The 72,089-nt window shown below is 35.6% G+C and overlaps 2 protein-coding genes and 1 long non-coding RNA gene across 6 annotated transcripts in view; 1 reads left to right on the forward strand and 2 right to left on the reverse strand.

Moving 5' to 3' along the window:
* Positions 1–476, reverse strand: part of LOC147406283 (putative calcium-binding protein CML18) — a 743-nt gene extending 267 nt beyond the window's left edge. Inside the window, exon 1 of the mRNA XM_086434240.1 lies at positions 1–476. This exon is cut by the window's left edge and continues 267 nt beyond it. Coding sequence (XP_086290366.1) covers positions 1–401 — 401 coding nt within the window. The 5' untranslated portion in view covers positions 402–476.
* A 9,191-nt stretch (positions 477–9,667) lies between these two features.
* LOC147406284 (uncharacterized) lies at positions 9,668–11,798 on the forward strand. Its single transcript, XR_015175783.1, has 2 exons — positions 9,668–10,042; positions 11,549–11,798. It is a non-coding gene; the product is annotated as an uncharacterized LOC147406284 (long non-coding RNA).
* Positions 11,799–28,886: 17,088 nt separating this feature from the next.
* Positions 28,887–43,530, reverse strand: LOC147406285 (uncharacterized). 4 transcript variants are annotated; one of them, XR_015176383.1, is made up of 8 exons: positions 42,681–43,530; positions 37,554–37,612; positions 37,266–37,394; positions 36,479–36,614; positions 34,508–34,689; positions 33,670–33,872; positions 32,902–33,588; positions 29,140–29,279 (listed from the first exon to the last, which is right to left on the reverse strand). XR_015176383.1 is itself a non-coding variant. In XM_086434242.1 (6 exons), exons 1-6 carry the CDS (start codon positions 43,377–43,379, stop codon positions 29,276–29,278), a joined length of 1,209 nt encoding a protein of 402 aa, XP_086290368.1. In that variant the 5' UTR covers positions 43,380–43,529; the 3' UTR covers positions 29,147–29,275. The 4 variants fall into 4 exon arrangements, 2 of the variants coding, with proteins under 2 accessions (XP_086290367.1, XP_086290368.1); XR_015176382.1 differs by having other exon boundaries at positions 32,902–33,872; XM_086434242.1 differs by lacking the exons at positions 32,902–33,588; positions 33,670–33,872 and having other exon boundaries at positions 29,147–29,279; positions 42,681–43,529.
* Between the last annotated feature and the right edge of the window lie 28,559 nt (positions 43,531–72,089).

The raw sequence follows: 72,089 nt of genomic DNA on the forward strand, positions 1-72,089 counted from the left end.
ATCCTCGAACAATCTTTAACCGAACACTTCTCTCCCAAGCTCGCTAACACCATATGTAACTCCGTTACAGAGATCAAACCATTCTTATCTTTATCGTACATCTCAAATGCATCTCTCAACTCTTTGTATCCGTCACCAACGCTTCCATCACCGTTAGATCCTCCTCGATGGAAATCTGCAAACTCTTTCAGATCTATGAATCCATCACCATCGGTGTCGATCTCTGTCATCATACGTTTCACCTCCTCTGGCGATGTATCAGACCCGAGTGCACGAAGGACCTCGCTGAGCTCTGTAGTTGAGATCTTTCCGTCCCCGTTAGAATCGAAACGTTTGAAAACTCTCTCGACTTCTTCCATGTTCTCCAAACAAACTGAAGATTTGGGGTTTTTTGAACTCATGATTTCTTCTTTCTTTCTTTCTTTCTTTCTTTCGATTTCTCAGTTCTTTTCACTCGCAGTTGTCGTTTTTAGGGCTCTGTTTGGTTGGTATAATAAGTAATAATCTTTACGCGGTTTTGGACGCGTTTGTAGCTTTCGTGTTTAATGAGAAGACGCGTTTTTATGGGAAGATGTGAAGGAGATTGTTTTTGTGAGTGGGCTTTTGTCTTAATAAAGCCAAACACCTCCCTAGTGTGTTTGGGAAAAATGATCGACTGCTTGCGATGGACACGAGTCCGACTTTGAAGCGGGCAGTCCGCTTCAAAATTTGAAGAAACCCTCTTCGATACAAAACACGTGGCGTTTTGAATTTATTTCACGGCCTACAAGTCCTCTAAAATTTGAAATGCCTCCTTATAAATGCCAAAGTTTTTTTCCCTTGGACATTGCGTTATTATTGAATCTCATGAAAAATCTATCACCTTTAAGCTTTCAAACATCATGATCAAGATAAGATATTTTATGAAGGGGATGGATTTTTTGTTAGAAAAATCAAGGGTTTTCTACTTGAGAATGAACAGGAGCTGAAGTACTCTATGGAGGAGTTGGAAAAGTAATTCTGTACAGAAAGGGCGTTTGGCAATCAACTCTGTGAGGTACTGGCAGAAGTACTTTTGTGCTGGAAGTCTGTTTGGGAACCATACTGACTTCTCATGACTTCTAGGAAAAAGACCAGAATACCCTTATATTATACCAGTTACTGTTTTTTATCTTTTAGTGTCATAATATGCCTTCAAACTATATTGTTTTTGACATTTTAACTATAAATATTAATATAATATAATATAATATTTTAAATATTAAATATTAATATAATATGTTCAAATCCATTATACTCAAAATTTAAAAAAAAATTTGACAGACTGTCTTTTAGTGTCATAATATGCCTTCAAACTATATTGTTTTTGACATTTTAACTATAAATATTAATATAATATAATATAAAATAAAATAATATTTTAAATATTAAATATTAATATAATGTGTTTAAATCCATTATACTCAAAATTTAAAAAAAAATTTGACAAACTGTCTTTTAGTGTCATAATATGCCTTCAAACTATATTGTTTTTGACATTTTAACTATAAATATTAATATAATATAATATAATACAATATTTTAAATATTAAATATTAATATAATGTGTTTAACTATAAATATTAATATAATATAATATAATAAATATTAATATAATATAATATAATATTTTAAATATTAAATATTGATATAATGTGTTTAAATCCATTATACTCAAAATTAAAAAAAAAATTGACAAACTGTCTTTTAGTGTCATAATATGCCTTCAAACTATATTGTTTTTGACATTTTAACTATAAATATTAATATAATATAATATAATACAATATTTTAAATATTAATATTAATATAATGTGTTTAACTATAAATATTAATATAATATAATATAATAAATATTAATATAATATAATATAATATTTTAAATATTAAATATTGATATAATGTGTTTAAATCCATTATACTCAAAATTAAAAAAAAAATTAATATTAATAAATGTTTCTTTTGTTTAATTTAAGGGAAAATGAATTAGGAATATTTTCATAGAAAATTAATAAAGTTAAGGGTATTTTGGTAAAACGAACCGTTAGATTTTGACTCCCCGCAAGATGAGTTTTGAGAAATAGGTTTTCTCGACTTCTTCACAAAGAGTAATTTTTTGCTCTTGCGCGGAGTAACTCTTCGAAGGAGTTGTTCATCCAAACGTATCCAAACGACTTCTAACTCCCCGCAAGAGTCAGAAGTAGCCAAGGAGTCCTATCCAAACGCCTACTTAAGAGCTCGAAGATGATAAATTTGAGAGAGAAAATCCATAAATGTTTTTTGGCAAGAGGTTGAAGATGAGGATATTTAAATCATTTTGTATTAATCATCAAGTATAGACCAAGGTAAGGGGCGTATGACATCAATTTGAAAACATAGTGATATCTCAAAATTCATAAATAATTGATGGGGGTGTCTCTAAATTAGCTTACTGTTAAGGAACTATGAAATTACAAAAATACTCCAATTAGTATTGTCATTTTGCATGGAGATTTAGAATTTTCATATATTATTCTATTTAGAACAACATCAATGGTAGGACTGTCTTGTTGGAATATTATTAGTATTTTCTTGTTTAAACTATTTTTTGTGGCCTTTTCATATATACAATTTTATATAAATATTGGATTGTAATTTGTTAAAAAATATAAGGGTAAAATTGAAAATCATGCTTGTGGTCTGGCAATGGTTATCAACATCAAATATGATGGGTTAGTGAATATCTTGTCGAAATTTAAGTAGTATTCACATAATATTAGAATTCTACGATAGATAGAAAATCTAGTATCCTTTTTATAAATAGGTGGTCGTCCCCCCCCCCCCTTTCTTTCTCTTTCTCTCTCTCTCTCTCTCTCTATATATAATATAATATATATATATTTGATATAGAAGTTCCCATCACCAAAAGGGTAGGCAAAGTTGGGGTAGTACGCCTATTTTTCACGGATTGAAATCAAAGTATTCTTTATGGATTATTTATTGAAAAAAACGAATCCAGGTATTTTATGTTTATTATTTTTTTCAATTCGATTATTATGTTTTGTTCAAGATCAAATCATAGATCCATGTTTATGATGATTGAAGTTTTTCCCAACAATTGGTATTAGAGCCATTGATGGATTTGTTCTTTTTCTAAACCTTCATTAAATCTGAGTTGAATAAATTTAATTTGAAAAAAAATTTCTTTAATTTTAAAACCGTTTTATTCCAAAACAAATCTGCGTTTTTCTTATTAGAAGAACAATAAAATCCCTTGTTCAATAGATCGAAGAACGAATCAATGAACTTGAATCGAAAGAGAAACAATAGAAATCAACTTTTGTAAAGTCATCTCTATAGAAAATAAAATAAAATAAAAAATTAAAACAGAGATAGAAAAAGACATGAACTTAGAATTCATTTATTTTAAAACCATTAAAACCCTTATATGTTTCTTCTATTTGATTAAATATATGTGGCGTCCCGCCAAATGCTAATACAAATTCCCATGTCAGATCTCGAGGTACTAGCTAGCATCCCGAAATTTCAGCATGGTCTCCTCTATTTATGTTAGCATTCCAAGGCCTTCAACTTGCACCTGATAAACGACATACAATCCTGTGTATATACATATAAAATAGAATGCTAGCGGAAGCCTATATATATATATCTAATAACGTACGATAGATCAGAGTGCGAAAAAAGAAATTTATACACGGGATTATACAAAAATTTCTCATTCTAACAAAAGTCCTAACGCTCAGAACAACATCTATAATACTCTTGGACAAATCGACACCACTAGGGGGTGTAGTCCCAATATTCACCATGTGACAAACTCTGGTTGTCTATCTGACCCACCAGATGATCATCACTCGTGCTCTATACCTGCATTGCCAAGCTCTGAATCTGAAACTAAAAATATAGAAGGAAAGGGTGAGTAACAATGGTTACCTAGTAGGGAATCAAACAATTTATACCAATAACCTCTCCTAACATGAACGAATAAACATACTGAATCATTTTTAAATATGCAAAGTTTTAAAGAAGAAACTACGATTAATTGGTAATATAACCAGGGTGAGCAACTAAACATTTTAAAACTCACATTACATCGATCATCATTACTCACTATAACATTCTCTTTTTATACAAATTTAATTGATCAAATGGAAACATTAAACATGCATTTCATTTTATATATCAAAATAAGACAACAGATACATAATACACAATGGTGGAGTATTGAAATTAGAGAGTTGGGATTCACGACTAGATCGCTCCTAGTCGGGACATGATATTACAATTCTTCTCTAGCTTTTAGTTCCTGATTTTGTGGCTAGTCGCTGCACTTACCACACTTAGTTGACCATTTATCCAGCTCAGGCTGACGTGACCGTAAGCAATGGGTATCTTTTCAATGTGTCAGAATGTTCGACTACTATAGATTGTTAGTGATCACTGATTAACCATCTTCGTCTATGCCTATCAGGCGTGCATATGATTTTCAAATATACAAACCATTCGTATACGACCACCTTTACATTACAAGTTCACTAATAAAGATAGAGATGAATAACCTGAATTCCAGTTGTGACTCCACTCTCATACTCGTCCCATACCATGTATGAGCTTGGTGGTCCCTACCGTACATCCAGGACAGTACACCATTTCGGATGATATGACGTACTATTCCTTCAGGCATTTACAAACTCTTTAACAGCCCACAAAATAGTTATATATATTATTTTCATTTGAAAACAAAAGAGAAATTAACAATACAAGGTCGAGAATGGATATCCAATTTTCTACCATGCAACTGTGGTCAGTCGGCCTAAAATAAATAACGGAACGGAAACGTAAACAACGCATCGCGCTAATAAAAAGTAAATAAACATACAACCAGTAACATTATCCCTGGTTATCTATTTACCAACCTACACACAACACAACAATGTAAAATGCAGACATCACCCCTCGGGTGTGACTCTGACATTTTACTATTTTATACAATTTTTCCCTTTTTTTAATTTTTACAATTTTCAATCTCTCAAATAAAATATTCATTTTCTGATATTCATCAACTCAATATGAGTTCATTGAATATTAAATCATATTTTCCAACTATAGAATTTATTTTTATCAATAATATTGCAAAAGAACAAAATTTATATCAAAACATGGTCCGAACAGTGCACAGGACCCAACTGATGGAAATAACCCATAGAAATATCCTACCCACGTATACTTTGTTATAAAATATAATTAAACATATCAAATATGTAAGTTCTAACATAAATTTGAAATAACCAATTGAATTATATATTTTTGGAAACTCACCACAAATTTTTAATAGAATCTTAAATGCAATTTTCACAATCTACGATTACTAATAGAAATTGAGAGTTTCTTACAATCTCTAGGGGACGAAATTGAAGCACGTGCGTAGAAATCGAGATGAACAATACGAAAATCGAGACGGTTCAAATTTTGATACGGTTGATTTTTGGATTTGGTCCGATGATTTCAAAGATTTCGACGCTGTCGTCCTTTATCCCTTCTACGACGGAAGATGGTTTGACTCCGAAATAGGCGAAATTTGAGATCGAAGTTGTGAAACCCTCGTATATGTATACGACTGATTTTGACAATATGGGGTGAAAGAGAAAATGAAACGAAGGGATCTTGGGTAGGTTTTGTAGATGTCGAGGCTGCGGACCTTTTTCCCTTCTACGTCGGTCGTCGACGGTGAACCGTTTGTCGTGAATCTGAGGTTAAAGTTTAAAAAAAAAAATTGAAAAAATTTCGTTGGTTATTGGACTGGTTGGAGAAGATGAAGTATATAAAAAAATTAAAAATTTATTTATATAAAATTTGGGACGAAATCGGTATTTTGCCTATTATTTTGATCGACGATAACTTGACCATCTGGACTCCAAAACTGATAAATGAATACTCTATTTTATCTAATTTTTTTGTTTCGGATCTAATGGTGTGGTCAATTTCTACAAATTCTTTACATTTTTAGCCTGAGGTGACCCCTAAAATTGATGTCGTTTTCATTTTTTACGATAATTCGACTTCTTGATCTCTAAAAATGACAAATAAATAGTCTATGTTCAATAATTTTTTGTTACTAACCCAATGATATAATCAAATCTTAATAATTCTTATTCTAGCAAAAAGTCACTATTTTAGCCTAGTTCGACTCGGTAATCGAGGATTTTGCAATTTTTCTATTCGGACTCGCACTTAAATGTGTTTACAGGCTAAAATATGTTTTTCGATTATTTTGAATCCAATGGTGAGGTCAGATTTCAATAAAAATAATCAGAAACATCCTAAAATTTTACCCTTAAGTCCCACTTTCAAGATTTTCTCAAATTTTCATTATTTATTTTTTCTCGTGATACAAATTGAAAACTTGGGGTTTTACAATATGTTTCTTCGGCCGTACCTCCATTACCCAGTTCCCTCTCTACTGTTATGATCAAACTTTTGCATCAGATCTCAATGATTTTATTAGTTATTTGTTTAAGAAAATTGTAAAAAGGAAGAGAGAATTTCTGATCTCAACGATTCTCAAATCAGTCGTCGTTTTTTGTAGAATCGGACATTATCGAATATTTTTTGGTGATCCTAGTTATCGTTTGATGCCATTGATCAGACCTATCGGTCGGTATAGAAGGTGGCTACAATTTGGGTGACGGCGACTAAGGTTTCATTGTCGTTTGTTTTCTTAAGGAAGAAGACGATCGATTGATATTTCTTTTGGGCCAACTTGATTGATTCTTTGATTGGGCCAAACCCAATTCAAAGTTTTACTGGGCCATTCCTATTAATTGTTTTATCGAGCCAAGTCCTATTCATTATTTGATTTGGGCTAAGCCCGATTCAATTTTCGTTTGGGCCACGCCCAATTTAAGTTATTATTGGGCCAAATTCAATTTATCTAATAAAAGTCCTTTCATATTCTATTTGGACTAAGCCTGGTTCAAATACTAATCGACCCATTTGGGTCAACCTTTGACCTGATTTGAGTCAAACCAATTCAGTCGAACCAGTTTAGTTGGTTCAAGTATGAATTAGCCTATTGAAAAATCAATTTTCCTTTAAAAACTTTAAAAAATCATAACTTATTTGTTTTAACTTTGATTTAGACAAAACAAGAGTCCATTTTGAATATTTTTTCGAGATTTATTCAATGAAATTATTAACATAATTTGTTGACAGTAACTTATCACAATAAAATCATATAAAGTTGTATCCTTCTTAGAGAATATATCTAGAATTATTTTCTTTTATGTTAATTTTGTTGTTGTTGATATTATCATAAATATTTGTACCCTCATTCAAAATAAGAATAATCAAAAAGAAAATTTTAGATATATTAGGGTATAGGTCTTGCATATAGGGGTTTAGAAAAATATATTTAGTGATCGTTCAAGGAATGTAATAAAAATAAGATAGTAATCTGCTTAAAGGTGATCCGTTCTAAGGGAGTTATGAATTTTTTTAATTTTGGGACTTAGTATCTCACTAAGATCATTTTGTGATACTCTTTTGCATGAAATCAATAACTTCTGCCTAAAGGTAATTTAGGGATGTTTGTGTAAATTGAGTTAGTAGAATGGTTACAAGTGTGAAGAGGAGAGAAGGATAACCCTCTTACTTAAAAATGTGGATAGTGTCTGGATCAAACTGGAATATGAGTGGTTAGGTTTATGTGCGTACTATAATGCAATTTTTAGGGAACATACAATATATTGAGATATCGACCTAAAGGTGAGTCTTGATTATGCGACTTGTTCATACCTATAGAGTGGAAAGTTTTACCCTTAATAAAATACTCTAAAATAATTCGACCAAAACCCCTGGTACGAATTGAATGGATTGAATCTGATAATATCTATAATAATGTTTAACCATATTTTATTATAGCTATGGATGGGTCATTGATTAAAAGAGTTTGACAGGGATTGAGTCTCTTAATAGATCTAATTACTTATCCTAGATGATGAATATTGACATCATGTTGGGATGTATGGACTTTGATTTTATTCTTTTTGAAGACATGCTACTAGATCTTCTTCTAGACTAAATGGAAAAAAACTAATAGATTGTCTAAGATGATTATTCGGGCGTCTATAAGTAAAGCTCTTTGAGGTGGTATTCAAAACAGGAATATAGCTAAAGAACTGTTGTAGATCATCAAGAAATATTTTGTGGGAACAGAGAGATCTGTTCAGTATGAATATTTGGATCAATTAATGAATTTGAAATGTAATAGTAACGAAAAATGTGTAGGAACACGTTATTAAAATATCCAAGCTCGTTATTAGTTTCTATGAGCAGGGGATTACTTTTGAAGGTGATCTTCTGGTTTATATGACAGTTTTATCTCTACCTAAGTTTTATGATACTTTTAAAGTCAATTACCATGCACAATAAACTAAATGGGATTTGAATTAGTTTATTTTCCTTTGTGTCACTGAGAAGGTAAACTTGAGATGTTCGAAGGTTGAGTCAACACACTTAACAGTTTATGCAAGTAGCAAAAAATATTTCAAGAAAGATGACAACAATAACTTCATGCAAGGAAAGAGATCCAAAGATTTCAAGAATCAGAAAATAATTAAAGAAAAGACAAATGATGAAAAATAAATAATGAAGAATGTTGATTTTGCAAAAAGAAGGGACACATGAAGATAGATTGTTTCGATTATAAGAACTGGTTGCAAAAGAATCCAAGAAATACTAATGTAGTTATAATTTGTCATGAGTCCAATTTAGTTTATGCTTCTTTAAACTCATGGTGGATTGATGTAACACCCCGAATTTTTAATTCGTATCTCGAGGAAAAAAAATAAATAGTGGAATTGTAAGAAAATCTTGAAAGTGGGATTTAGGGGTAAAACTTTAGGATGTTTCTAATCATTTTTAATGGAATCTGACCTCACCATTAGATTCAAAATGATCGAAAAACATAGTTTAGCTCGTAAGCACGCTCAAATGCGAGTCCGAATATAAAAGTTGTAAAATCCTCGATTATCGGGTCGGACCAGGCTTAAATAGTAACTTTTTGTTAGAGGAATAATTTTTAAAATTCGATTATACCATTGGGTTCATAACGAAAAATTATTCAACATGGACTATTTATTTGTCATTTTTGGAGATTAGGAAGTTGAATTATCGCCAAAAACGAAAACGACATCAAGTTTAGGGGTCACGTCAGGCCAAAAATATAAATTTTTGATGGAGACATAATTTATAAAAATTGACTATACCATTAGATCCGGAATGAAAAATTAGGCGAAATAGAGTATTCGTTTGTCAGTTTTGGAGACCGAATGATCAAGTTATCGACAATCCAAACAATTGACAAAATACCAATTTCGTCCCAACTTTTATATAAATAAAAAAAATTTAATTTTTTTTAAACCCATCTTCCCCAACGCGTCATATGGCCGAGACATATAAAACGAAAAATTTGATTTTCCTCCGATTCTTCCACCTCAGATCTCTCACAAACGGCTCGTCGTCGACGATCGCCGCAGAAGGAAAAAGATCCGCAGCCTCGACATCTACAAAACCCACCCAACCTTTCTTCGTTTCACTTTCTATTTCACCCGATATCGTTAAAAATCAGCCGTATTTGGATACGGAAATTTCGAAACTTTGACCTCGAATTTCGTCTGTTTCGGGGTCAAATCGCTTTCCGACGCAGAAGGGAGAAACGTCCGCAGCCTCATTCTCTATGTAACCCAACCAAATTTCTTCCGTTTTCTCGTCTTTTTCACCCCGTATAGTCAAAAATCAGCCGTATTTTTATACGGAGATTTTCGTCACTTCGACCTCGGTTTTCATCAATTTCGGGGTCAAACCACCTTTCGCCGTAGAAGGGAGAAGAGACGAGCACGTCGAGTTCTTCAAAACCACCAGGTCGATTTCAAAAATCAGCCGCTTCGAAGTTCGGTCCGCCTCGATTTTCGCGCCGATCGCCTCGATTTCCGTGCATACGCTTTGATCCTTTCGCCTAGACATTGTAAGGAACTCTCAATTTCTATTAGTAATCTAGATTGTGAAAATTGCATTTAGGATTTTATCGAAAAATTTGGATGTATTTTTAAAATATAGAATTATTTTGTTATTTCAAAAATTCACGCCAGAAATTGCATGTTTGATATGTTTAATTGTATTTTTAATAAATTATACGTGGGTAGGGTATTTTAACGGGTTATTATCATAAATTGGGTCTTGTGCACTACTCGGACCCCGTTTTGATATGAAATTGTATTTTTTTCAATATTATTGATAGAAATAAATTCTATAGTTGAAAAATGTGATTTAATATTCAATGAACTCATATTGAGTTGATGAATATCAGAAAATTGATATTTTATGAAGAGATTGAAAACTGTAAAAGTCGAAAAAAGGGGAAAAGGGTATGAAACGGTAAAATGTCAGAGTCACACCCGAGGGGTGATGTCTGCATTTTACGTTGTTGTGTTGTATGCAGGTTGGTGAACGGATATCCAGGGATAATGTTACTGGTTGCATGTTTATTTACTTTCTGTTAGCGCGAGACGCTCTGTTATGTTATTTATTTTAGGCCGGGTGGCCACACTTGCATGGTAGGAAACTGGATATCTATTCTCAACCTTGTATTGTTAATTTCTCTTTTGTTTTCAAATGAAAATAATATATATATAAGTAGCTATTTTGTGAGCTGTTAAAGAGTTTGTGAATGCCTGAAGGGATAGTGCATCATATCATCCGGAGTGGTGTACTATCCTGGGATGTACGGTAGGGACCACCAAACTCATACGTGGTATGGGACGCGTATGAGAGTGGAGTCACAACTGGAATCCGGGTTTATTCCTCTCTATCTTTACCAGTGAACTTGTAATGTAAAGGTGGTCGTATACGAATGGTTTGTATATTTGGGAATCACATGTACGCCTGATAGGCATAGACGAAGATGATTGGTCAGTGATCACTAACAATCTATAGTAGTCGAACGTTCTGACACATCGAAAAGAGACCCATTGCTTACGGTCACGTCAAACGGCCAGCCTGAGCCGGATAAATGGTCAACCAAACGTGGTAAGGGCAGCGACCGGCCACAAAATCAGGAACTAAAAGCCAGAAAGGAATTGTAACATCATGTCCCGACTGGGAGCGATCCAGTCGTGAATCCCAACTCTCTAATTCCAATACTCCACCATCGTGTATTATGTATCTGTTGCTTATTTTGATATATAAAATGAAATGCATGTTTATTGTTTCCATTTGATCAATTAGATTTGTATAAAAAGAGAATGTTATAGTGAGTACTGCTGATCGATGTAATGTGAGTTTTAAAATATTTAGTTGCTCATCCATGGCTATATGTACCAGTTAATCGTAGTTTTCTTCTGTAAAACTTTGTTTATTTTAAAATGATTCAGTATGTTTATTCGTTCATGTTAGGAGAGGTTATTGGCAGAAATTGTTGCTTCCTTACTGGGTAACCATTGTTACTCACCCTTTCCTTCTCCATTTTTTTTAGTTTCAGATCTGAAGCTTGGCGAAACAAGTGTAGAAAACGAATGAGGATCATCTGGTTGGTCAGATAGACAACTAGAGTCCGTCACCTGGTAAGTACTAGGACTATACCCCCTAGTAGTGTCAGTTTCTCCAAGTAGTCTTATGGATTTGTCTTGAGTGTTAGGAATTCTGTTAGAGTGAGGAATTTTGTATAATCCTGTATATAATTTTTCTTCTTCCGCACTCTGATCTATCGAACATTATTAAACGTATATGGGCTTCCGCTAGTATTATATTTTGTTTGTTATATGCAGGATTGTATGTCGTTTATCAGGTGCAGGTTGAATCGCCTTGGAATGCTAACATAAACAGAGGAGACCATGTCGAAATTTCGAGGTGCCACCTCGTACCGTGAAATCTGACATGGGGATTTGTGTTAGTGTTCGGCGGGGCGTCACAGATGGTATCAGAGCATAGCATTAGATCCGTATGGGATACAGATCTGTTATGTTTTAGAGAATTGGCTGATACCACATATATTAGAGCGATAATCATAGAGTGTCACTAGGAATTCGGTATCCGAGCTCATTAATAATTCCGTATTGGAATTATGAGTTTTTCTATGTCTAGAAGTCTATAGAGCCTTCTAAGCCTAAGATAGGATTCTAAGTTTATTCTGTTAGTAATGGAAATGAAGTCTATTACTAAGTTCCAAGCTACGATAGTAACTCATAGTTAGGTAAGAGCGATTTTGGCCGTATTCTGATAATTGCCTTGTTACGGATAAAAACAAGTGAGAGGAATGGACGAGGCAGAGGCTGAAACGCATTGTAGACGAGACAGAATCTAGACCCGACCACTAACCTAATAGTACAGTTAATGTCGTTCATAGGACAGATGGTTGTGTCTCATATCAAGTCTAAGGGGAAAGTATGAATAATACAACCATCACCTCGACGCCAAATGGAAGGAAGGCAATTAGTATTTAATAAGAGACAAATAATTACGAAACTAACAAATTCATAGGAAAAATAACAATAAGTGGGGAATGATATTATAGACATACCAACTCAATGGATGGAAGAATTTCATAAGAAATAACAACATATACTACTAAATCCATCGAAAGAAAAATGTTGTGGTATGTTATGAGTGTAGCAAATCGGGACATAAATGAGACCAATATTCGGGTCAACGTCAATTGATTAAGGATGTGTGGCTCCGAAAGATGCTAGGCAAACCAATTCAGTGAACAATAAGGCCACCATATTTTACTAAAGTTGATAACGTATTCGTGCCATCCCGAACATACAAGACTAGAAATGGTACAAGACTTATCATGATTGCAAGGCGCACCATTAAATCCAAGAAATGAGGGAGTTTTGGAATTCTTCGCAATAGACAAACACTACTCCACCTCAAGGACTACTACCATAGGTCATGCCTTTGAAGAATGAGAGAATTCCCCAGTCCAAATGATAGGTAAATCCAATAATGTGGTTGTAGAATTTTCAACGATTACGTCCACCAAGATTTGAGGGTTTTTCCAATCCGATTGAGGTCAATGAGGGGATTTTGAAGACCTGAAAGATTTTGAGTACCATGTAATACCCAAGAGATCAATGGCTGACGGTAATTACATTCCAGTTGAACGAGGATGCCAATCATTAGTAACGTTTTGAGATGAATGTATTGGGAAATGGATCGTTTGAGTGGGTAGAATTCGAGAGCATAGATGTATATCCGAGACTGCTCAAGAAATCAAGCATCAGGAGTTTTTGAGATTAGTGCAAGGTCATCTATCGATTATAGACTATAAGATGATGTTCACTAAGTTGTCACGAGATGCACCCGAGCTTCTCTTGACAGATCTGCAGAAGGTCGTAGATTCTTTAGTAGACTATAATCCTACCTAAGGGCCAGGAAGTTGATGATTGAGACTACCAATTATAGAGATACGATAAATCGAGCTTAAAGGATAAAATGAGAGGAGATAGAGTTACAGACCTCCAGTGGACAAATGAGTTGACCTTAGATTTCTTTTCTTCCCAGATCAGATTCGGCTAAGAGGCCTATGTATTCGAGGCTAATCTTCCTCGGATCAGTGTATCCACAATATAGAACTCCTCCACTATCAAGTTGTAGAGTTTCCCAATCTTCGAATTATAGAGTAGTTGGAGCTCAATGATGCCAACAAGGCCAAAGGAATCAATAAGGTAGGCTCAGAGCCTACAAACCCCAGTCTACCAACTGCCTACTCCACAGAGAACTACGAAGACAAAATCATTGACATTGTTCTGTAAAACTTTGTTTATTTTAAAATGATTCAGTATGTTTATTCGTTCATGTTAGGAGAGGTTATTGGCAGAAATTGTTGCTTCCTTACTGGGTAACCATTGTTACTCACCCTTTCCTTCTCCATTTTTTTTAGTTTCAGATCTGAAGCTTGGCGAAACAAGTGTAGAAAACGAATGAGGATCATCTGGTTGGTCAGATAGACAACTAGAGTCCGTCACCTGGTAAGTACTAGGACTATACCCCCTAGTAGTGTCAGTTTCTCCAAGTAGTCTTATGGATTTGTCTTGAGTGTTAGGAATTCTGTTAGAGTGAGGAATTTTGTATAATCCTGTATATAATTTTTCTTCTTCCGCACTCTGATCTATCGAACATTATTAAACGTATATGGGCTTCCGCTAGTATTATATTTTGTTTGTTATATGCAGGATTGTATGTCGTTTATCAGGTGCAGGTTGAATCGCCTTGGAATGCTAACATAAACAGAGGAGACCATGTCGAAATTTCGAGGTGCCACCTCGTACCGTGAAATCTGACATGGGGATTTGTGTTAGTGTTCGGCGGGGCGTCACAATTGATTTAGGCACATCTGTGCATATTTCTCATTCTCTATAGAGATTTGTCAATAGGAGAAATCCCATATCAGAGGATAAACTTTTTCTTAGAAATGCAGAGGCATTACAGGTTGATGTTGTTGGAGCTTATTGTTTCATTCTCAATACAAGACATTTTTAGATATTATAAAACACTTTTTGCATCCCATCTTTTAGACAGAACATTATTTCCATTTCTAAATTAGACATTACTTGTTATGATTTTACTTTTTGTGACAATAAGATGCACATTCATTATCATGATGACATTGTTGAATATGGTTTTTTATTAGACAGACTTAATCAATTATCTTTGGATAGTTTGTTTGCTTCTTCTCTAATATGCTTATCTATTGATTCGTATGTTCTAAGATCTAAACGTCATAATTCATCAGAAAACTCTTCTATGTTATGACATTTGAGATTAGGCCACATTGCCAAGAAAAGACTAGAATTCTTAATGAAAGAATTCTAGGCCCTCTAGATTTTTCAGATTTTGATCTTTGTGTAAATTATATTAAGGGTAAGATGACTAAACAACGAAAGCTTGAAGTTACTAGAATTACTGATTTGCTAGGATTAGTTCATATAGATATTTGTGATTTTTTTTTTGTTCTTTTTCGAGGTGGTCACGTTATTTCATTATTTTTATCGACGATTATTCTAGATTTGCCTATATATATTTGATCCACCATAAGGATAAGGTATTAGAAGTTTTCAAAATCTATCAAACAGAAGTTGAGAAGCAGTTGGATAAGAAGATCAAAATTGTCAAATCTAATAGAGGTGGAGAGTATTATGGGAGGATCGATGAGAAGTTTGTGGAATATTTGATGAAGTAAGTAATAGTTCTTCAATATACCACACCTAGAAAACCTAAGCAAAATAAAGTTTGCTGAAAGAAGAAATCAGACTTATCAAGAATTGATTCGTAGTATGATGATTCACTCAGACCTACCATAAATCTTTTGGAGTGAAGCTTTGAAAACGGTAGTTTGCATTCTCAATAGAGTTTCTTGTAAAGCAGCTATAAAAATTCCTTTCAAGTTATGAACTGACAGGAAACCAAACCTTGACCATCTTTATGTTTGGGGGTGTCTTGTTGAGACAAAGTTGTATAATTCAAATAAAAAAAGCTTGATCCTTGAATGACGACTTGTCACTTCTTTGGTTATCCTGAGAGATCGAAGGGTTATAAATTTTTTTATTCATCGAAACATATGGAGATTGTTGAAACCAATCATGTTAGATTTTTTGAATATAATCAAAATAATGAGAGTAAAAAGTGAAGAAAGATTATATTTGAAGATAAACTTAGTGATCAACCAATATGTTTTATTCTATTATCTTTATCTCATTTGGTGGTTTCACCTATCCGTACAATTGTTGTAGAAGAAGAAGATGCAGTAATCCAATCAAAATCTAATTCTCAAGCTGTGGTGATCCTAGTTCCACAACCAATCATTCTTATTAGAAGATTTACCCAAGAATGTAAATAGTTATTACAGATGATTATGAGGTGTACTTTAAAAAATGAGATGTTATCAAAGGTCATGTAAATGATCCATCAACAATCAAAGAAGTCATGGATTCAAATGAATCTCAATTTCGGTAGGAAGCAATAAAAGAATAATTGAGATTTATGAAAAATAATGAAGTATGAAAATTAACAACTCTTCTAGAATATAGTAAGATAATAGAATATAAATGGGTTTTCAAAACGAAAAAAATTTTAGAAGGTAAGGTTGAAAGATTTAAAGCAAGGCATGTGGTGAAGGATTTCAAGCAAAAACTAGGTATTGACTTTAGCGAGACTTATTCCTCAATTTTCTAAAGATTTACTAAGGATTATTTTAGTGATAATAGCGCACTATAATTTAGATTTACGTCAAATGGATGTAAAAACTACATTTCTAAATCGTGAATTGAAAGAAAAGATTTACATGACACAACCTGATGGTTTTAAAGTTGATAAAAGAGAACATCTTATCAACAAATTGAAAATATCAATTAATGACTTGAAATAAGTATCAAGACAATGGTACTTAAAATTTGATCAAGTGATGACTGGATACAGTTTTAAAGAAAGTGTCGTCGACAATTGCATATATCTCAAGATGAGTGAGTGAGAGTTGATTCTTAATTCTTGTGCGTTATGTTGATGATATATTACTGGCAAACAATAATGTTCATCTCTTATGTGATACAGAGTCTTTTTTGTAAAAAAGTTTTGATATGAAAAATATGGGAGGTGCTCAATATGTTATAAGAATTAAAATTCACAAAAATAGACAATTTGGGTTTTTGGATTTGTCATAAAGGGCATATATTGAAAAGGTACTCAAAAATTTTGATATAAATAAATGTACTTCTAATGAGGCTCTTGTGGTAAAAGGAGATATATTTAGTCAATATTAGTGTCCTAAGAACAAGATTAAGAATATGAAGATCGATACATCAAAATATGCCTTAGCAATCGATAATCTTATGTATGCAATGATTTGTATCCAACCCGATATCAGTTACATCGTTGGTATGCTATGGAGATATCAGTAGAACCTCGGCATTGCTCATTGGAGAGCAATAAAGAAAGTAATTTGATATTTGCAAAGAATAAAAGATTTTATGTTAGTATACAAAAGATCAAGTGAGTTTTGAGTTGTTGGTTATTTTGATGTGGATCATGCTGGATGTTGTCATGCTTGATCATAGAACCATCCTATAGAGAAATTCAAAATAGACCATTCTGACAGATTCAACCATGTATTCAGAGTTCATTGGATGCTATGAAGCAACCCGTTAAACAGTTTGGTTGAATAATTTTATTGATGAATTAAGGATTGTGAATTTCATTGATAGACTTGTTATTGTTTATTGTGATAACATGGTCGCTACTGATTTTGTAAAGAATGAAAGACTGATCAGAGGCAACAAACATATTAAAATAAAATACCTTTTAGTATGTGAAAAAGTTCGTGAAGAATTAATCGAAATTGTAAAAATAGATTCTAACAATATGATAACTGACACTTTCACAAAAGGGCTTTCGCTAAAGATTTTCAAGGAACATGTAACTCGTATGGGAGTTATCCTGTCATTTGTTCAAATTATTTAAGTATTGAGTTTCTTTTATGCTTGTCTTATTTATTTATTTGTACTCTTTATAAATTATTTATTGTTACTTAAAAAAATTGATCATGATTAGTCATTATTTATATATTATTATGTAAACATATTATCATTGTCTGTGAGTAGATGTACTCGTAAAGTATTTAAAAAATACTTGGGCCAAATGTGATTTGACATTACATTGATGAAGTCTTCATTTTGGATAGAAAGGTGATGGAATATAACATGACTAGTTACTAGTAAGATATTAGAATGACATACAATGAGTATGAAGTAGGACACCTAGGGAATGTACATACAGACTACATTGAGAAGTGTATATTGCCCTAATACCACAAAAAATGTTTACATAAAGATAAACTCCTGAATTCATTGATGATACTAGTTTTGAAACCATGAAACTGTCTTAAGACCGATAAATGAACACTTTGTTACATCTATGATCCATTATTAGTGGTATATTTGAATGAGGGTGATAGTTAAAGATTATTTGAATTATTTTGAACAATTATTTTTCAAAAGAGTGCACTTGATTATTCAAAAGGTAACAATCCAGAAGGTCGTTTTAAACAAAAGGTATATGTGAAGGTCAAGTGAGATATTGTTGGAATATTATTAATATTTTCTTGTTAGAACTATTTTTTTGTGGCCTTTTCATATATGCAATTTTATATAAATACTAGATTGTAATTTGTTCAAAAATATAAGGGTAAAATTGAAAATCATGCTTGTGGTTTGGCATTGATTACCAACATCAAATATGATGGGTTAATAAACATTCTATCAAAATTTAAGTGGTATTCACCTAATACTAGAATTCTACAATGGGTATAAAACCTAGTATCCTCTTTATAAATAAGTGGTTGTCCAGTAAAAAACCTAGTATCCTCTTTATAAATAAGTGGTTGTCCCCCCCCTTTCTACACATGTTATTCTCTTTTTGAAATAGAAGTTCCCATCACCAAAGGTGTAAGCAGAGTTGGGGTGCTATGTCTATTCTTCATAAATCGAGATCAAAGTATTCTTCGCAGATTATTTATCGAAAAAGTAAGTCCAAGTACTTTATGTTTATTGTTTTTTCGATTCAATTATTATGTCTTGTTCAAAATCAAATCTTAGATCCATGTTTATTATGATTGAAGTTTTTCCCAACATGTCTATGAATTGGATTGGGTTCATTTCAAATCCAATCAAATAATAGGCATCAGATCTATATGAGATCATTTCCTATTTGATAGATAACATACATAGAATATGTCTATTCATGATCAACATTATTGTAGGCTTATTATAATATGTGGAGTTGGTTAAAGATATAGTTGTGCTATTGATGCTTATCATATACTATTCCCGTGCCCACTTAATTTTTTTTTTTTTAAGAAATTACATTTTACCCTTCTCTATACACACACCATATTCTCCATCAATAGATTGAAAAACTTGAACCATCTTCTCTATGAACTTTAACAAATTGTTGGTGATCTTCAAACAACATGTGTATAACTTGTAGACACTCTAAATGGCACGAGTAATAAAAAGATTAACATGAATTCATAATTCAACAAACAAAATCAGTCTGCTCTTTAAGACAATTGAACCCACAAAAATGCCCATTTGAATCCAATATATTGTTCTGGACCAGTCCAACACACATAGTTGAACTAGCCAAAGAAAGTCTATAAATAAGGGGTCTCTTAAGCCTTCCAACCAAGTTTTCCAAAAACTTGAAACTCCGTTAAAATTCTTTTTCACCACTCACCCTACAAACCAGTCATCTTTACTTTGTGAGATTGAATATCAAAGATCTAAGAGGAATAAAGATCTTGAAGAAAACAATCCAGTTAGAGGAAACATAATTAAGTATCTTTTATATTAATTTCTCCTTTTAACCCTCTTTTTTTTTTCTTTTATTACTTTAGAAGCTTTTATGTGCAATAAAGTTCCCCAACTCTATCTAAATTAACCAATAAGACCATGTTGGAGAATGCCTCTAAACAAAATACCTGTAAGAGAGTGGGGAAAGGGTGCCTTAGATTTAAAATCTATCTTTCGTCAAAATCATGCATAGGTGGTAGGATGATCAAGCCTTGTTTGGGAAAGGCTTCCAAACTAATTTTTCAATTATGTATTTTTTTTTTAAAGAAGTTTTGGAACTGAAATTCAATTTTTTAAGTTAAATAAATTTTGTTTTGTTATTAAAAAATCTAATGTGATTTGGGGTAGAAAAATTATCTTTATTTGATTAGCAAGTCCCCTTTGATAACATCTATATGTCTAGGTGTTGATACTCATGTAACTCAACTGATGCTACTGAAATAATATCATTGACCCGATCAATTCACATTGACTTAGTTTGATTTGGTAAATGTATTACTGTGACAACCTGATTTAGAACATATGTACATTGATTTCAACGTTTAAATAATTGATTGCCATGATGCATATCTCGAGATTTTAGATTTTTGAAATAAATTTGGATTAGCACATACTTATAGTCAATCCTATATTTTCGATAATTCTAGATTTAATAATAGTATCAGATTTTCTCAAAAATATCTTTATAAGAATTTAGGAATTTATATCATTATCTAACCACATTTATTCATATCATTTGTGATGATATGTGTTATCACAAATTAATTGTCTATTAAATAGACACAAAATGATATTTCTAAATGATAACTTTAAAGATGAGATTTATATGAAACAACGGAAGGACTTATTTTATCAAGCCAAGCGAAGAAAGTTTATAAACTTGTTAAATCATTCTATAGCCTAAATCAAATTTATATGGAATGCATGAGTGTAGACATGAGATGTTCGTCATTTGAATGTCAATACTACGTGATTTGGAGTTGTCACCATTTTTTTTTAAATGAGTGTGAATAGGCACTTAATATATAAGATCTAAGTAAGGAGGTTCAGTTATAGAATGAGGTGCCTAGGAATTAGACACCCCATTCTCTACACCAAAAGGTAGGTTACTTTTGAAACTTGGCCATTTTGAAAAAGAAGCTAAGAAGAGAAAAGAATCAAAATGCAATGAATAAGATGCATAAGAGGTAGGTGTGTGCAATAAGTAAGCAATGTACTTATTTAGAACAAGAATTTAATGTTAGTGTTGACATAAGGGGATACTTTATGGAAAAAGATATCCCATGGAGTCATCACTCTTTGTATGAGTTGGGATATTGGTTTAAATTTTTGATAAATTCTTGGATGAAGTTCTCTTAAAATCATAACCTTGATGCATAAGTGAGCAATATATCTCTTTATGACATGAATTTAGTGTTAGTGTTGATATGAGGGGATACCCTAAGGAAAAAGATACCCTATGGAGCCATCACTCTTTGTATGAGTTGGGATATTGATTTAAATTTTAGAAAAATTCTTAGATGAACTTCTCTTAGAATCATAATCTTGATGCATGCATACATGACTAGAAATTTAGTGTTTCAACCCCAACAAGAGAGTGACACATTTCTTCATCATGGCTAAACATGTGTTGTGTGTATGTATTGTGTACATTATGAGGCATTGGAGAAAAATATGTTAAGAATGATTCAACTCCCACTCTTTTCGGTTAAGTTGCAGTGCACAAGGTTGCAATCTAACTTCAAAGGGATGAAAGATGGTGTTTCATAATATCCTAGGACTTTTTAAAAGAAAAAAAAACAAAGAAAAGATTAGAAGAAGAGGGAAAACAGGATGTAAAAAATTCAAAAGCAAATCTACCATAACCCACTTTGTATGGTTGTATTATCCTTCCTTCAAAGTCTTAATGAGATTTTTAAAAGGGGAGAAAGCTTAGAAGTTCTTGAAGGATGAAAGATTAGAGATTTGTATAGGGATTTTGAGAGGGCTTAGACTTTGGAGAAAGTTTGATAGAATTTAGGATTGAAAGAGGGGGACTTGAAAACATGAATTTCTCATAAAAATGAGACAACTTATAAAGGTTTTGAAAAACTATCGGGGATAAAATGGTCTTCCTGTAGAGACTTTGAGAAATGACATGAGGAATATGTAGGAAATTCCTTAGATTTTCAAATTTCTTGGGGGAAAATGGTGGAATTTGGCATGCAATATTTATAATTAAGCCATTTAGCTAAGTGATGTGGCACAAATTTGATGGCTATGGAAAAATAGATTTGGAAAAATGCATTAGGAAAGGTCAATTGAGTCTCATATAAATATCTCAAAGAGTTGTGGGTAAAAGGCAAAAATACTTTTGAGATGATAAATGAGAGAGTTATGTATAAAAGTGATGTATTAGCCTTTTTATAAATACTTAATAAAGTGAGGCTATGTATATATTGGGTGGGGTTCCGTAGACACGTAAAGCTACTCATAAAGCTACAATGTTTTTGTCGTATATGGGTAAAAATGTTCGGAATGGGCTGATTTTTTGTGGGGATGATCTCTGTGGTGAGAGGATCATCCTTGCAAAACATCATTCCATTCCAAAACTTCTAACCCCATCAAAATTGATATACGAAAATTGGACGGTAAATTTTTTTTCAACTTGTAAACATGGGGCTAGAAGTTTCATAATGGGCTGATTTTTAGCAAGGATGATCTCCTCACCATAGAGATCATCTTCACAAAAAATCAGCCCATTCCAAACATTTTTTCCCATATAAGACAAAACACGTTGTAGCTTTATGAGTAGCTTTATGTGTATACGGATCCTAATCCATATATATTTTTGAAATAAGTCAACAGGAGAGCCCCATGTATGTATTTGAGTCTAGAGTTGAAAGTTCTCCCAAATTTAGAGATATTCACCAAAAGGTCTAGGCACTGTTTGAGTTGACCTTGCTTTTTTGAGTGAGTGTCATTTTTGGGATTTTTCAAGATATTTTTTCTCCAATGGATTTTGAGGATTGGCCCACCAATAAGAAGCCTTCTTAGGTATTCGTCTTTTTTTGAGGACATGGTGATGGGCTTAGAATGGATTAGGTTTTGGATTTTGGTTATAGGTTTAGAAAAAGACTTGGATTTGGATTTAGATTGTGGGTTTAGAATATGGACATAGGTTGTAGATTTAACATGTGGACTTAGGTTGAGTATGGGCTTGAAATTGAAATGATTTAGGTTATGGGTCTGGAATAGATAAAGTTTTGGATTGAATGGGCTTGGGTTAAGGTGGTGGGCTTGGGACTAGGTTTGGACATTAAGAGGGATAAATGATGCATTTACGTATTAGAAAATTTGTCAGGTGACACTTATTATGAGAAGGAGTCAAAATTGACATCTAATTTGATATAAAAGACTTGGGGAAACTGATGTTATTTGAGGATTCAAAATTGTGAGAAAGATAATGTTTTAACATTATCTCAAAAATCTAAAAGGGCATGGTTATTTAGATTATAAGCCATACTCCTATTGATCCTAGTAATGTTTTAAAACCGGACTGGTTGTTGACTCTTATAATTAAATAGGTCAGACCAAAACGATCTAACCGATTGGACTTGAAAATGAAATATTAAGTAAATATTTTTTGTTTCTTGATCCAATGTCACATGATTTATATTATAATATTTTAATTACTTTTACAATATATACTAAAATGAAAATTTTCCCTAGTTGGATTGGAAATTGAAATTTAAGAGTTTAGTGGCCGTTCATTTTCAAAGAATGGATCAAGCTCCCCTTTCCAATAAAACTTTTTTTATTTCATTTATTTATTTTTAAATCTAGTATAGTCATGAATTTTAGGGATTTTCTTACTAAGCATGTGGACCCAATAATTAACATCGTATTAAGATTAATCATTTTCCATTAATTTATAAGAGAAGGCCTAAGGTCAAGGGGAATGTCATCAATTTTAAAACACATAGGGCATCTCAAATATTCAGTAAATTCTTGAGGGGTATCTAAAAAATCACCCAAAAATTGGACCAATCCTTTCACAAACTCAGTAGGATCACTGATCAAACTGGTTGAATTTGACGAGTCAAATGGTTTTTTTTTTTTTTAATTGGGTTTTTTTGGTTGACTTGACTAGTAGAAGCTACGGGTATGGTCCAACCTGGTTAGACCGGTTGGTCTAGTCTAATTTTTAAAATACTGGATCCTAGTATTAAGATAATGAAAAACACTTGTTATCTTTGTAGACATGGGCCTTTCATTGAAAACCCAATCTCTACTTGAATTTGGAGTTGTTGCCATTCTTTTTTAGAATATGTTGTGAATAGACACTTGAATTGATTTTTTAAAATATTAGTTTTGTGGTGACTCTCTTATGAATTTGACATTAACCTACATCAGAACTAAGTAAGGGATCCATTTAGGAAATAGGGATAGGCACCTTATTTCCTCCACTTTAGGTTGTAATCTATACATTGGTCATTTTTTATTTTTTTATTATAAAAATCTAAGAGATAAAGTTGATGAAAATAAAACTTTTACCCTTAATTTTTGAGGGATTTTATTTCGGGTTTCAATTATAGGGGTGACCTCGGTAGAGAGGGACTCCAAGGCTACTAGACCACAATGAATTATATTTTAAGGGAGGTGAACCTCCAAAACTAAGAGAAAAAGAAAGGTGAAAAGGATAAATAAAAGACGGAGATGGAGAAAGGATAGAGGGGGAATTATTTTCTTACACTCACCTTGAAATTTTGCGTATATTTTTTTAATCATCTTTTTTGTGTTCTTAAAGTATAACTTCAATGTAGAATTTGATGGTTGAGATGCCTGTAATATGAGGATTTAAAATTGATGGGTTTTAGGTTGAGAGTTGAGTGAGTTGAGGTGGTGAGTTGAAAGGTTTTGGCGGGTTTGAGGGTATGTGAGTTGAGGTTGTCAATTGAGAGGCCTTAGTGGGTTTGGTAATTAAGATAAATAAGAGAGTTGAGATATAAGAGAGTTGAAGTTGCAAATAAGAGGTTCACACATGGAACTTTTTAAAGGATGAGAGGGTCTTTTTTATATATAAGGGTTTAGGGTTACTTTTAAGGCTAGAATGGTCAATATTAGAAGATTAAAGGAAAATGACATGAAGTTTAGGAATGTGGTATTTAGTAGTTTGATGTTGAGGAGGAGTAATTTGATAAAAGGGTGTAAGTGAGTTACTTTTGAACCAACCCCATGAATAAAATTTAATTGGGTTGGTTAGGTAGCGTATACCTAAGCTGAGTGTTGGTTAAGATTGAGAGGTATAGGTGTTTGGTTAAAAAATGGTTATGTAAGGGGGTAGGTATTTTGATTTTAGGAGAGTGAGTTTGATGGTGACATGTGTCCAATGGTATGGGGTGAGTGGATTAGATGAGTTGATTAATCAGAAGGGATATAAAGATGAATTGTAATAATAATTTGATGATGTAGGGTGATGATATGTGGTGTGGGTTGTGGTATAAGTTGTGTAACTTTTAGTGTGATGATAAGATAATGATTTTTGGAGGTGGATTATGGTGGTGACAAGTTTCCACCTTGACAATCATATGTTGTGTGGACCTTGCTTGGTTAATATTATGAATATGGGTATGGATATAGACATGAGCTTGTGTAGAGATTTGAGTTTAGAATGAACTTTTGTATGATGGGCTTAGTATTTAGTTGTGATTTAAGTTAAGTTGAAATTGGCTTAGGCGAGAGTTATGATTAGGTTGGAAATTGATTGGATGGAGGACCTTCGAATTTGATTGGGTTAGGTTGAGATATTCTAGGTGGGCTTGCAATGGATTTAGGACTTAATGGTAGGTTTGAGGTTAGAGTGATGAAGGTTTGAGAATATGGTTAGGTTTAGAAGTTAGATAGGCTTTATTGTGGATTCCTATGACTATTTGAAGTCTGGAGGCCTTTCATTTGAACAAAAAGATTGAATTGTAAAGATTTGGACCTTTAGGTCTGTTGATAGTTTTTTTTTTAATTATAAAAATACGATTTTTTGTGTCATTTTCGAGTCGGGCCCATTCAAATTGGGATGTTTACAATTTTAATGCTCTATTGAAGAACGTTAGTGTTATAGGGAGTTTTATGTATGATATGCATTGTACAAGACACAATATTAAATTCTTTGTTGTGGTACTATTTCAATTTAGTAATAATCCAAATATAGAACATTAGAATATAGTTTTCATATTTCTTAGATACATAATGGGGACTATGAGGTATGGCTTACAATATGTTGAATATCCTACTGTGTTAGAAGGAAATAAGTTAAAGTCTAAGTCCACTAATGGTTGGATGTTTATGCTAGTAGGGCATGTAGTATCATGGAGATCCAAGAAGCAGAGTTGTGTTTCTGACTCTATTATGTTGGCAGAGTTTATTGTCCTAGTAGATTGAAGTAAAGAAGTAGAGCTAGCAATAATGATCAATTGTGATCTCTAATCTATATTGTACGAAGTCTCAAAGGAGAAGTGCATTGGAAAGTCCAGACATATAAGTCTTATACATCATTATCTTAGACAATTACTCAATAGTGGAGTAACTACGATCAACTATGTGAAGTCAAATAAAAACCAAACGGATCCTTTGACAAAATGCCTTGTTAGAGAAGTGATTTATATATATGATGTCGGATGGAGTTAAGTTCTATATAGTAAATTCAATCACCATTTAATAGGAACCCAACCTTAGTCTTGAAATGATATGCAAGGTTCAATCGGTATTAACAAGTTGAATGTGTGGTTTTGCAAGACACTAGAAACTTTATAATTGCCTCATTATAAAACATGTTGGTTCCTGCAAGACAGAGGTTGAATGTGAATCCTTAGTAAGTCCAAATTATTTATAAGAGTGACTTGCAGGATCACTATATATATGGACTTATATGGACTTATCTATACGAGTAAAAAAGTTGGGTTGTTTTTTATTTATTTATGAAAACTAGATCATTTCTGGAGCACTCATGAAATTAGAATATTCGCTTGTAGTCATTAATGTGCAAGCTTTGAAGATTACTCTTTCTTATAAAAATGTGTATGTACAAATGAATCTGACTCGTCTTTAAGACACTTGGTTTAAGATCATTCACTGCAACAGCTTGACAAAGCTTTAGTTTATCTACATTAAGTGGAAGTTCAAGTCCAAAACACACTTTCATCGATGTACTATTTCTACAATGAAGCTCAATTGTAAATTTGTTTTACTGCCTTATAAGAAGTACATATACTTGATCCCACAAATTGTACATAGACAACCATTTTCAAGTGTGCAACTATTGTTATTATAGGTTTTTTTTTTTTTTTTTATTTAAATCCGTATATAGACATTTTCATGTGCAGCTATTGTTATTCTAGAATCTTTTTTTCAAATCCTATGTTTGTTTGAAAATGGAAGGGGATTGTTGGAATATTTTCAAAATATTTTTTGGATTTTTAAGATTGGCTTCAATATAACCCCGAGATGTCACACATGAACACGTCGAGTGGCTAATCCCTTTGCCCTGCAGTTGTGGATTATTGTCCGTCATCACCCTGAGTTGCCAATTCCTTTGGCCCCGAGCAACGTACGCATTAGAACCCTGAGTAGCTAATCCCTCAGCCTTCGGAATGTTGAAGGTTAAACAAAAGAAAAAGAACAAGTTTTCTAGTATATTTGCCTAGATATCATATGCAATCGACAGAGCATATCTGATCCAATTGGATCTATAACTCCAACAAAAAAAAAAAGGAATTCTAAGCCACTGTAATCCTTTGGTCAAGAGGCTTCATTATATCCTCTAGGCAACTCTACACTCCTTGTTTACTGGTAATCAACATCTGAAGGGGAGAAATATTGTCTAAAAGATATCATTTTTCCCAAGCCTTGGAGTCTTGTTGATCGATTTTCTTCCATAATTTTAATGTATTATCTTCTCCCTCCTATATTCAAATTTCCAATGGCTTTTCGGCTAGTTGACTTCTGGATAGGTGCAAATCCAAATAGCTCATAGAACCAATCACAATCATTTGAACCGTTCAATTGCATTATTAGAAAGAAGCAGCTGCAAAAGCAATTATCAATTCTTCTTTCCTATACCATCCATCTCTGTAAGAGTTGTTGAATTCGCCTTCTCAACTAGGACGGAACTAAGTTTAGGCAGATTGGAGTGTCATTCTTCTATTGTTGCTTAGCCTTGAAGTTGTTATCCCTATCCCCTCTCCATTTTGGTATCCCATGAGCACAGATTCATTGAATATTCTCTCCAGTTAACGGATCGAGATGGAGGTCCATGGCCAATTGTCGGAGATTGAGTGAACCCAGTGGCGGAACCCCCTACCTAGCACCCATTGATCTTGAATCAGTAAATTTTCTAGCAAATTAAGACGTAGGGTTGTTGATGGATTGGCCCCCAACTAGACATAATTAACATTTCTGGAGATCAATGGGTCATATATGCCAAGTTCAATTGGATTGCACATGAAATGAAACAGGAAACATCAAACAATAACAATAGCATTCCTTTTTTTTTTAGTTGGAGGAACCACTATGTTATATATCCAATTGTATCAGATATGCTCTGTCGATGGCATACGGTATCTAGGCAAACATACTAGAAAACTTGTTCTTTTGGTTATGTTTAACTTTCAACATTCCGAAGACTCGAGGGATTAGCTACTCGAGGTGCTCATGGGTGACTTCTCAAGGTTTTATACTATTATGGGCGTAATAAAAATCCGCATGATTTAAGCTGTACATTTGGAACTCGGTATATTCAACCTAACTACAGTAACCAAGGACCGAAGTCGACCCAATATTGCTCGAGATTTGTAAAATCAGATGGCTCAATGCCCAATCCTGAAACCAGAGACAATCTGCTGTACAAAGTCAAAACGTGGTCAGTAACCTGCTCCCGAAGGCGGTTCCCCCTCTTGTGTTTGCCCGGCAAGAATGCTTGAAGCTAAGATGAACTTGAGTACGATGCGAAAAAGATGCAACATGATGTTACAAGTCAAGGACATGGTTCACCAACTCTTTCATTTTACAATTTACCTGAAGACATGGGTACTTTGGGGGCTTCTTGATTCATGTGATGGGGGACTCATCTATGGGAAATGTATGCAATCCAAACACCATAATAGATTGACTCTATGAACAATCCAAACACAACATAATAGAGTGACTCTACAAATCCGGAGACATAGTCAATATCAGAGCTGACATTTCGTTTTTAGGGGTGGGGGCAAACGTGAGAATAACATCACAAGTTTTTCAAATGTGAAAGAATAGCTAAGGGTTTTCTTGTTCTGTTGAGATTGTTCTACGGGGCTGAGTCGAATAATATTTTCCAATCAAGCTACGAAAATTGTTCTATCCGAAAAATGATTTTCTCATGAAAATGCACAATCATAAAACCCAACAGGTAGAGAGATTTAAAAGCAAAAGAGTGAGGGAGATCAGAAAAAGCTAGGGTTGCAAGTCAAAAATGAAAATAACATTTATACATGAATTATGTGACAAGATCATGTACAAATTATAATATACAAATCTCTGTTGTCATTCCACGACCTCAATGTTCTTTGAAATAAGATCTCCCGACTCGCTCTTCTTGTAGAATTTCTCAATCAGATTATCCCAGTTAGTTCTTCCATCACTGGTTTCCGCTTCCTCGTGAGAGTCTTCTTTTGGAGTCACTGTGTCTGCATCTGTTGTGGCTTTGTCATCTGCCATCATAGCGTAAGGCACATTCAAACTAACAGCTCGTTCTAGTGCATCCTTGTGTTCTTTTTCGATCGTCTGTAGCCTCTCAAGTCTATTTATTGTTGGAGCAGTTGTCATGGTCTCCACACTGCTCTCACTCATCATCTGTGAAATGAGTAACACATTTATTTCAGGAAGAAAATTCTCCAAAATTGAACAAGAGGAAGACACAAAGAACGTGTATGGACATGGTGAAAGCATGCATGAACTCACTTTCAATAACAGAAGACTTGACTTTTGATAGAGTAGAATGGAGGAACAGGATTCGTTGAACCAACACCAAAACTATTACAGGCATAGGAACCTATTTACGAAAATAGTGGGGTCTTGGTAAGCTATATGCCAATGGAAAGAGAAGGGGGGCGGGAGGGAGATGACTTTGATAAGGAGTACTTTGTTTAACATTCTGATCTATTTTCTTTACCTATTTTCGATCCCAAAAAAGTGGAATTGCAGTTGGAGAAATTGGTGAGAGACTTTTTCTGGAATAGTAACGAAGGGAATCCAAAGTTCCATTTCATTAACTAGAAGCATGTGTGTCATCCAAAGAAAAAAAGGAGGCTTAGGTCTTAGAAGAGTTAAGTTTATGAACTCAGCCTTGTTGGGGGAGTGGTCATGGAGATTTGGGCTTAAGCATGAGAGTCTATGGAGGAAAATAATGTTTTTCAGACACTGAGGCATGAGGCAAGGCATTCATCTGACCAACGCCTCGAGACGAAAGCCTCACATGCATTATATATTTTCAAATAAATAATGTAACATGTATAAATACCTAATATATATATATATATAAACTGAAGAATTAGGTTTGTCACCGCATTTTCCATGTTTCAAGTTTCAAATGCACAGAATTGAATGCCAAGTTTCAATCTACTACAATAAGAATAATATAAAATTGTATATTTTAATAGAAAAAAATTATATTTGAATCTTAAAGTTTTTACCGTAAGTGTTTTATATATAATTTAAAAAAAAATAGAAAAATTGAAGTGAGGTGTATGCCTTTTGGACATTCCTTATACTAGTAAGGTGTATTCCTTTGGTCTAATACATGTGTATTAGCTGCTTTTTTGTTTCCTTCTAGTGTCTCAGGGCATTTTTAATGAGCCTCATCCTGAGGCGAACCTCAAGGCATAAGCCTTACACGTATCTACATTGGAGGAAAATAATCAAATCTAAGTACGGGGAGAGCCCCATGGGTTGGGAGACTCTAGGCTCATTTGTCTTATGACTACAGTGTTTGGAGAGGAATTAGTAACTTATTTCAGAGTTCTGAAAGCATATTGGGTTCAGGGTGGGTAGAGGGAACCATGTTCACTTCTGTGAGGACCGATGGCACAGTGAAACTCCTTTTTCCAAGGCAATTCCTAGTTTGGAGGGTGTGATGACCCCAAGAATGTAGCAGGGATGGGAAGTTTCCGGTTACATCTCTTTATCGTTCTTGAAGGATTTGATGAACCCAGTTTTCCTACCTCAACGATCTAGTATCCTAAAATCTGTCCAAAGTGTCTTTTTTCTGTTTAGTCCACATCTTTAGATAAACTCTTAAAACTTTAGATCATCACAGAACTAGTGGTATTCCTTATGTTCATTTTTTGTTTTATGTGCAAGTCCCTTGGGGAATTTGTGAATCATCTCCGCATTCATTGAGACTTTTCCGTTTAGTCCGCATCATTTTCTTTTCTAAATATCTTGGCAATTTCCTTGATCAGTGCTTCAATTATTCCAAAGCTAGAAGTCCAGTCTTAAATGCTAAGGAAATGATCCTACGGAATCTTATCCCCCTTTTCGTTCAAAATGCGTACTTGTAAATGAAATCTATCGGAACTATGGTAAAGAGAGAAGATAAGAAGCTAAATACTTCATTGAATGTGCAGCTTTCAGAGAAACACATTTTAATAATGAGATGACATCCCCGTTAGTGAAACGTAAATTATGAGGTGTGAACCAGAAACCATGTTCCAAAATGATGATTGTGAAGGAGCAAATGCTTCAAGAGGGCACATCGCTCTAATTTCCAGTAAGAGACTTGACACAACACAATGAGGAGCAAAGCCTTAACCCGAACCCAACAACTCAATCTTCTTCTTGATGATGCAAAGAGAACTGAAGACCAACTAGTTATGTAATGACCCAGATTTTTGGCCTATAATATAATATATTGTGATCATATAGCGATCTTTGGGCCTTTGATGAAAATCATTGAACTCAAAAAGATGAGCAATCTAGAGTCAAGAAACATGGAGTTTCAATGGATTTGAACTATTTCATGTATAACCCATCAATTGAATTGGAATAATAAAAAAAGTTACTTGCCTAGGAAATATTTTGTTGAATCTGGAATGGAACTAACGTCTCCTCGTATGCCCATTGATCTTGGTGTAACTAAAATAATCAAATTAGAGGAAATGACTAATGCTCTATGTTGGAGAGAAGGAAAATAAATTGTTTTTTGAGAGATAATGAGAGAGAGCATGCTTTCATTGAGTGGAGAATGGAGGGCTTTATATAGTAGTTGTGAAAACAAAATTGAGATGAACCAATGTCGCTTTAGGTATGGCATCAACGACTCAAGAGAATTAAATTCTCTTCTTTCCTAAGTTCCCTCCCCTTGGTGGTTCATCGTCCCCCTGACCCCTAGTAGCCTACTTTTCCTTCATTTAATGAGGTTCCCACGCATGCATTCACACTAGGACGGGTGGGCTGGATTTTTGGTGGTCTCACCTCATGTTCACACTATGACACAATCTCTTGAGGTGAGAAACACTTCCTCCATACCAGCCAATATATATATGTTACTCCTAACTACTAACCCTATTGTGGATGCATGGTTCCTATAATTAATATTATAATTAGGAACATTATTTAAGTAGGTCATCTATACATAGTAAATTATAACACTATCCACATTATAAAATTATAAATAATATGATTTTATATATTAATATCATTAAATTGTACTAAAAGACACAACCTTATGTCTCCCTCATGGATATGTGGCAACTATATGACAATTTACTATTGGTTAGATAATGATACATATTATTTAAATAATTAGAATGTATAACCAAATTATTAAAGTGTATCAGGAAAACAAATATAATTTTTTAGACAAATATTGATATCAATCTTAAGCCAATAAAATTATTTCATGAAGTTTTATAACCTATAATTACATTTCGTGCATCCAAATAGAAAATATATATGTATTGCATTAATATACATATGTATACATAAATTTGTATCAAGCTACCTAGTATTTATTTCATACAATTTGATATATTTTTATAACTGTATTCCTATAGGTTGAATACCATGGGTATACATATTGTGCTATCATATAATACTGTATTGTTAAATATAATATTATCAATACCTGACATACTTAGACTAGTTGTCATGACACAAAAAAATAAAAAATTGAAGGCCAAAAATCTTGGTCTTGTGGGAATTTCATCCTCAAAATTAAAACATACCTCTGTTACGTCATTACTTAAGCAAGCTTCCTTCCAACCATTTTTTTATTCCTTATGACATCTTCTAACATCATCTAATACATTGTGTTGGCATATCCACCCCCTTCTAATTTTCTTTGCAGGTGTAGAATTTGTTATCATTTGTTGGAGTGTCCTATTTATGTTTATAGAAAATTTCCTAGACACAAGGAATGTCTAACACTAGTATCTATCAATCCCAACACAAGTATTGGAAAATAAAAGAAGTTTACCCTCGATCACGTCACTGCCATCCAGGACTTCTTTCGAGTTATCGTGAATATGCGTCCTTGTTCACCCGTCTTTTGCTGAAGTAAGGATGGACAATCCTTCCTAAGATGACCCTGCTTACCACACAGGAAACATGATCTTGTAATAGCTCGGCAGTGTTCAGTCTTATGTGTTCTTCCGCAATGGTGACAGGTTGGCTTGTCAACTTCTGCCCTACTTCGTGCTTTTTCAAACCTTCTTTTCTCGACATCTCCTTCTGGAGTCCCCTTAACCTTCGTTCTAATCAGTGGCCTTTTTTCCTTTATTGTCATTTGTCTTCTGAAATTCTTTATGAATCCTTTCTACCCTCAAGGCTTGATCCAAGATATCGGAGGAGGAGGTGAACCTCTGCACAGCTAACTTCCCTTTTTATGCTTGGCTTCAATACTTCTTCGAACTTATCGACTCTCCATTGTTAATCTTCTACTAGCCTTGCCACAAAACAAGCTTATTGAACTTTTGTTCATACTGAGTTACTATCATGTTGCCCTGTGAAAGTCGGAGAAATTTGACTTCCTTCCTCTTCCACATGGAAGCTGAAAAATACTTGTCATAAAATATTTCCAAGAACTTGGTCCATGGAATGGGAACGGGTTTTTCGTCTTCTAGGATTGATCGTTCAATTGTTGACCACCAATATTGAGCTTCACCTGAAAACATGAAGATCTCTAATTATGCTCGTTCCTCATTGGTGCAGTTCAAATCCTTAAACATCAAACTTCTAATCTTACTTCCTGCCACTAATGGGTCAGTGGTCCCCAAAAAAGAATTTGGTTTCATCTTCTTAAACCCTTCAATAAGACTCCCTCTTTCCAAGAGTGGGTTGTGGTTAAGTTGGTTTTGTTGTTGTTGTTGCGTTAATGAGGCTGAGGCTGCGACGGCTCAAAGGCATCTGACATAGGATCATGAAGAGCTCTTTAGGGAGGCATCTTTCCTATAGTTGAAATACGATTGTTAGAAATGAGGAGGATGGTGTATACGCATTTAGGATATAGTCATCCAAGAACACTAAGTTCCATTCATCCTTAATACTATAATATGGATTAGGCTTAATTTCCTATGTAATAATAGCGAGGCTCAACAAAATTTCTTCCTTTTAACACAAGTGCTTTGGGAATGCCATCTCCTATCATTTTCCTTCATTCTCTCACCTTCACCCCATATCAGCTATTATTGTCTATCCTATCCTAAATTCAAAATGATTGCAATGAAGTTCATAGATTTCTCACTGATACCAATTGTCACAACCCCAACTTTATATCGAAATTTTCCTTTAAAACTCAGATATAAACATTGAAGTGTGGGTACTTATCATTTGCGAAAATGATAACATTCATTAATATAATAAATTTTTTACATCGAAACTACAATAAACCCTTACAATCACCCTTAAACTTGTAAACTTGTGAATCAAAATAAAGCATGCAAGTCCATCCAAATGGCTTATCTCCAACATTTGTCTAAATTTATTGAAGAAAGGAGACCAAGAAGACCCGCCTGGACATAGGGAGAACAAGAAATTAACAAGGATTCAAACAATAGGATCACATCTCAAAAGAAAATCCTCACCCTCTGAAAGCGCTGCAAGACTTGCGCCAAAAGAACATCAAACCTATTATGCTTAAACTCACTTCTTGAACAGAAACCTTTTTCCCCTCAAAGATTCTTCTGTTTCTTTCCATCCAAATCCTCCAACAACCAACAAAATGTGTACAAATCCACAAGTTCTCCATGTGTGATAAGGCCTTAATCTGCCATGATTGAAAGATGGCTAAGGTGGATTAGGAAAAAACCAAGAGCATATATGAAAGATTGATAGAAAGTGAGACCAAATCTCTCTTACGTATGAGCAATGCATTACCAAATGGTGTTTTGATTTGTGTGAGATTTTACAAATGAAACAAAAGTTAGGTATTATGAGACCCTTCTTGATCCTATGATTGGTGGTTAGAGTGCTCTTCCAAAAGGAAACCCACACAAAAAGCTATTTTTTGGGAATTTTGGATTCCAGATAGCAGCAGCAGGAAAAGTGGTGGTAGAAGGCTGAAGAAGTGAAGAATAACAAGCCTTGTCTGTATTTGAAATAAATAAATAAAACTTTCCAGTTACAAATCCATACCCATCGGTTGTCATCCAATAGCCCCATAAAGATTTGGGAGATCTGAATAATTAGGTTAGCGATGTCACAAATCTTCCAATCATTGAACCCTTTCCTAAAGCCAAAATCCTACGACAACTCATTCCCATAATGAATAAAGAGGGCATCAACCATGAGATTCTTAATAGAAGACATAAAAAAAAAGGGATGAAAATACAAGGATAAAAGGAAAATCACTATAACACAGATCCTCCCAAAATCTTAACATGTTTCATTTGCCTACCCTAAAAGCTATCCTTCTGTGAAAATCTGATAAAACTTTAAGAATGCATTTCTACATACTATAACCAAAAGGACAGATCATCTCCCCATTTTCCACCCCTAACGCTTATCACCATATTTGCCTTAATGATTCCCCTCCATAAGCTATCATGCTCCATGACAAACCTCCACAGCTACTTCGCCAGTAATGCGAAGTTCATGCACCTAAATACCGAGCATATCAATTTAAACTTCACAAAATAGAACTTATGATTCCCTACCCTATCATTACATAGATAATTTATAATTAATCCATCAAATATAGCTTCAACCTTTCTAGGAATTGAGAATATAGATAAGAAATATACCTACCGGAATGCTTGCTCTAATGTACTTTTGATCAAGATCATTTTTCCTCCTTTTGAGAGATCTAGTTTTCCATTAGCCTGATCTCTATTCCACCCTTTCTATTACTAGATCCCATAGATTTTGGTTTTATATGGTCCACCAAGGGAAAGACCTGCCACCCTTCATTGGGTTCCTGGTGAAATCATTTAACCATAGAGGGGTCCTACAACGATCCTCCCAGCCAAAGTAGCACTTCGACCGACACGAAGGCCAATTTTGTACTTTTCCCAACAGTGGCTCAATCGGCGCACATTCCCAGGACCATTTTTATTAAACACAAATATCCTTATTTTCATTCCTAAATTGCTCACAATTTCTTGTTCATCTCATCATATTTCCCTTATTGGCTTTTTTTTTTGGATCGACCGTGAAGCAGGGCCCTACCTCATTACATGAATGACGTGTTACCTAAATTGCTTATTTTATTTCCTAAATTGCTGCAGTTATATACAACAAACTTTGTGAAACTTAGGAGCTCAATGAGAATCATTCACAATAAGAGGTCAAGCCATTCAAGATAAATGATAATGCTACAGAAGTATTTAGTGTGGAAAAGAAAATTAGAAAGTAGGTCAAGTGTTCGAAACCCCATGAAGCAATGAATTCCTTGGGGCCACCCTCCAGGGTCCGTTTGACCCTCGATTCAACCAGTTGCACGTAGGACTTTCCAAGGGTGCAGTGCGTGTGACCGTGGTATTAGTCTCACCCGCAAGGTGGGGTTACCCACGATAAGCTTAAAAAAAGAATAGAAGGTAAAAGTACTTCCCACTTACTTCTAGAGCCCGTTGTGATTCTCTTTCTATCCAAACAATTCCATGATCTGATGTGGCACTGTGTGATAAAACAATATGTTCAAATCTTCCATCAACTGGAATGGCAGTCCTGACCTCTGGAGGATACCTCGCACATCTGTATATGAAATACCACAGAACTCAATTTCACCACCCAAACTAATTTTTCTTTCATTGTTAGAAAGCAGCAGATTCCTTTTTCTTCTTCTTTTTTGGTTAGGTAAATTGGATATGAACCCAAGACCTCAAAGTTGCAACACAATACGTCAACCAACTGACCTATGGGTCAAAGCCCCAGACTCACTTCAACATAGTCACAATAACTAAATAAAATGATGGTAAACTACATGGAAGTATCATATATATATGGTACTGATAATAGAAAGGATTACTAAATTAAGAAGCAAATTTCCATGGATATTTCATTCGTAATTAGGTAAATCAGATGTTTGAAAAAATAAATAAATACTATGCATTGAGATGCAAGTATTCAGAGCCAGAATATTTGTTCTAGTATTTGTGGATCAACATAGTAGTAAGGGTATAATCATGAACAATTATGATTTTATAGGAGTTTTATTCCAGAATGAAAGGAGTATAATTGTCAAAAATAAATGAAGAATGAAAGGTGCATGGTTAGAAAGAAATTTCCCACACTAAAGTTTTGACTAGCCATTGTGAAAGTAGATTCTACACAGTTTTATATGTAAAGATAGATCTGAAATTTAATGAATCAAAAATAAATTTGACAATTTAAAGGTTGATGTACCTGCAACGTTTTCTCTCTACAATATGATAGAGTCGTCCAGGAGCATATAGTCTTCTTGGATCTCTAAGCTTCATATCTGGAGGTATGAAGGTATCTCTCAAGCAAACCAAAAATAATAAGCATGGCAAGCTGTCCAAAACATTAAGACCTGGTTTAAGAGATACTCCTTTAAATTTTAAAGTAACAGCATTTTCTGCTACCTCAAATGAAGATTGAAGGTTAAAAAGTAAAGAAAAGATAAAAGACATGGCATGGCCTTAGAAGTATTATAGAAATAAAAAACCTAACCAGAAGAGTGATTTAAAAATATCTTCTAAGGGTGTAGGTGTTCTCGGTAAGAAGTCATCCTGGAAGAGATCACATTAAAGTATCATTGTCAGTTTCTAGATTAAAATAACTTATCCAAACATAGATAGAAACATTTAAGAGGAAGTAGAAGTGAGACGATAATGTAAAAAAGACTATAAATTGGTAAAGAGATTAGGAAGATGCAACACAGAAGATAAACATAAGTGAGGGAGAACATTGGTGTTTCCCTTCCCAGAAATGAAAGAAAGGGAACCATCTACAATAAGAACTTTTTCTCTACCAGAACAAATAAAATAGGGACAAATAATGGTTACATATCCATCACATGGTTTGAGACATCTGAATCAATAATTCATTACGGAAACTTAGAAGTGTTCTGAGAAACAAGAAGAGCACAACCATAGGTACTTGATTGAGCAAAACCCGATGTGGAGGTTTCCTCAACCTGGGACTTCATAAGACACACTTTCATTAACTAGTCGTCATGAATAGAGACCGCCCTCTGGGAGGGGACAACAACTTGCATTGAAGTATCGGTCAATAAAATCTGCGTAAAAGTTGTAGCAGCTAACAAGTGTTTGTAGTAGTCATTTGTAAATCGGTTCTCAGTAGGCATACTTACACCACTAAACCCTTGAGATGATGAAGAATGAACTTTCAAACCACTATTAGTTGAGATATTACACTCCTAACTAAAACAAGACAATTTTACATAGGTTTTGCACACACAATAGCCCAACCACACTTCACACCTTCTAAAATAATGCATTCAGCATCAAATATCAACTTTCTAGCATCCAACAACAGTCACCAACTGATTTAGTAAATAACCAAACCCATAGAATAAGGGAAAACACACCTAGACAACAAAAGCAAACATCCAAAATCAACATTGCACCTTTGATACTTCACAGAATCAAATGGGATTTGTTTTATTAGGTATATAGGAGAAAATCCACCCATATAGTACTTTCAAAGCAGATTGATAGCTCTTCAAAATATCTCATCTATATGATTTTAAAAAAATAACATTTTAAGGGCATTTAATGGATGAAAATATATTGAGCAGCTTCAAAAATAAAGCTTCATGGGACTGTCCACTGTTCACAAAACACTGTTCATGAAGATAAAAAAGAAAGGTGTTACCTTTGCTTACCTAGTAGAAAAAGATAAAACTAGGTCCTTGTGATCTAGGGTTTTGGAGAAGAAGAGAAGAGAGGGAAGAATAGTGGTTGTGTGTTATGTTCTAACACTCCCTATATCTTTCATATATGTATAACACTAATGCCCTTACAATGCAAAAGACTAACGATAAACTGACACGGTTGACTTGGCACGTGCATAGAACCATAGATCTTTTCCTTGTGTATCCCAAAGAAAAAGATCTACAGTTCTGTGCACTGCCACGTCAACCACATCAGTTTATCACGACTCAATGGAAAATAAAGACGCGGAGCCCTATTTCCATCAATAACTCTCTAACATAAATAACATATCTCAACGCCCAACCATTACTTGTAAAGACCAGCACCCCCTCTTCTTATCCTAATTAACCCTTCCACTATACCCATAAAACCTGCAGCCCTTAAAGCCTATCTTCCCTTAATTTTAGCCCATAATCTGGCCTCCTAATCAACTGTTATCAGTCCCATATCGTTCCCAATTCTGTACATGCTTCCCTCACAACCTAATAAGTTTCATCCTTACCTATCTTCTCAGATCAACAATTTATTTATCATATGGAGACCATTTGATTGGTCCATTGTGAATCTCTTTTGAGATTTGGTGTTACAGCCTGAAACAGAGAAGCTATTCTACACCTTTTTGGTTTCGGTCTGGTACACCAGTTCGTTTCATCCTTTAACTTAAACCATTCAGGGTTGTCACTTGTTAAACCATAATTTTAACATTTGTACCATATTTTACTTCTTTTTCAGTTGTTTTATGCATCGATTAGCAGTTCCACCTAGCTCTCTTTAGGACTGTTTTGCCATCTTTACAATCCTATTTCAGGATTGATTTTGCTATGTCTGTCATGGTGGATGCATGTTTGTAACTCATTATGAATTCAATATCATGTAATAGGGGTGTTAAAACTAATTTTCTGTTGCTTTTCTTTCTTTCACATTTTCAATTATCCGCACACCTCAGGATCTTCGACACAAACAACTCATCTTCGGTCTTCTTCTCCGTCATAGGGCATTGTTTTTGTACTTGCAAAAGAGTCTCCAATGCTCAAGTCGGATTCATAATATACATATTTTTTTGATAAGTCAGATTCATAATATATTATTGGCTGGAATCGAATGAATCAGATAATTAAATTACCCTCTTTATAGCTATCATTCTAAACTTTTTTGGAAGTTTCTCTATGAAGCTCTTTTTTATATAATCATGCCAACAAAGATCCCAAGATCCTTAGGGTTAATGTTGATTCTATTCAGCATATCAGGCGTACGGTTACACGATCTAAGGTGGATTCCCAACCAGTTATCTCCCGAAGACCCATTTTGAGCATCAAGGTGATCTTTGGCTTCGACCACAAATCTTGCACTTTCATCGAGACAATTGTCAAAGGAGACCAGTTTTTCATCAACCTGCTTTAATTCTCAAGATATTGGGAACACTCGGAATAATTCATATTTTTGACCAGTCAGGTTCCAACAGTAATATTGTTGTTGCTCCCCTTTCTACTAATGTTTCTTATTTTGGCCCAAATGTGCAATCTTGATTGTTGACAATGTCATTGATCTTGACTTGGATCTTGTCATCCTCAATAAACTTGGCACTCATGACAATGTTAGATCTTTTGTTTGAAGCTCTGAAGCAAAAACTCTTTATATTGACCATCCCCAGACCCCAATGGTAGAATTATCTTTAGAAGTACAAGGCAACATGTGTAAAAGATGATTGAATACGAGGCTCGTATCTTGTATCTTCGTTCCTTTCGAGCATTTTCTCTATCAAGGTGATGCAAACCTTCAAGTCTTCATGAATTGGCAGCATTGTTTCTGTCAAAATCTCATTTGACTTCTTGATCATCATCAGTTAGAAAGTTATTTTTAAAACTACAAGTTGTCAATGCATTGAGTCTACGCGTTTGATTGGGGCATCAAATCTGATTGGTTTGAATGGAACACATTTATTTTAGGGATGTTTAGATAAGGGTTGGGGAAGTGTTTGGTTCTAAGTGTTGGGGTCAATGAGTCAAATGAGTTTTGTCTGTCTTTAATGGGTATAGTGGCAATGAGAAAATGATAATGAGTAGCATCATGTAGGAATGAAATAAGGAGGCGTGACGGAGACGACAATGACATATATGATTTATATGTTTTATAAATCATATAAAAAAAATATGAAGATAAAGAAAGAGATGAGAAAATATCAACTTCAAGATTTGGGGATTCTGCTCGTTTGCACAAAAATTCGGATTAACTCTTGATTGAATTCAAAATTGATACAATGCATATTGAAAGAGCAATTCCTATTTACTAAACTAACTAATATCTTCTCATCCTGATCAACGTCCAAATCCTAATATTAATTCTAATAATTAAGTTGAGAAACTAATACTTAGGTACCTAACATAAAGATACGGTGCAAGTGCAATCATGGTTTAAAGAACTAGATTCTGGAATGGATTCATCAGGTGTCCATCCTGATATGAATCGGCTGACTCAATCCCCCCACCCCAATACAAAACGATTTGATATAGAAGGATTGAAATTGATTAAAGTTTCAAGAATAATCGGGCTATTTTGTTCAAATTGGATTAATAGAAGCTACAATCAACAAATTCCACTTTTATTTTAAATTTAAAAAAATTAAATTAAATTCTTACAATTGAAAAAAAAAAAAACAAATAATTCAAAAAATGTAAGTTAAACTCTAAACATTTGAAGTAGAGATCCGATTACATACTAATCTCAATCCAAATTCAATGTGACTTAAGGGTCTGTTTGATTGCGCAAGGAAAGTGGGCTGAAAAATGAATTCCCTCGAGAATTGCGATTTTAGGTGTTTGATTACATATTTTCCCTAGAATTAAATTTCCTGCCCAAAGTAATTTCCACCCTAGAAGGAAAAAAAATGGATCCCCATCCTCAACTAAGTGTTTGTTTTGATTGCCATAAAAAATGGGTGGGAAAATGAGACTTTTAGGTGTTTGATTACATATTTTCCATCGAATTTATTTTCCTACCCAAAGTGATTTTCTACCATGGGAGGGAAAATGGATTCTCATCACCTCAAATTCACTTGACTCGAATGTCTATTGAGTCGGGTCAATTTGACAACTCACGAATCAACTCAAACAAATCAAATAAAAATATATTAAATTCATGAATATATGAAGGGGGTTGCTATCGTCCAATGTCCAAGACCTCATGTGTGGACATTATCATTTTCTACCACATTTTTTTTCTTCTCAATATACCCTCCCCATTTTGTCTTTTAGTGAAAAAGATAGTGGTATATTAGTCTTTTACATAATAAAAATATTTATTATACCCTTACTAAATGCATTTATTATGTTGGCATTGAGTGTCAAAGCATTTACTAAAAAAAAAAATTTTAATCAAAAGACTAAATACCTTTAACATTTATTATGAAAATAAATATTTATTATATTAAAAACCAATATACCTTTATCTTTTTTACTAAAAGACAAAAGAAAGAGAAGAATTGTTGAAAAGTGAATGTGGTAAACAATGCTAAGGTCCTCGTGAGGTCTTTGGATATTAGCATTTCCTATAAATAAATATTTTTTAAAATTAATACAATATATAACCTCAGTTCTGAAAAAAAAAATTATTATGAAAAATGCTAAAGTGACTGCCCAATTCACTGCACTGCTGTGGATGTGTGCACGGAACCATAGATGCTTTTCATCGAGATACACGTGAAAACATGTATGGTTCTGTGCGCACCTACACGTCAGCACAGTGTGACATGCAGTGAATTTCACAGTAACTCAAGAAAAACTAAAAAATAATATATAGCCGAAGTTAACTAGGCAAATTAGTTCCCACCAATCAAACAGACCCAATATAAAATTTAACTGAAACTAGAGTGAAATAATAACAATGAGCTTTCTAACCAATTTACCTGTAAAACAACAGAGTGGATCACATCAGCATATTTGACAGCCAAATTAAGAGACATACATCTTGCTGGAGCGACTGCGTAGCAACGTACACTACTCCTGCGGATCCCACCAATATAATCCCCATGATTCACCACCACAACAGAAAGCAACGCCGCCACACCAGACCCCAAAGAATGCCCAGCAAACACCATCTTATACGTCGATCCGTTCTCAATCCACAAATTCCTCAACGTCTCAGATTCTTCGCCCAACAACCAAATAGCAGATTTCAACAACCCATGATGAACATAACCTCCATCGAACATTTGCCTTCCCAAACTATTATCCAATAACACCTTGTAATCGCTCTCTTTGACGAGATTAAGACCACGGATGGCCAAGATGATTTCTTGCTTTTGATGATCTACGTAGATGATATAAGGTGGGGCCCTGCCTTGGGTTTGTTCGTATGTGACGCGTTTGACGATCCAATCTGGGTTCAAGCCGTATCCACCATTGGGTAAGTACTTGGGGTTTTGAAGATCGTCTTCATAGACGGCTAGGATTACGCGGCAGATTCGAGGGATAGGGTCGAATTCTTCGGAGGTGGCGAGGGCCCAGGTGGCGCTGTCGTCGGATCCAATGTAGATACAGCGTTTCCAGAGCCAGCGAGAGACGCCTACGCAGAATACGCAAACTACTCCGCACGCAACCGACATTTTTTGATTCGCGTGTCAGTATGTGTGTGTGTGAGGAAGTGAGAGAGAGAGAGTGAGCGAGTGAGATTTGCTTGGACGATTTAAAAGAGAGAAAGAGAGACCGACGGCGATTTGAGGACGATCCAGTTGGCATCTGATGGCTCTGACTGACCGTTGAAAAATAATGACAAAGACTCGACTTTATCATCTTCTCATCAATTAAAAAAAAAAAAAAATGCCATGTGTCAATGATATCGACATTATATATTATTAGACTTATAGAAAAGTGATTTTATTAATGAGGTCAATAGGTTTCAGGATTAGTACCTAAAAATAATCGAACCAATGATTAGGACTTAGGTGTCAATAATTTTTAATTCATGAGAAAGATCTCACCTTCCACGTTATTAAGAGTAGAGTAACTAATTCTCTCAATAATTTTAGAAACTATACATGAATTTTCTAAATGATATAAGAAATAATTAAAATTTTCGTCTAATTCAATTTATTTATCTTTTAAGTTAGTGATTTTTTTTTTTTTTATCTTTTTCAAATTATTAAAAATCTATTTTTTTTTTATTAAACAAATTAAAAATACTTTATTTAAAAAGAGAGGTAAAAACACAAACTAATCCTTATTTTGGAGGATTGCATTCATGTGGATAGTGTAGAGATTCTTCTTACAATGTTAAGCCTATCATGGGAAGTTATGTAACAAGGTGAATATAAAATATGTAGAGGATAAAATTTTCTTGGGTCAAGTCATACTCAAATCCAATTAAAAAAAAAATCAAGTAGTAAGAATAATCGGGTCCGTGAAAAGGACCTTGAATAGCATTCATTTAGGTCCATAGTCAAAATGACATAGTTAGAAGGATAGTCCCAATGAACCGCACTTGAAGGCCTTGGTCTTGAGTCTTCGGAGTTTAAATTGCAATAAAAATTAAATAAGGTTGAAGCTTAATGCCATCATTTAGAAAAATCAACACCATAATTATCAAATAGATATCATCTGACACGTGTCAAAGCATGTTAAGGATTCAACCATGAAGTAACGTTACATAACATGGATGATCATGAAGAAAAGCGATTAAGAAGTGTATGACCAAACAAACTAACAAGAATCCGACACATGTTGCATTTTATGAAAAATCCATCATAAGATATGACATCACGATCTATGGCAATATCCAACAAATTGTGACAGTAAAGCACATGAGTCACGAAACAGAAATAAGTCAACACATGTTAAAATATGAGGAGAAGTGATCCTGATAATCGAAGTTAGGTTACACATTCAATCAATAAAACATGATATAACCAAGAAAAATAGTAACACAACCTAAAAATATATACGTATAGCCTTTCTTTATTAGTAAGTAGGAGTTTGATAACATGGCGCTTCAACGCTTTTCACTACTTTTGTAGTAAAAACCGCTTTAAGTAACCATCAACCCATTTGATAAACAATTACGTTAAAAAATTGATGGCCCATTTGGATTGAATTCTCCAAGTGATTTTGGTCCAGGCAGGGAGTCAAAATCACTTCAGCTTGCGTTTGGATGTTTGTCTCTCGAAAAAATAATTTTGAAATTGAGCACTTTGAATACTTATCCAACGGATTACCTCAATAGTATTTCTCACATTTGTTGTTGCGGGGAGCACTAAAATCCCATTAAATTTGCAGTTCAAAGAACGAAAACACTTTAGACATTTTTTAAAATTCCAACACAAGTCCACGATCTTTATTTCCCCCAAACAAAACAAAAAAAAATCATAAAACAATCTTCGTTCTTCATTAGGATACCATACGGATGTGGGTTGTTTTACCCCAACAAAAACTCTTATCAGCTTATTGCAAAGACCGATCACGCAACGGATTTCATACTTCTTCTCGTGAAGATCTACTACGATCCTTTCTTCCATCAATGATCCAAGGTTTTTTTTTTTTAACACCCATTCGATTTCATCAATTTTTTTTTTTTTTTTTTTTTTTTTTTTTTTTTTTTTGCATTTTCTCCTGTAAAATCTATAAGAAAGTTGTTGCTTTTTTTTTTTCTTCTTCTTTGAATCAACTGGATAATGTAGTTGTTTCTAAAAGTAAACTAGTCACAGAGCAACTATATTTTTTTAAAGTAAAAAAACATTAATCCTTTGTTAATTTTGGAATTTTAAATGATAATCCCAAGTGAGGATGGTTATGATTTTTGTTTTTGATTTGGGTTTTTATGTATGTGAGATTTGTTTTTTAATTTGACATCCATCAATTGTCTTTTTCCCACTATAGCATGTTATTACTGTGATTGCAAACAAAGTGATGGTGGGTAGTGATAAATTTTGTGAGGGATTTTTAGAAAATGTCGGCACGAACACAAAATATATAAAGTCACTTTATGCTTTCAAAATTGAAAAAGAAGCTACCACCACCATTATTGCACAAGAAGCTTATTCAAACACCCAATAAACTATGCTTTGCATTGGAAAGTATGTAACAAAAAGAAAAAAAGATTGGCATATTTGAACTATCTAATCAAACACATTGTTTTGTATGAATGCAGAGAACATGTCTACAATTAGAGCTGATAGGAGCCTAATAGAACAAGAGAATTTATGTATTCACATCCATGTCCCAATTCCCTACTTATTATATAATTTCATTTGTTGATTAAGAAATTGTTGTTGTAGATACGCGGTTTTCGCCATTACGACGGTCACATCTACTAAGGATTGGAGTCGCCACCATTCATATTGTAAGTGGGTGTGAATGGTCACCCGATGTACATTTTTTGAAAAATTGTTGTTTTGGCGTTTAGTGACTCTCAATGGATAAGGTACAGATCAAATCTTGAGATTCAGGGTAAACGGCTCGATTGGAGAAAAGGGAAGGTGTTAGGCACCCTTTTCTCCCCTCTAAATAGTAGTAACCTCAACTCAACTTGGTCATTTTGATTTTAAAAAAAATGCGAAAAATAAAGTGCCACGTGTTGTGCATTTGTACCCTAATAGGGATTTGCTTTCAGCTAGATTATAGAATCATCCCATTAAAGGGGATGATCCTTATAAACCTTTGCCTTGGGGGCCATTCATCCTAAGTCCATCTAAAATAAAATGAAGAGGAGATGGGATAATAGAAGAGGGAGGAAGAGAGGGTAGAGAAGAAGAAAGAAGGGGTGCACTTTGAACCCACCTTAATACTTCAATATTTTTTTTTTCTTTCATTCTTTCTCTTTCTTTAAGTCTTCTTGAGTCCTTAGTAGAATATAAGAGTATGAGAATGGGAAGAGGTGATTAGAGAGAGTAGGGATTTTCCTTTTTTAGTGAGACTTGATGTGGAATTAATAAGAGATGATTGGTAGACTTGGTGAGAATTGGTGATAGTTGTTAGTAGTGAGAGTTGAGAATAATGGTTGGTAGTGAGAGTTGGGGATAGTAGTTGGTAGTGAGAGTTCTTTTGGTGGGCCCCCTAGACCCTTAGGGGGTCTTAAGGGCCTTGATTAGATCAAAATGCCATATTTCAATTGATTTGGGCTTTTGAGGCCCGTTGGCAATTTTTATTAAAAAATGTGTATTTTTGGGCCCTTTCGAGTAAGGGTCCGTTCAAATTGGGGTGTCTACAGCTGCCCTTTTTTGCAGGAATTACGTACAAAAAACTGTAAAGAATAGACTAAATCCTTATTTGTACGGGTAAGAGAACTTTGTAAAATACGACTTCGAATTTCGGATTAAATCGATGACTTTTGTAGAAAATGACTATTCAAACACGGGGTTTGACAGAATTTTGTTTTATTAATTCCTTGATCTCTATAGCACGAAGTTCGTGTGAGGTCTTGGATTTGATGAAAGTTTGATGATTTTTGAGATTTTTTGATTTTTTTTTGTATTTTCTCAATTTTTGATTTTTGATTTTTAACTTTTTTTTATCCAAGAGGGAGTTTTGTTGTTGGAGTCGAATCAACTAAGGTCTTAAGGTAGAAGGGCTATATAGTCTGAGTCACCCCCATTTAAAGCCGCATTCATCGCAACAATATCAACAAGAGCATAGACTACGAACGAGCCTGTTGTTTCGGTGCTACTCTTTTACAATATCAACATACTCTTTCGTACTTCTTAATTCATTATCACACTAATATCTCTAGCTGGCATATTACTAACCATAACACTTCCAAAGGGTTCGCACTATCGATCTAAGGTAGTAATCCATCGCCTTGCTCCAAATCCAATGTCAAAGTTAACCAATGTTCTATATATATTGTGGAACTGCTTTGCCATGACCTTGAGGTAATCATTTGACATTTTCTTGGATAAAACCGCCTGATGACTTTCTTCTGAATCTCAATATCGGGTTAGGACACAAATGATCCAAGAAAACATCGACCACCACCCAAATCCCCTTGGCTTGTTGTTTACAATACCTTATAAAGAAACTCTTTCAAGTCGAAACCAGAGGTGAAGGGCCTTGAAATTCTACTGTCATCACTTGAAGGGCTCCATTATAATTTTCTTCTAGCCTGTTAATACGACCTCAAGAGTCATTGCTCTTGAAACAATGCTAGAAAACACGGTGGGCCACTTATTCACATCTATAAGGATCTCAACAAAGTTAATGGGATTCATGATAACAATGACGATTTCTCGAGAAGCTTTTGACTTCAATCCAAATGGTTTTGGCCTAATTCCCCTCGGGAATGTTTACATGTACTCATCTTCACTTAGAATCTCATAAGCATGATCAAAGTTATGCACCCACAATAGTTCCCTTCAGTAGGCCCGGTGAGTGATCTCAGGAGAGACTTGCTCAGGGTCCCTGCTTTGATGCCTTCATGTCTTACCTAATGAGTCGTGATGCTTCGGACGCCGATGTGGTAATGATGGTACCCTATTTTTTTTTTGTAATAAAAATAAAATAGGTTTTTTACTTACCTGGCCTTAGGTGTATCTAATGCTTGAAAAACTTAAAGTTTGAATAAGTCCTAGATTTTTCATCATTAACCAAAATAGTAATTTTTCTTTTTAAAATTTTATGAAATGTCATTATCAAATAAGTACGATAAATTCAGAGTTTGTAAAATCTTTGGTTGTGACGATCTTGATATTTTTGCCAACCACAGAGGATATAAATGTCAATTGCTCTTCTGGTTCCTTTAGAGTCATCCCCAGTGCCCTGGTTTTGGAAGACTATTATCTATTTGGGTCTTGGGATTTTGGAGGGATTTTTTCCGTTCACAGTTTATATTCTTGCGGGCCAGGAGTTTTTTTTTTGTTAACATTTATTGTCCCTGATGCCAATTTCGATTTTCATCAGACCCGATTTTCACATTTTTGCATATCGATGTCCTTTTTGGGATTTTCATCGTGTCGGTGGCTTTGATCTTGCCATAGTTTGATTCTTTTACTCATAGCGTCCTTTCAAGTTTTCACTATGCCCTTTCAGACTATGCTTGTATTTTTTTTATCCGACCTAGATTGCCCTCTCGAGTTTTCTAACGACTAATAAGACTTGGAGGTCCGGACCAAGTCGTAAGATCATTGGTGATGTCATTGTCATTATGTTGTCCTAGAACATTTCCTGATCAGAAAGGACTTTTAGTGGGACGAAACGTTGGCTTAGATTTATAGTAGTGGAATGATATAAAAAGGTTAAGGTTTAGGTCTTAGTTTATCTAAAATGGGCTAGACATGGGATTCGTTTATTTTTGTTTCGAAAAAGTAATCTATGTCTCCTGTCAGCGTCTATCGAACTTGTTTAGGCTAGAGATTTGGATTGAGCCAAGATCAGGTGTTCGAGTTTTTGACTTTCTTGATTTTTTATATTTTTTAACCGTTCACAGTTTATCCTCATGCGGGCCAAGAGTAATTTGATGCTTAGATTTTTCTGTTTCTCTGATTTTCTTTTCTTTTGTCACCATTTTTTTTGTAATTGTTGACTTACCCTAGTCTTAGGTAAACAAATGAACGTAATGGCTCAAAAGAGTTAACTAAGGTTGATAGTTGGTTTAGAATAGCAAAGATGGCCTTTCGTCGTTTTAGGATCAGTTTTAGGCGTAGTATTTCTTGACAGTATCAGCATTGATTGGTTGCGAGAAGACTTGTTCGTCCATTTCTGTGAGGATCAGAGCCTCTCCTGTCATTACCTTTTGCACGATGAATGGTCCCTCATAGTTCGGTCTGAACTTTCCTCTGACATCTTCTTGGATTGGTATAATCTTCTTCAATATAAGGTCTCCCGACGAGAAATCCCTAGGCTTAACTTTCTTGTTATAGGCACGAGCTATTCGTTGTTGATAGATCTGTCCATGGTAAATGGCTGCAAGGCGTTTCTCTTCAATTAGATTTAGTTGATCAAACCGAGCTTGAATCCATTCAGTTTCATCTAATTCTGCTTCCTTTAAGATCTGGAGGGAAGGGATCTCGACCTCTACAGGTAAGACTGCTTCCATTCCATATACCAATGAATACGAAGTTACCCTAGTCGAAGTCCTGAATGAGGTTCAATAGGCATGAAGTACAAAAGGTAACATGTCGTGCCAATCTTTGCACGTAACTGCCATCTTCTCAATAATTTTTTTGATATTCTTGTTGGCTACTTCGATTGCTCCGTTCATCTTAGGTCTGTAGGGTACAGAGTTGTGATGAATGATCTAAAAATCTTCGTACATCTTGATCATATCTTTGTTCTTGAAGTTTTTGGCATTATTAGTCACTAGTCCGCTTGGAAGTCCATACCGACAGATGATGTTATTCTTAACAAACTTCAAGACGTTACTTTTAGTGACATTGTATAAGACGCTGCTGTAAACACCCCATTTTTGCATCCGCCTGATTAATCAACTCGTCAACCCGATCGCAAGGATTCCCAATGATGGATGTGTATTCCATTGCTTTACTTTGTTACCAGATTTGTTTCAGAAATCCAGATGAGGTATCTCGAATTGACAAAACCTTAGAAACCACGCTACGCTAGGAAAGTACGACCCCAGAAACATAGAAATCATCATCTTGCAGACCAAAAAGAAGCTTCACGATAAAAATCACTAAAAATTACCAAATTATCAAAATACCCCTAACCTCAGAACAACCTTAGAGCCTACGTTACGCTTAGGAAAACTCTCTCGAACACATAAAATAACAAATCGAAATCAATAGATCATTTCACCAATTTTAACAAAATTTGACAAAATTACGAAAATGCCCCTCATAAAGTTCACAATCATTTCACATAAAAATTTTCATAAATGACACAAACCAACATTCCCATTGAATTCCTTACGAAAAACTGATTCTAAAACATCCTAGAACATCAAAAACTGACTTAAAACGTGAAAAGTCCTCTTCGGGGGCAAAACGGTAATTTCACAATTTTCATAATTAAAAAATTCGAAATTAATAAATAAAAAATTAAATAATTAAATTTAAACATTAATGAAATTAATTTAAAATTTTGAACCTAAAAAATCGATTAATCGGATTCTCAGGGAAAATTGTTGAGGGTTCGTGGGATATTTCTTTAAGGACCCCTCCATTTGGGGGTCCAAAGAATTAAAGAAATAATGGAAGGGGGTTATCCAAAAATTAAAAGTAAATCAAGCAAGACTGAAGTCAAGGTATTAAAGTCAATCAAGTGAGACTGAAGTCAAAATTAAAGTCAATTAAGCAAGACTAAAGTCAAGATATTGAAAGTCAATCAATTAAGACTAAAGTCAAAACATTAAAAGTCAATTAAATAAGACCAAAAGTCATATAGAGTTCTAATTAAAAAATAACTCTATCTAATAGAGTTCTAACTTAAAAATAATTCTACCTAAAATAATTTGAATTAAAACACAATTCTACCTAAAACAATTCTAATTAAAACACAATTCTACCTAAAACAAGTCAAACTAAAACACAACTCTATTAAAAGATCTCTAATTAAACACTAACTCTATCCAAATCAACCCCTAAAAACATCTATAAATAGAGGTGCTCACACCCTATTTTCGTATCAAATCATAAACCCTAAGAGAAGTAGGTCTAGAAGCTCTCCTAGCCCCCATAAACCCTAGTTTTGGAGCCCCAACTCCTTACCTAACATCCCCCCTTCAATTTTAGTCTAGAAAACACCTAAAATCCCTCCAAAAACACCCCCAAATTTGCAACGAACTTGAAGAATTCAGATTCAAAAATAAGAATATACCTTGTCTCGGAGATCCGAAATCAAATCCGGAGACAGAACGAAGCAAGGGAGCACGGTACAAGGAGCTCTTTTGTCAGATCTGAGGGAACCAAGTCCTTGCCATCGGAAAGGTAAACCTTTTATTTTTATTTATTTTCTTATCTAGGTTCTAGCAATGTAATTTACTTGGGAATTTAGTAGAGACCGGCTTTGGCCGGGCGGGGTTGGTGCCTAACACCTTCCAACCCCATAACTTGATCCCCGAATTCAGTTTTTTTGGTTTTAGATTAGTTTTTATCCGTTTAGAGTCATTGATCGGTTCCTAGACCGTAATAACTAGGTGGCGACTCCCAAACCTCAAGGGTCAAAAGCGGATCCGCGCACCCCGCGGATCGAGGGCGCTTTCAGTGGCGACTCCACTGGGGACTATTGAGGATCAAACTTGAAAAATCCGAAGTATGGGAGCATTGCCAAGATGACCTAGTTTTTTTATTATTTAGTTGGATTTATTTTATTTATTTTTTCTGTTTATTTATTTATTTATTTTTTATTGTAGATGATTTTGGGTATTGCATTTTTTTTTTTTTCAATTAGGGATCACTTTTTGATGACCCATAAATAATGAAAGATTCAAATTGATGGAATGATGAAGGTTGGACAGAAATATTAAAACGTTTTTAGAGAATATTCTAGTGAGAATTAAGTCTGAGAGCCTCTTAATAAAACATAGATCTCGTCGAGTAGATTAATTTAGAATCTGAGTTCACTTAATTTCGTTATCGGAAGCCTTAGATATCATCGATGCAAGTTCAATCTGTAAATCTGGAATTATTTCTGAATGAAAGTTGGGACAGCAACGTTAAAATTTTTTTATAGAAACTTCTAGTGAGAATTAAGTCTGGGAACCTCTTAATAAAACGTAGATCTCATCGAGTAGATTAATTTAGAACTTGGGTTCACTCAATTTCGTTATCGTAAGCCTTAGATATCATCGATGCAAGTTCAATCTGTAAATCTGGAATTATTTCTGAATGAAAGTTAGGACAGCAATGTTAAAACTTTTTTACAGAATATTCTAGTGAGAATTAAATCTGGGAACCTATTAATAAAACGTAAATCTCATCGAGTAGATTAATTTAGAACTTGAGTTCACTCAATTTCGTTATCGGAAGCCTTAGATATCATCGATGCAAGTTCAATCTGTAAATCTGGAATTTTTTCTGAATGAAAGTTGGGACAGCAACGTTAAAACGTTTTTACAGAACATTCTGGTGAGAACTAAGTCTGAACATCTATTAATAAAATGTAGATCTCATCGAGTAGATTAATTTAGAACTTGAGTTCACTCGATTTCGTTATCGAGAGCCTTAGATATCATCGATGCAAGTTCAGATTGTATTTTCCTAATTCACAGAAAATCTGAATTTATCTAATGTTGGCACAATTAATGTTCTTGAGAGGGAGCTCATCTCAACCATTGTCATTCTATCATCAATGTAACACCTATTGGAATCTCGATTTATTTTGGATCACCTAAAAGTGATCATTGATTGGACCTTAAAAATTATAGAAAATTGTGCCTATTGCGATGATTAGATCTAATTAATTATTATAGGCCCTTATTTATTAATTGATTTGCTAATTGATGAATGCTAGAGATGTGCACGTTTAAAGCTTGAATTAAATCATATGAGTATGTTTCTGATCGATGTTTGCTTGCACTTGTATGATTTAATATCCTCTCTTGATTGGCTTGATTGGACCCATGGGCCCATTTGTTTGAAAAAGCCCCGGGCACACCCCACCTTGTTTTGCAACACCACCACATGCACGTTTACTGCTTTACTCACTTACACGTCCCATTTAGCCAACGTGGCAGTAGTAGTGCGTGGCCCGTCTCTTCGGAGATGCGACGTCATTCATGAAACCCACAACTCCAGTCACGTACCTTAGGGTATATCAAACTGGGGGCATCAATACCATCTGATCAGGTGATTCTGAGAAGTATGTTGATGCACCCAGGCTGGGGTGACCTGAGCCTTTGTCCTATTGTAAGCCACACAGTCACATGTCCCGATTGCCAACGTAGTACTAGTACGTGGTCGGTCCCCTCGTGGGATGCCAAACCATTTATGAAAGCTACAACTCTTGACTCGTACCCGTAGGTATAAAAGGTAATCTAAGTATATCAATTGCACTTCTTGGTCAAAAACGGTGCCTAAGCAAGATCTTGCCCCGCTGTACCCTACTGTACGAGGGGGATAGACTACGTCTATTCTAGACGAGGGGTATTTAAGTGGGCCCTTGCTCAGCATTGTGCGCCACCTCTCAACTGGAGATCAAACTGACTGTTTTTGGCTTCAGAGAAGTGAATTGAGGTTTTAGATTATCACCTATACGGTATATCAAACCAAGTCACTACGTATCGAAAGGTATATAGGTGTGCTTGGGCAAGGGTGGCCAGATAAAAATGCATTGCACGTAGTAAGCCTAGAGTCTAGAAACCTTCCCCATAGGTCACGACTCGAACTTATCGTGGGTGTTCCCGGGTTGTTTATTGAATGAATGCCTGTTGTTGGATGAATGTTTGTGAGTGATATGAATGTTGAGATCAAAGTGCATGATTGTCCTCAAGGATCAAAATTTTATTTTTGAAAAGTAAAATGGGTGCACCGACCCAGTAAAGAGTCCATTCTTTACAATAATGACCCAGTCCATCCCGATCCAACAATCATGATGGACCGGGCCAGTTAAATCAAAATGGAAATCGAATTTTCAAAGAAGAAAAAGAAAAATTTTTCAAAAAAAAAAGAGATTATTTTCCAAAAGAAGGCTTCTTTAGAAGAAACATTTTTTTCAGAAGATATATTTTCCAGAATAAAATATTTTCCAAAAGAAGTATTTTCCAGAAAAAGTGTTATTCTCTAGAAAAAATGTTTTCTAAGAAAAAAATGTTTTCTAAAAAAAAAATGTTTTCCAGAAGAAAATGTTTTCCAAAAGAAAAGAAAAAAAAAGGAAAAATTTGCAAAAGATCTATTTTTGCATGAAAAGTTTTTATGGACCGTGGAAAACTACCAAAAAATGTTGCAAAAAAATAATCAGATTTGTGAAATAAAAACATTATTTTCCAATATTTTTCAAGAGTGCAACATAATTATTTTTTCTTCTGAATAATCATTGAATGGATGAATTTTTTAATGGATTGGTGCACAAAATTCAATAAAATCTCAAGGTTAATTTAAAATGTTATCAAGGGGTGACACTGAAATTGGTTAAATTCACCTTCAAAGAGGTTTAAGGGTTATCATTGTATCTAAGCTCAATCGTCCATCTTCTAGCTAGGGTTGTAAATCCGGTCAGTTAGAGTAACGTCAATATCAAGTCAACAGTTAGAAATGACCTCAAAATTTCTCAATATCGCACAGTTGTTCCATGAAGATCATCGTGCCTCAATCATGTTGTTTGTAAGCAATGTCTCAGTCCTCAGTCCTAATCAAGCCCATTATGGGTAGTTGTATTGAGTTTTCATGAGTTATTTGAGTTAGCTCAAGTCCAATTTTCAATGTCATATTTTCCTTAGATTGAGCTTACTTTTTTCTATTGAGTCAAGTTAGTTCATCGAGTCTATAGAGGTGTCTGTGCCCCATCTAAAATTGATCGGATAAAGAAAATTTTTGAATATCTCGAGCGCATTAACGAATTAACTAATAATCTAGATTCAAAGACAAGAAGATAAGAGTCGGGCTCAAGAAATAAAAGTCATTGACCTCGGAACAGAAATAAATTCCTAAAGAGATTCAAATAGAAACCATCTTATCTCTAGAGGAACACAAGGGATAATGAATTTTCTCAGAAATTTCAAAAGACTTGTTCGTGTGATCATATGAGGTATGTTAGGTACAAGCTTGAGTGTTGTTCAACATGGACTAGATACTCGTCTATATCAATGGAATCAAAGAAGATGTTATAAAATGTACCAGTGCTATCCTCACTACTTCTTGAGTTGCAAATCACATATTATCAATCGATATGGGGATACCTTTTGAACTGATTTCTGATAATGGGTCGTACTTAAAAGCATAAATCATTACTCTGTGATCAAAGTTGAAGATCCGGCATCACACATTATCTTTCTACCGTCCTCAGATTAATGAAAAGGTTGAAGCAGCTAGTAAAAAAATCTCAAAACAATCATCAAGACAATGCGTCAATCACACCAGGATTAGTTAGAGAAGTTACCATTCACACTAGGGGCACATCATACTTCAATACAGTCTTCCACTGAAGCTATTCCCTACTTTCTAGTGTATGATATGGAAACAATCTTACCAGTTGAAATGAAATTCCGTCTCTCAGGGTCTTGTTGGAAAATCATTTGTTAGAAACAGATTGGGTTCGTCAGCAGTATGAAGAATTAAACTTGATCGAAGAAAACGAGTTAAAGCCCTGTACCACGTGCAAGCTTATCTAAGAAGAGTCACCCGTGCATTTGACAAAAAGTTCAAAGCTCATCATTTACAAGTCAAAGATTTAACTATCAGACTTCAAAGAAAATTGAACACTCCTCCTCGATTATAGGAGAAAGTCTAAATTAGAAAAATTCATTCATTAAGGAAATACTGTCTGGAAAAGTCGTCAAACTTCAAGATCATGATGGAAGTGAACTACCAGAGTCAACTAGCCTTGATCGGATCAAATGGTACTACATTTAAGGAGGCCATCTTTGGCTGAATCAATTTTCCTGCTACTCAGTTCATTATCTCATTTCTTAGCCCTTTGCAGCCTTTTCAAAAAAAAAATGATGCCTTTTTCTTTCTCAGCCCGATCACCTAACCTAGGGGAAGGAAGTTCGAACTACGTTTTGGTCTGATCCCAAAATTCTGGGGTACGTAGGCAACCTGAGAAATTACTTCAGGTTCGACCACATCAAAATAAAAAAATGTATTTCCCACACAAAAAATCAAAAAAATCAAAAAAAAAAAAAGAAAATTCAAAAGAAAAAGAAATTCAAAGTGGGAAAGAAAATTTAAAGAAAAAGAAATAATTTAAAATGAAATGCCACACAAGGGTCATTTGGGTTTTTGAGCCTCAAAATCCATTTTTTTTTATACCCAGTCCTAAGCCTACCTATAAAAGTCCTCCTAAGTACCGTGTGAAAAGTCAAGGAAGATAGCAAAGCATGATCAGGTAGCAACTCAGAAGTTCAAAGACAAAAAAAATATAAAAAAAATGATGAAGCCTGCTAAGTTGAAAACCCGAAAAGGGCGACTTAGGCAAAAATTAAGGCAAGCTCGCAAGGTTGAAAATCTGAAAGGACAACTTTGGCAACAATCAGAGCCAAGAAGAAAAAAAAGCTCGCTAGATCGAAAACCTGAAAAGGCGATCTAGGCAAAAGCTAGAGCAAGCTCGCTAGATTGAAAACCTGAAAAGGCGATCTAGGCAAAAGTTAGAGCAACAAAGAAAAATAGGAAAAGATCCCAAGCTGAGAGCGGTCCGAGCTGAAACATTAGAAGTCCGAATAACCAAGTTCAATACTTAACTTAAGCCAAGCATAGACTCAGAAGCCACAAGTATCTTGTCTATGATCGATCTGAAAATGTTTACTTCCCCAAGTGAACCAAGGGAGATAAAGGTGAATTCTATGATGAGTCTCGAAAGGAAATAATTTTGTACTCTTGAGCCTGACTCAAAACCTTTAATAAAATTAATCAAAATTAAAAAGTTGAGTCTTTATTGCGCTTGTGGTAATCAATTATTCAAACCTTCATACAAGGGGCATTTTCTTTCTTTTTTTAATGTAACTTTTCCCCCTTATACTAGGGGCATTTTTTTATGATGTGTTCAATTATTTTCAAGGCCATGGTCATTGTCAAACTAGAGGCATATTGCTTTTGAGCAATGTTAATCCTAAAAAATAATGAGAACCCCAAATTTAAGGTAACCCTCTTGATAACAGTTTTTCAAAAAAACTCTTGAGGTTCAAAGAAATAAAAATTCAGGTTTTAAAAACTTTTTGATAAATCCTTGAGGTTCAAACAAAAGCATTTCGGATCTCGCATAGGAGATATAACATTCTTTCAGTCTCTAGATTCTTTTCCAGATTCAATCATTCTTGGAATCAATCATTTCTCTTCCAGATTCATTATCTTCCAGATTCATTATCTTCCAGATTTATTCATTATCCGGTTCGTTCTAATCAGTTTTCTCCAAAATTTATTCATTCCTCTACCAGTTTTGCTCAGTTGCCACCAAGGGTTATCTTGGATTTTGCTCAGTTTCCGCCAAGGGTTATCTTGGATTTTGCTCAGTTGCCGCCAAGGGTTATCTTGGATTTTGCTCAGTCTCCGCCAAGGGTTATCTTGGATTTTGCTCAGTCTCCGCCAAGGGTTATCTTGGATTTTGCTCAGTTCCCGCCAAGGGTTATCTTGGATTTTGCTCAGTCTCCGCCAGGGTTATCTTGGATTTTGCTCAGTCTCCGCCAAGGGTTATCTTGGATTTTGCTCAGTTGCCGCCAAGGGTTATCTTGGATTTTGCTCAGTCTCCGCCAAGGGTTATCTTGGATTTTGCTCAGTCTCCGCCAAGGGTTATCTTGGATTTTGCTCAGTCTCCGCCAAGGGTTATCTTGGATTTTGCTCAGTTTCCGCCAAGGGTTATCTTGGATTTTGCTCAGTCTCTACCAAGGGTTATCTTGGATTTTGCTCAGTTGCCGCCAAGGGTTATCTTGGATTTTGCTCAGTCTCCGCCAAGGGTTATCTTGGATTTTGCTCAGTTGCCGCCAAGGGTTATCTTGGATTTTGCTCAGTTTCCGCCAAGGGTTATCTTGGATTTTGCTCAGTCTCCGCCGAGGGTTTTCTCGGAACTATGCTCAGATACCGCCGAGGGTTTTCTCGGAATTATGCACAGATACCGCCGAGGGTTGTCTCGGAATTATGCTCAGATACCGCCGAGGGTTTTCTCGGAACTATGCTCAGATACCGCCGAGGGTTTTCTCGGAATTATGCTCAGATACCGCCGAGGGTTTTCTCGGAACTATGCTCAGATACCGCCGAGGGTTTTCTCGGAATTATGCTCAGATACCGCCGAGGGTTTTCTCGGAATTATGCTTAGATACCGCCGAGGGTTTTCTCGGAACTATGCTCAGATACCGTCAAGGGTTATCTTGGAACTATGCTCAGATACCGCCGAGGGTTTTTCTCGGAATTATGCTCAGATACCGCCGAGGGTTTTCTCGGAACTATGCTCAGACGCCGCCAAGGGTTTTCTTGGAATTATGCTCAGATACCGCCGAGGGTTTTCTCGGAACTATGCTCAGATGCCACCGAGGGCTTTCTCGGAACTATGCTAAGATACCGCCAAGGGTTTTCTTGGAATTATGCTAAGTTTATATTTACTTCATGCTCAGATTTGACTCATTTCCAACTCAAACTCTTTGAAATCTATCTCAGATTTTGAGCCCACACACTTGCATAGTTGTTATATCAGTCAAGGAGAATTTTTTTTAAAATTCAAGGATCTGACACTGCCAGTGAGAGCTCGCGCTCAAGGACCTGACATTTTTTTTTTTTTTTTAGTTCGAGGAGAGTTTTATGCTCAATGATCCGAACACCTTGACAAATTGCTAAATCAGGCTGCAAAATGAACTGTCACTAGCTTTGGCATTCAGATATCGCACTATCTACCAAAATAGATTTGCTATCTAGTTTGCTTCAACCCTCTGCCAAAGAGGGGCATCTGTAGACACCCCATTTTTGCATCCGCCTGATTAATCAACTCGTCAACCCGATCGCAAGGATTCCCAAGATGGATGTGTATTCCATTGCTTTACTTTGTTACCAGATTTGTTTCAGAAATCCAGATGAGGTATCTCGAATTAACAAAACCTTAGAAACCACGCTACGCTAGGAAAGTACGACCCCAGAAACATAGAAATCATCATCTTGCAGACCAAAAAGAAGCTTCACGATAAAAATCACTAAAAATTACCAAATTATCAAAATACCCCTAACCTCAAAACAACCTTAGAGCCTACGTTACGCTTAGGAAAACTCTCTCGAACACATAAAATAACAAATCGAAATCAAATAGATCATTTCACCAATTTTAACAGAATTTGACAAAATTACGAAAATGCCCCTCATAAAGTTCACAATCATTTCACATAAAAATTTTCATAAATGACACAAACCAACATTCCCATTGAATTCCTTACGAAAAACTGATTCTAAAACATCCTAGAACATCAAAAACTGACTTAAAACGTGAAAAGTCCTCTTCGGGGGCAAAACGGTAATTTCACAATTTTCATAATTAAAAAATTCGAAATTAATAAATAAAAAATTAAATAATTAAATTTAAACATTAATGAAATTAATTTAAAATTTTGAACCTAAAAAATCGATTAATCGGATTCTCAGGGAAATTGTTGAGGGTTCGTGGGATATTTCTTTAAGGACCCCTCCATTTGGGGGTCCAAAGAATTAAAGAAATAAGGAAGGGGTTTATCCAAAAATTAAAAGTAAATCAAGCAAGACTGAAGTCAAGGTATTAAAGTCAATCAAGTGAGACTGAAGTCAAAATTAAAGTCAATTAAGCAAGACTAAAGTCAAGATATTGAAAGTCAATCAATTAAGACTAAAGTCAAAACATTAAAAGTCAATTAAATAAGACCAAAAGTCATAATAGAGTTCTAATTAAAAAATAACTCTATCTAATAGAGTTCTAACTTAAAAACAATTCTACCTAAAATAATTTGAATTAAAACACAATTCTACCTAAAACAATTCTAATTAAAACACAATTCTACCTAAAACAAGTCAAACTAAAACACAACTCTAATTAAAAAATCTCTAATTAACACTAACTCTATCCAAATCAACCCCTAAAAATATCTATAAATAGAGGTGCTCACACCTATTTTCGTATCAAATCATAAACCCTAAGAGAAGTAGGTCTAGAAGCTCTCCTAGCCCCCATAAACCCTAGTTTTGGAGTCCCAACTCCTTACCTAACATCCCCCCTTCAATTTTAGTCTAGAAAACACCTAAAATCCCCCCCAAAACACCTCCAAATTTGCAACGAACTTGAAGAATTCAGATTCAAAAATAAGAAGATACCTTGTCTCGGAGATCCGAAATCAAATCCGGAGACAGAACGAAGCAAGGGAGCACGGTACAAGGAGCTCTTTTGTCAGATCTGAGGGAACCAAGTCCTTGCCATCGGAAAGGTAAACCTTTTATTTTTATTTATTTTCTTATCTAGGTTCTAGCAATGTAATTTACTTGGGAATTTAGTAGAGACCGGCTTTGGCCGGGCGGGGTTGGTGCCTAACACCTTCCAACCCCATAACTTGATCCCCGAATTCAGTTTTTTTGGTTTTAGATTAGTTTTTATCCGTTTAGAGTCATTGATCGGTTCCTGGACCGTAATAACTAGGTGGCGACTCCCAAACCTCAAGGGTCAAAAGCGGATCCGTGCACCCTGCGGATCGAGGGCGCTTTCAGCTGCTTTTATCCATTTGGTAAAGTAGTCGATAGCAACGAGATGAAACGATACCCGTTTGTAGCTTTAGGTGAGATCTGTCCGATGACGTCCATACCCCAAAGCGAGAAGGGCCAAGGAGTGGTCATATTATGTAGTTATAAAGGCGGAGCATTGATCTTGTTGGCATATATCTGGCATAGATGGTATTTGTGAACATGTTGATAGCAGTCACTCTCCATTCTCAACCAATAGTATCACTCTCCATTCTTGACCAATAGTATCTCATCCTCATGATCTTCTTAGTAAGTATGTGACCATTCATGTGAGGTCCGCAAACTCCACCGTATACGATTTCGATTAGTCATTTTATTTTTTCTTCTGTCACACATCGGAGTAAAATCTCGTGGTGCGACTTCTTGTGCAGAATATCGTTACTTAAAAAAATTACCCTGCTAGCTTCTGAATGGTCTTTCGATCATTTGGAGTTGCATCTGAAAGAGAGTTCGATCTTTGAGATATGCCTTGATGTCTGAATACCAAGGCTTTTCGTCAGATTCTTCTACTTCGACGAGTAAGAAATAGATCAGCTCATCTTGAATTTCAATCTCAATAGGGTTAATGATTAAGTCTTCTGAGATATTGATCATAGAAGCAAGTGTAGCTAGTGCATCTGCAAACTGATTCTTGGTTCTTGGCATGTATGTGAATGAAATCCTATCAAAACACGAGCTTAGTTCTTCCAGATACTCGTGGTAAGGGACCAGTCTTTACTCTCGCGTCTTCCATTTTTCAAGCGTCTGATAGACTACTAAGCTTGAATCTTTAAAAATATCAATCTCATCTACCTCGAGATCCAGTGCTGCTTTCAACCCTGCTATGCATGCTTCGTATTTAGCCTTGTTGTTAAAACATTGGAATTTCAATTTAATGGCAATCGGTACATGGAACCCATCTGACTTGATCAAAGTTGCCCCTATTCCGTTTCCTTTCTGATTGGTTGCTCCATCGAAGTACATTTCCCAACCTGGCTCCTCACATCGTCTTCAACTTCTGTGATCAGTATGGCTTCATTAGGAAAGTCCGTCTTTAATGGCTCGTAGTCAGGCAACGGGTGCTCGGCTAGGTAGTCGGCTATTGCTTGCCCTTTGATGGTTTTTTAAGTGACATAGGTGATGTCAAACTCATATAATAACAATTGCCACTTCGCTGTACGACCTGTTAATGCCGATTTCTCGAAAATGTACTTGAGGGAGTTCATTCTGACAATAAGCATAGTTGAGTAACTAAGCAAATAGTGACGTAGTCGTTGAGATGCCCAGACTAGTGCACAACAAGTTTTCTCAAGTGTCGAAATTTCGCTTCGTACTCAGTAAATTTCTTGCTGAAATAGTAGATGGCCTGCTCCTTCTGTCCTGATTCATCGTGTTGCCCTAGTACACACCTCATTAATGTTTCTTACACTGAGATGTACATAAGTAGGGGTCACCCTGGAGTAGGAGGGACTAGGACTGGTAGATTGAGCAGATATTGCTTGATCGTATCGAATGTTTCCTGACAGTCTTTATTCTACTTTTTCGATGTGTCCTTCCTGAGTAGCTTGAAGACTGGTTTACAGATAGGCGTAAGTTGAGCAATGAAACGGCTAATATACTGTATTCTCTCCAAGAATGCCCGAACATCTCTCTCTAAAATGGGTACTTTCATCTCGAGGCTATACTTTGTTTTTATTGGATCTATCTCGATGCCTCTTCTGCTGACAATGAAACCTAGTAGTTTACCCGATGTTGCCCCGAATACACATTTTGTAGGATTTAGCCTTAAGCTGTACTTCCTCAGCCTATCGAATAACTTCTTTAGATTCATCAGATAGTCTTCTTTAATGCCGAATTTAGCAATCATGTCGTCTACATAGACCATCATTTCCTTATGGATCATATCGTGGAATAATGCGATCATTGCCCGTTAATAAGTCACTCCTGCATTCTTCAGTCCGAATGGCATGACTTTATAGTGGAAAGTACCCCATGGTGTGATAAATGCAGTATTTTCTTAGTCTTCTTCTGTCATTTTTATCTAATTATAGCCTGAGAAGCCGTCCATGAACGAGAACATGCTGTGTCCTACTGTACTATCGACTAGAGTGTCGATGTGTGATAATGGAAAATCATCCTTAGGACTGGCCTTGTTCAAGTCTCGATAGTCAACATACATACGTACCTTTCCATCTTTTTTGGGTACTGGGACGACATTAGCCAATCACTCAGGGTATGTAGAAACTGCGAGGAATCCTGTTTCAAACTGCTTCATAAATCTTTGACATTGAGGGTCTATTTTGATTTTAGCCTTCTCAGTTTCTGTTTGATCGGCTTGCTTCCCAAGGTAATTGGTAGCTTGTGTACAACAAGATCTGTGTCCAACCCAGGCATATCCCTGTATGACCATGCGAAGACATCTTGATAATCTTGTAAGAGTTTGATCATTTCTTCATTTTGTTACGATGTTAATAAGGCTTCGATCTTAACAATTCGTGAGACCTTTTCGGTACCAAGATTGATTGAATCTGTATCTTCGATGTTTGGCTGAACACCTTTCTCATGACGTTCTACCAAGTCTTTGATTTCTTTAGGTGGGTACTCCATTCGTCCTCAGACTCTTCTTCGATCCCCATGAGGTCAAAGTCGAGTTCAAGATCGAAATCATACTCGTCCCTTTCAAATTCTGTTTTATCTCGATACTCATTTGATTAAGACAAATCCCTTGAAAACTCTTTTTTTTTATTTTTGGAAAATATCTATTTTTTTGTAATTTTGAAAGATTTTTGGATTTTTTTGTCTTTTGAGAAATTTTTGATTTTTTTGATTTTTGAGGAATATTTATTTTTTTGTGATTTTCTAGATACCTGAAATAGGAAGAATAATCATGCAAATTTGTTAATAAAGATAGGGAGCCTTCAAAACAGTCTTTACTCAAGGACGAGGGCTCATTATGATCCTCGAACAAACTATATTCATTTAACGACATTTTTTTGGAGGCCTTAACAGCCTCGAGAGTTAATGGGAATTCCTCCCAGTTGTTTAGAACTTCCCCTTCTCTAAGAGGGCGAATGAGATGTGAAAGTGATTTGTTGGGTGATTTGGTCGATGGTTTAGAGATGACCATTATCTTCGATTGATCTTTGTTAAGTTGGGGCATAGTCCCTCCCAAGCTTGGTGGGATAATGACTGATGCTCAGTCGATGCCAGTGGGAAATAGTGATTTTTTCTCTTGGCTCGTGGTGGTTTCCACTTTTATGGATTCTAGAGCATTCTCTGAGAGACTTTCATCGAAATCCCCATTGAATAAGACATCAATGCCTTCTATGAAGGATGATTGGGACTCAACGACTAAGTCTTCTTGAATGTGCATAGGTTTGAAATTTACCATCTTTGACTTTTTTGCTAGTTTTGTTGGCAGTGGTTCTAATAAGTTGTTGGGTCTAATCAGTGATTTTGGAAAGCTAACACTGATATGCAAAACTCTGCCCAGATTCCAGACATTCGATTCATGGTTTTGCTTTCTCGTTAGTCGAAGCTCATTTTTCTTATTATTCATTTATGCAATATCCTTTTTTGTGGGTTTAAACCCCAGACCAAAATAAGGAGTGTGTTTTTCGCTTCGACTGGCGTGATTGTCCCTTTTCTTCCCGGTCCCAACCCTTGCTTAGGTTTGTAATCAACACTTTTCAAGACCCGACCAATCATCAAATTAGCATTTGATAGTTCTAATTTTACCTTCTCTTTCCCTTTTTTGACGTGATAAACAGTCGAAAATTGATAGGAATGATATAACGTCTTGTTTTTCGTCATCTTTATGTAATAAAGGGGACGTCTAGAACTCTCCCAGCTGGAATCAAGTTTTCTGCTAGTACAAATATCATCCTCTGCCCCATAATAAATTTGACTCTTTGGTGCAAAGAGGAAGGCATTGTCCCATTAATATGGATCCATGGCCTGCCCAGCAGCAAGTTGAAGGTTGTAGGTATCTCCATGACCTCGAATCTTACCTCGAAGGTGTAGGGTCCTATAGTGATTGATAAATCTATTTTTCCCAGAGAGTCATTTCTCGAGTTGTCGAAACCTCGGACAACCTTGTTGTTGGGTTTAACATGCGACCAGTTTGCATTAAGTTTTCGAAAGGTTTCGAGAGGACAGACATTGAGGGTTGAACCATTGTCGATTAACACCCTAGCAACCATCATGCCCTTGCACATGACCATGATATTTAGTAGTTCAACGTGCCCCTGTCCCTCTGGCACGAACTCACTTTCTATGAAGATGATGGGGTTATGAGCCATGATTTGACCTACTATTTGTTCTAACTGTGTTGGCGAAGTAGTTGTAGGTACATGTGATTTTCCCAAAATTCTCAACAGTGCTTCTTGATGTTCTTCTGACTTTTGTAGCAGACCCAAGATGCTGATCTGAGCCGGCTGTTTGTTCAGTTGATCTAAGACATTGTGCTCACTCTTGCGAATGAACTTAATGAAGTCTGCTACTTCCTTGTCTGTCACCTTCCCTGTTTTCTCTTCTTTGTCCTTGTCCTTTTCCTTTTCCTTTCTTTTTTTCTCATCCACTATTTCTTTTTATTTCTTCCTTGATACTTATCCCTTTTTCTAGTACTCTTTGGCACCTTCCTATTTTGGTCATGTGGCCAATATCAGCTACCATTGTCTTTTTCATCGTCTCGACCCCTGCTGATGTGGTGATAGTCGTCTCGTAGCTCTAGGGGACTACTTGGTTAGAGTTATATGGAAAGGGTTTTGGTGAACGTATGGTTATTGGGGATGGATCGGGTTTTACATTGAGGATGAGGGGTGGTGGTTGTGTTTTGGCTGTTGTGGTGATGGGATGAGCTACTTGAGGGACTAGTGAAGTGTAAGGTATATGAAGGGGTGGTCGAGTCATATATTGAGAACCTTGCGATGTATATGGTATAATGAGATACGGTCGAGTAGCAGTATTGGGAGTTTGATGAGTGGGATGGATGGTAAGGTCAGCCATTCTGAGGGACAGTTGCAAGTTTCGAAGTAGATTTGTTGTATACTGGTTGATGGTGTGAACTGTTGGTGTTTCTATTTTTTCTGCTAGATGGATCTTGATTTTTGATCTGATGGGAGCTATCAAAGCTGATGGGTTAAAATTGGGTTCCCTAAGAATGACATTTACTCTGTGCCCACTTCCCCCTCCATTGTGGGTAGGTAGGGGGTTTTGGTTGATGTTATGCTGTTGAGTGGGATTCGCTGGTCCATCCAGTATGAGTGTTTTTTTATCTATCAAATTTTGCACCTGGTGCTTGAGTTGCCAGCACTGATCAGTAGAGTACCCGGTGCACCCATATGAAATTCACAAAATAAGTTGGGGTTATACCCTGGTCGTTTCGCAGTCTCTGGATTTGGTGGTCGTTTTGTGAGGTACTCTCCTCTAAGCATGATCGAAAGTAATTCTGTCAGTGTCATCGGCAATCTGGTGAATACCCTGTTTACCCTGTTGGGCCATGCTTGTTGATTTTGCCCATACTGTGGTGCTGGTTGTGTTTGCGGAGAAACTGTTTAAAAGAGATTTTGCAATGTTAGAGCCCAAGCAGTTTAAGGTACTAGCGCCCAAGGGACTTGTGGTGCCTGTGGCCTCTGAACTGGTGCCTGAATGAAAAGAGGTTGGCTAGGTTGTACATTGTTAACTTGAGTTTCCTCTTTCTTTTTGACAAAATGCACTAACTTCTTCTGTGCTGATGTCCCTGCTGCTGTACTTAGGGCTGTGAAGTCAAATATTAAACCAGTTCGGATCCCGTCCTCGACCCGGTCTGCCACTTGAACAAGATTGGAGAAAGTGCCCGTGATATACCCTACTAGATGAGTGTAGAACAAATGTCCCAATGTAGAGATAAACGTGGTATTCATCTCTTGTTCGGTCATAGCGGGCCGTACCTGGGAAGTTGACTCTCGCCACCTCTGAGCGTACTCTTTTACTGTCTCCCTTTGCTTTCTAGTCATCTTGGCCATATCATTTCGATCCAGACCCACATCTGTGTTGAACTGATAATTTTTTCAGAACATTTCAGCCAAGTCTTGCCAACTTTTGATAAGCGTATGGTCCAATCCGGAGAACCATTTGAGTGTTGGCTATGTCAAGCTTCTTTGAAATAACTGCACCAATAGCCTGTCATCTTCACTGTATTGGCACATGGATCCGCAGTATAGTTTTAAATGTGAGAAAGGCACCCCACCCCATTGTACTTCTCGAACTCCGGACATTTAAACTTGGCCGGTAACTGTGCATTATGATAAAAGTAAAGGTCCTAAATCTTGTCCCTCCTAAAGTATGTGTACCCTTCATTCGTCTCATTTCTTCTTGGAGAGACTCTATCTGCTGGGCCATTTTGTTATCAATGGCATTTTTGGCCTCGGGCATCCTGAAGTCACACTCATCATCTGGGATTACCACCGGAGGTGGTTGATTCTGTGGGATGTAAAGTGGAGGGCCTTGATATATTGGCACAGTAGGAGGTAGGATGGTCTGTTGATCTGGTCGTGTCTGTTCAGGGGGTTCCGGATTTGATCCAGATGCTTAGTGCTGAGCGGCTTGCGCTTGTAGAAAGTTAATACTACTAAAAATAACCATCAACATTTGTTCCTGTCTTTTCGTTATTTCTACTAGCTTCGTTATCATTGCATTAGCTTCGGCAAGTTCATTTGTCGCATGTTGTAGGTCCTCTGAGTTGCTCATAGTTGATGTAGATCGAAGGAAATACGGAGGCCTCTCAGGGTGTTTGTATTTCTTTCGTTTGGCCACCTTGTGCGTACAGAAGACCAAACGTTACTGTCTAGTTTACAAAAGGAATATGCATGATGTTTTATTAAGTTCGGTAATTATTAGGGATAACACCCAAAAGAAAAATTTTAGTTATGTAAAAAAATGTGGTTTAGTCAGCGCAGAATTGGATCGTTTGAGAAAAAAAAATTACATCAGTAGAAGCCGGCATCGACACGGAGTCGGTAAAATAAAAAGCGATTACATCAGCATAGAGCTGGCATCAACACGGAGTTGATAAAAATATTTTGAAAAGAAAATTTCATCAGCACGGGGCTGACATCAACATGGAGTCGATAAAACATTTTTTTTTTAAGAATTATATCAGCCGGAGCTGGCATCGACATAGAGTCGGTATAATTAAAAAGTGATTACATCAGCACGGAGCTGGCATCAACACGGAGTTAGTAAAATATTTTGAAAAGGAAATTTCATCAGCACGGGACTGGCCTCGACACGGAGTCAGTAAAACATTTTGAAAAAATAATTTGATCAACCGGAGCTGACATCAACACGGAATCGGTATAACTAACAAAAACGATTACATCAACACGAAGCTGGCATCAGCACGGAGCTGGTAAAATATTTTGAAAAAAAAATTCATCAACCAGAGCTGGCATCGACACGGAGTCGGTACAATTAAAAAATGACTACATTAGCACGAAGCTGGCATCAGCACGGAGCTAGCATCAACACGGAGTTGGTAAAATATTTTTGAGGAGTAGATTTAACTGAAACAAGTTGAGTTGTTTGATTGGTTGTTGTCATCCTTGCTAGATCCCTTATGGATCATGGACTTGATTCAAAATCGGATATGGGTTATGGACCCCATCTGAGATGGATATGGGTTGTGGACCCATTTGAGGTGGATAACATTTTGGTGAATCCTAAGATTGAATTTTGTACACCAACCCATTAAATAATTCATTTATGCAATGATTAAAAAAAAACTAAAGGAGATTTTATTGAACTATTGAAAATTGCTAGATAGATAAGATTTTCATTGAATAACAATTTTTAATAACTCTGACTTAGATTTTTTTACATGGACGTTTTGATTTGTTTTGATCGTCATCGGGATTGTTAGGACAATTAGGCTTAGTTCTCTTGGTTCTAACGACTAGCTCTTTAAACTCTGCTGGTCCATCTGGATATCCTAAGGTGCGCTTGTTCCAAACCTTCTCAATGAGATGTACTAACTTTTCAGTCAATGGTTCGGAAGAAAAGAATTTTTTATGTTGAGGTAGTGAAAACTCTATAGGTACTCCGTACTGTTCTGAGATCAAGGCAGGTTGGTAAAAAGATGTCTCCTCCAGTCCAATCAAACGGACATAATAGGATCCTTTGATACCTAAAATAAGGTAGTCCGTCATCCATCAAGGGAATCTACAACTAATATGACGGGCAAGGTGAGAATCCAACCATTTACTCCAAGCCTTGACTGAGTTGTGACGCACTAACATGTTTCTCTTGGAAAAGTACTCTGGCCTATACTCGAGGGTTGAAGGAATGTCCACAATTTTAAGACGGTCGCAGAACCACATATAAAGTAGGTGAGAGTTTCCTTTGTAACCCTTTCCCTCACTATTTTTTATGGCATCCAAACCTAAGAAGGTTTCAGCTAGAATGAGAGGTATATGATTGGCTTTTCTAGAAAGTTGGGAAGCTATGTCTATGAAAGACTCAGGAACAGTTTGACTCTCACTTTTGGAGGTCAGTATGTATTGGGCTAAGATCCCTAAACATAACCGATAGTCTCTAGTGGCTCTCCAAGCTTCTGATTTTACATTGATGGGATGACTACGGGAGTGGTATGGACTCAATAAGAGTACTAAATCCAATCTCTCGTTACGGACTAAGGTCTTGGCTTCTTCTATTGAAATGTTTAGGCCTGTGGCGAGGTCACCAAAATATCCCGTCTTCAATGAAGGCTTGACTAGAGGACCTGAAGTAGATATCCCCATGATGCCACAATAATCTTCATGAGTAGGACACAAGTGCATATGCCCAATGTGGAAGATGTGAAGATAAGGGTTCCAATGCTTAGCCATAGAACGCAAAAGGGTCTAATCTATCTCAAACTCGTGGAATTACAAGGCGCATCTCAGCATGAATTTTTCGAAGTTTAATTTTTCTACGGTGTGCATCCCGATGATGGTTGTTTTAATCAACTGGTCGATTGGGTTATTGCCTGCAGCCAGCATCCTGAGTTGACACAAAAGAATAGTTTAGTACATTTCCAAGGTCCATGCAAAACATATCTTTGTAAGTCATTTTTTTTAACAAAACAAAAATATTTTTCCTTTTCTTTCCTTTTGAAAAATATTTTTCTTCTCTTGAAATGGGTTAGGACTCGAATTAGAGAAAAAAAAAGAACTTGAACACTATTTCGACTTAAATGGTCCGGTCCATCGTGATCGTTAAATTGAGATGAACTGGGTCATTGTGCATCACTACCATATTTAAAATAGATTCTTTATTGGGTTGGTGCACCTATCAAACAAATAGTCTAATTATCTTGAGGACAACATTGTAACTTCCTAATCTCAACAATTTGTAATGTACATTTTCGAAAAGCAACCTGGGAACACCCACTATAAGTTCGAGTAGTGACTTATGGGAAGGTTTCTAGACTCTAGGTTTACTACGTGCAATGCAATTTATCTGGCCACCCTTGCCCAAGTACACCTATATACCTCTGGAAAGTACTCAATCAAACGGTACGTGGTAACTTGGTTTGATATAACGTATAGGTGATAATCTAAGTCTCCAACTCAAATCTCTGAAGTCAAAAATAGCCAGTTTAATCCCCAGTTGAGAGGTGGCGCACGATGCTAAGCAATGGCACTCTTAAGTCACCTCTCGTCTATGATAGACGTCGTCTATCCCCCTAGTACCGTAGTATGGCGGGGGTAGAATCTTGCTTAGGCACTGATTTTGACCAAGAAGTGCAATTAGATTACTTTGATATATTGTATAAGTACGAGTCTAAGGTTGTAGCTTTCATAAATGGTTTTTGCATCCCGCGAGGGGACCGACCACATACTAGTACTACGTTGGCAATCGGGACATGTGACCGTACGGCTTACAATAGGACAAAGGCTCAGGTCGCTCCAACATAGGTATATCAACATACCTTTAGAATCACCCGATCAAACGGTATTGATGCCTCAGTTTTATATACCTTACGGTACGTGATTGGAGTTGTGATTTTCATGAATGACGTCGCGCACTAATGCCACGTTGGCTATTAAGGACATGTAAGCATGCAATACGGTAAAGTAAACGTGCTAGTGGTGTGTGCAAATAGGATAGGGTGTGCCCGGGTGTCACAGTCCTATTCTTTCGAAGCGAGGTCGTGCGGCGCAAGGGGGTCAAATCCACTTACAAGCCTGTAAAATGATCGTACACCACACACATAGCTAGCAAACAAGTAAACGAGACAAAGTCCGGAGGCAGCTTTGTTGATATAATATTGAATTACACGGTGTAATGCATTACAAAAGTAATTGATGCGTTACAAGCAATAGATGATCCTATGACACGCGAGACTTCTACGGAGCTGGGCTTCAAGGGCTTCAACAACGTGGGTGTAGGCTGGGGATTGGGATAGCATTGACACCCTTCCTACAAGGTGTATACTTTTCCTTTCCTAGGTATCTAGAAGGAAACATCAAAAGTGGAGGCCAGTCGTACTCCCTTATTACGAAAATACCACTAAGCTAACAAGTGTGCCTTGGCACGGGGCTGACATATACCCTAAGCTAACAGATATGCCCTGGTACGGGGGCTGACATGGCTTTATAATGAGCCTTACATAGTATTACATGGGTGCTCTCGAGTGATTCCGGGGTGAGCTACACCTAAACTCTAGGTGTCAGAGTACATGGCCATTACAGTCTCCCCCACCTATTCTGTAGACGTCCTCGTCGCATTGTCCCTAACAAACTCTTCAATCTTCTGCTTGAATGATTGTAGGTTCTCTACTCTTTCCCAGGTGACTTCACATTCTGGCAAGTTCTTCCATGTGACGAAGTACTCCATGTGCTGCTGCTTGCTTGAATTGCTGTTGACTTGACACTCGGCGAGAACTTTGTCAACAACACGTTCCGGCTGGATTGTTGAACGAGAAGGTGAACGTGTTGGAATGCTGCGTGCTGGATTTGCTGGATCTACATGGAATGGCTTGAGACTGTTGGCATGGAAAACAGGGTGGATGTTGCATAACCAGTGCGGTAACTTCAGCTTATAGGA

This window comes from Akebia trifoliata, chromosome 3, assembly GCF_017979445.1.
Source record: "Akebia trifoliata isolate Shusen 1 chromosome 3, ASM1797944v1, whole genome shotgun sequence".
NCBI classification, from domain to species: Eukaryota; Viridiplantae; Streptophyta; class Magnoliopsida; order Ranunculales; family Lardizabalaceae; genus Akebia; species Akebia trifoliata.

Coding starts and splice junctions, on each gene's coding strand:
- LOC147406285 (XM_086434241.1), bottom strand. CDS start 43,379: ATGTCGGTTGCGTGCGGAGTAGTTTGCGTATTCTGCGTAGGCGTCTCT. Junction 37,613..42,680: donor TCCACTCTGTTGTTTTACAG/GTAAATTGGTTA, acceptor GATCTCTTCCAG/GATGACTTCTTACCGAGAAC. Junction 37,395..37,553: donor ATTTTTAAATCACTCTTCTG/GTTAGGTTTTTT, acceptor TGTTTTGGACAG/CTTGCCATGCTTATTATTTT.